Source organism: the organism of the source record quoted next, unplaced genomic scaffold (assembly GCF_019419815.1).
Source record: "Pyrus x bretschneideri cultivar Hongxiangsu unplaced genomic scaffold, Pyrus_bretschneideri_v1 Contig6, whole genome shotgun sequence".
NCBI lineage: Eukaryota > Viridiplantae > Streptophyta > Magnoliopsida > Rosales > Rosaceae > Pyrus > Pyrus x bretschneideri.
In genome coordinates, this window is record NW_025999798.1 from 3,720,312 (window position 1) to 3,787,027 (window position 66,716).

The 66,716-nt window shown below is 38.1% G+C and overlaps 10 protein-coding genes across 19 annotated transcripts; 5 read left to right on the forward strand and 5 right to left on the reverse strand.

The window, feature by feature from the left end:
* The first annotated feature begins 4,587 nt into the window (after positions 1-4,587).
* LOC125471467 (copper methylamine oxidase-like) lies at positions 4,588-10,042 on the forward strand. The gene is made up of 12 exons (XM_048571868.1): positions 4,588-5,054; positions 5,506-5,615; positions 5,749-6,054; positions 6,154-6,266; positions 6,373-6,703; positions 6,795-7,010; positions 7,100-7,336; positions 7,622-7,807; positions 8,537-8,677; positions 8,780-9,048; positions 9,291-9,372; positions 9,641-10,042. Exons 1-12 carry the CDS (start codon positions 4,841-4,843, stop codon positions 9,761-9,763), a joined length of 2,328 nt encoding a protein of 775 aa, XP_048427825.1. The 5' UTR covers positions 4,588-4,840; the 3' UTR covers positions 9,764-10,042.
* A 4,493-nt stretch (positions 10,043-14,535) lies between these two features.
* LOC125471447 lies at positions 14,536-17,227 on the forward strand. The gene has a single exon (XM_048571816.1). The coding sequence runs from the start codon at positions 14,924-14,926 to the stop codon at positions 16,832-16,834; it is 1,911 nt and encodes a 636-aa protein (XP_048427773.1). The 5' UTR covers positions 14,536-14,923; the 3' UTR covers positions 16,835-17,227.
* A 308-nt stretch (positions 17,228-17,535) lies between these two features.
* LOC125471448 (F-box protein At1g70590) lies at positions 17,536-19,488 on the reverse strand. The gene is made up of 4 exons (XM_048571817.1): positions 18,904-19,488; positions 18,607-18,740; positions 18,251-18,433; positions 17,536-17,974 (listed from the first exon to the last, which is right to left on the reverse strand). The coding sequence occupies exons 1-4, from the start codon at positions 19,424-19,426 to the stop codon at positions 17,807-17,809; spliced, it is 1,008 nt and encodes a 335-aa protein (XP_048427774.1). The 5' UTR covers positions 19,427-19,488; the 3' UTR covers positions 17,536-17,806.
* A 6,984-nt stretch (positions 19,489-26,472) lies between these two features.
* On the reverse strand, positions 26,473-27,488 carry LOC103949828 (cyclin-dependent protein kinase inhibitor SMR6-like). Its single transcript, XM_009360950.3, has one exon. The coding sequence runs from the start codon at positions 26,983-26,985 to the stop codon at positions 26,656-26,658; it is 330 nt and encodes a 109-aa protein (XP_009359225.2). The 5' UTR covers positions 26,986-27,488; the 3' UTR covers positions 26,473-26,655.
* A 3,083-nt stretch (positions 27,489-30,571) lies between these two features.
* Positions 30,572-36,683, reverse strand: LOC103949832 (glutamate--glyoxylate aminotransferase 2). The gene is made up of 14 exons (XM_048571888.1): positions 36,362-36,683; positions 34,766-34,964; positions 34,489-34,554; positions 34,246-34,363; positions 33,585-33,666; positions 33,387-33,474; positions 33,119-33,277; positions 32,589-32,762; positions 32,359-32,490; positions 31,992-32,057; positions 31,825-31,889; positions 31,416-31,507; positions 31,153-31,309; positions 30,572-30,974 (listed from the first exon to the last, which is right to left on the reverse strand). The coding sequence occupies exons 2-14, from the start codon at positions 34,880-34,882 to the stop codon at positions 30,845-30,847; spliced, it is 1,446 nt and encodes a 481-aa protein (XP_048427845.1). The 5' UTR covers positions 34,883-34,964; positions 36,362-36,683; the 3' UTR covers positions 30,572-30,844.
* An 877-nt stretch (positions 36,684-37,560) lies between these two features.
* LOC125471276 (coilin-like) lies at positions 37,561-41,963 on the forward strand. 2 transcript variants are annotated; one of them, XM_048571528.1, is made up of 13 exons: positions 37,561-37,821; positions 37,900-37,964; positions 38,042-38,323; positions 38,671-38,907; positions 39,106-39,175; positions 39,267-39,344; positions 39,532-39,796; positions 39,928-39,968; positions 40,155-40,349; positions 40,659-40,730; positions 40,812-40,958; positions 41,198-41,339; positions 41,460-41,963. In XM_048571528.1, the coding sequence occupies exons 1-13, from the start codon at positions 37,621-37,623 to the stop codon at positions 41,645-41,647; spliced, it is 1,983 nt and encodes a 660-aa protein (XP_048427485.1). In that variant the 5' UTR covers positions 37,561-37,620; the 3' UTR covers positions 41,648-41,963. The 2 variants fall into 2 exon arrangements, with proteins under 2 accessions (XP_048427485.1, XP_048427486.1); XM_048571529.1 differs by having other exon boundaries at positions 37,562-37,821; positions 39,547-39,796.
* LOC125471275 (protein-tyrosine-phosphatase MKP1-like) lies at positions 41,923-45,545 on the reverse strand. The gene is made up of 2 exons (XM_048571527.1): positions 42,465-45,545; positions 41,923-42,339 (listed from the first exon to the last, which is right to left on the reverse strand). Exons 1-2 carry the CDS (start codon positions 44,943-44,945, stop codon positions 42,268-42,270), a joined length of 2,553 nt encoding a protein of 850 aa, XP_048427484.1. The 5' UTR covers positions 44,946-45,545; the 3' UTR covers positions 41,923-42,267.
* Positions 45,546-49,314: 3,769 nt separating this feature from the next.
* Positions 49,315-53,135, forward strand: LOC125471320 (pentatricopeptide repeat-containing protein At1g13040, mitochondrial-like). 6 transcript variants are annotated; one of them, XM_048571616.1, is made up of 6 exons: positions 49,315-51,290; positions 51,508-51,606; positions 51,926-51,980; positions 52,080-52,119; positions 52,445-52,546; positions 52,660-53,135. In XM_048571616.1, the coding sequence occupies exon 1, from the start codon at positions 49,731-49,733 to the stop codon at positions 51,276-51,278; it is 1,548 nt and encodes a 515-aa protein (XP_048427573.1). In that variant the 5' UTR covers positions 49,315-49,730; the 3' UTR covers positions 51,279-51,290; positions 51,508-51,606; positions 51,926-51,980; positions 52,080-52,119; positions 52,445-52,546; positions 52,660-53,135. The 6 variants fall into 6 exon arrangements, with proteins under 6 accessions (XP_048427573.1, XP_048427574.1, XP_048427570.1 ...); XM_048571617.1 differs by having other exon boundaries at positions 52,456-52,546; XM_048571613.1 differs by having other exon boundaries at positions 51,926-52,119.
* An 82-nt stretch (positions 53,136-53,217) lies between these two features.
* Positions 53,218-54,282, forward strand: LOC125471387 (NDR1/HIN1-like protein 13). The gene has a single exon (XM_048571712.1). It carries the CDS (start codon positions 53,218-53,220, stop codon positions 54,280-54,282), a length of 1,065 nt encoding a protein of 354 aa, XP_048427669.1.
* A 134-nt stretch (positions 54,283-54,416) lies between these two features.
* LOC103949838 (serine/threonine-protein kinase AFC1) lies at positions 54,417-58,394 on the reverse strand. Of its 4 annotated transcripts, none has more exons than XM_048571618.1 (12): positions 58,096-58,391; positions 57,356-57,542; positions 56,891-56,917; positions 56,646-56,799; positions 56,501-56,549; positions 56,293-56,407; positions 55,963-56,054; positions 55,643-55,799; positions 55,475-55,539; positions 55,275-55,372; positions 55,059-55,161; positions 54,417-54,955 (listed from the first exon to the last, which is right to left on the reverse strand). In XM_048571618.1, the coding sequence occupies exons 1-12, from the start codon at positions 58,195-58,197 to the stop codon at positions 54,806-54,808; spliced, it is 1,299 nt and encodes a 432-aa protein (XP_048427575.1). In that variant the 5' UTR covers positions 58,198-58,391; the 3' UTR covers positions 54,417-54,805. The 4 variants fall into 4 exon arrangements, with proteins under 4 accessions (XP_048427575.1, XP_048427577.1, XP_048427578.1 ...); XM_048571619.1 differs by having other exon boundaries at positions 54,729-54,948; positions 58,096-58,394; XM_048571620.1 differs by lacking the exon at positions 57,356-57,542 and having other exon boundaries at positions 58,096-58,232.
* Between the last annotated feature and the right edge of the window lie 8,322 nt (positions 58,395-66,716).

Genomic DNA, 66,716 nt, shown 5'->3' on the forward strand with positions numbered 1-66,716 from the left:
CATGGTTTGGTCGAAAAATGGCTCGAAAGTGACAAACCATTTTCAAGTTAGCCACTTTTGAGCCCAAATGATTAACCAATTAAAATTCAGAATAATAAAATGTGATCATGATAGATTTATACATATTGCAAAGGGCGCGGTAATCCAGTGGTTAAGAGAGCAGTCATCCCTTCATGAGTGCACTATCCAGCTCGACAGGTATATAGACAAACACAAATGTATTGCTTCAATAACCTTCGTGGAATGTTGAATAAAATGGATGTCTTCGAGTTTAGGATATTAGGCCAGTTTGAGATTTTATTTTTTTTTCAATAAAAAAAAAACTACTTATACAATGTTTTAAGAATAATCACTTGCAAAATAAAACGGTTGACCGCTTGATAAACTGTTTTTTAAAAAAGGAAAACGAATGAAAATAACTTGAAAACTTTGAGTTTTAACGAATAGTATCAGGAGCTTTTCGTTAAAGTTCCCTTTTTAAAAGTGTTGTGAGTATGAAAAGTAGTGTAAAAGCGTTTTGTAAATGTTAATGCAAAAGTGATACAATAATAGATAATGACAAAATTGGATGGGCTAGCTGAAATTAGTACCACAAAATTATATGTTCATTTTTTTAGCCTATATAAAATCATATAATAATCGACATGAAACAACAAAGATAAAATGTAAATTTTTCTCAAAATCATCATCTAAACGACAAATCCAAGGACAATATAAATAATTAACCTACTAATTAAAGCAAGAATAGTAAATAAAGAGATTAAGAACGTATCAAGTGTGACTTTCATAGGAAAGTCTCAACGGAAAGTAAGGAAATTGCGGATCGCGGGGTTTAATAGTTGAATAATTTTTTTTTGTTTCTTGAGCAAAAAGCACAATGGCAAGATTGCATAGAGTAAAAAGCCTTTTTTTTCTTTTTTTTTCTTTTTTTTTTGTCACATGATTTGTTAAATTAGGGAGCTGACGGGTTTCGAACTCACGTCGTGGTATAAGGACAACTCTCCTCTCCACCATTGTAAAAGGAGGGGATATAGAGAGAGAGAACTTATTTTATTTTTAGCATATAGAGTATTATTTGTTACCTATCATGCACTAAGTATACATTAAATATTAATTTGTATTAAAATTGAGTGGGCTATATAGATTACATGCATTAACATAAGTAATTAAAGCATGAATTTACAAAAAACCTCACTAGGCTACATCCCACCTAAGCCTTGTGGGTGGCTCTGCCGACAACAATAGTGACGAGGGCAATGGTTGTGATAGTGTTGGTGCTGGTGCCAGTAAAGAAGTGTGGTGGTTAGGCTGAAGAGGTTACAATGGTGGTAAGGGCATCGATAGTGGTGGTAGTGGAGGTGGTTGTGTTTATGGTAGTGGTGGTGGCGGCAATGATGGTAGTGGTAGTGGTAGTTGTCGTTGTGGTGGTAGTGGTGGCGAGTATGGTTATGGTGGTGGCGGCACGATTGTGGTATGGTGTTGGTAATGACAATGGTGGTATAAGAGGTTAAGGTCTATATTGGTGGATTTTGGTGATCACTTTGTTCTCCAATGATAAAAAATTGTCTAAAATGATAAAGACTGTCATTTTTAAAAAAATTAATAAGTGTATTTCGCTTCCCTAACTAGATAGAAAGGGGAGGGAGAAACAAACTCTAACTAGAGATTCCTTGGGAATGAATCATTCAACTACAAATATAGGTCAAGAACCTTAAAGAGAGGATCCACGGTCCCCCAGGTAACACATAGAGCCAAAGAAACCCATAAAGCATCACTATGCAACCTTAGTATTTTCCATGACCTCACTTTGAGTATACCAATCATCGTAAGCATTGTTGCCACCCTGGGAAACCCAAATTATCCAATAGAAAACACCATACAATCACCCAAGCTCTCTCTCTTTCTCAACATACTAAACTGATGAACTTCTAGCTTCCGCACCATGTCTCACTTAAGCAAGTCATTATTTGTTTAATCATGCTATCTTCGAGTCATTGATCCAACCGGAATATTTTCTAAAACATGCTAATTCTTTCGAGATATTTCGGAACTTGGCATATAACCAAACCAAAAGAGACAAGAGGACGTTCTCAAAGCCCAAATCTACCTTGACCTAAAAGTCCCCAACACCTATCACAACCAAATCTTTAAAAATTGCAAAGTTGCAGCCCAAACCCAGTGAGGAGCAAAGCTTGGACCTCGTCTTTAACTAACATGTGCTCACGGGCCCGATCCGTTTAGTTCATGTCTTAAGAGGGCATTAGTAGGCTTGGCCTACAACTGTAACGAACTGACCTGCTAAAAGTTTGTTGGGCCTAACCGATTCCATTTAGAAGACCGCTTGGCATTTGGACGCATAATATCTTTCCAACTTCCCAAATGGGGCAAACAAGCGTAAAAAATTGGTTAAAAATGGAGTAAGATTATATCCTCTTCTATTCTCTTTACTTTCCCTCCTCTTCTCTTATGTCTTCTATTTTATCTTTCTCTTTATAAAAAATTAATATTAAATGTTGACGTGATTTAATTGTTACTGTTCAAATAGGTGAGGAGGAAAAGAGAGAAAAAAATGAGAGAAAATCCTATTCCGTTGAAATGATTCATTCTCAATTGGTCAAGTCATAAATTAACGATATATTAATTAAATACCAAAATTATCAGTAGCAATTTAGATTTGAAATTCAATTTTTGGAAAAATTATGTATGCAAAAATTGAAATTGTACCCCCAGCTTTCTTATTAATGGTTTAGACTTTGAAGTAAGTTGAGATTCCACCATAAAATTAATTGATTGTGGGAGGTGTAGCTCAACACCTTTTAAGACATACAAAATTTCTAAACTTTCCTATGTGGGATTCACACTCGTAACACACCCCATTATGTATGGGACCGTTTAAGTTTAATACGTGGGCAACCCATTTTGCATGATGTGGGAACAAGCTTGTTGTTGGCTCCCCGTTAATTCATGAAAAAAATGTTGAAATTCATCTACAAAACCAATGAAATGTATAAAAAATAACTAAACTTTTTATAAACACATGCAAATGCTCGCTATTTCTTTATGTGTGATTTATATTCTGAACACGCTGTTAATTTTTCCGAAAAGAAAAATACGGTAGTTATGGACACTAGGTATATTACATACCATTTAGGATGAATACCAACCCACTTGGATTTTAAAACCTATCAACCTAATAATACCAAATAATGCAACCCTAACTACCTAATACTTAATCTCAAGTAGTCACCTGTACAATTGACCTAATAACGTGTGGGTGTGCCTATAAAGAAATGCTTGGATCTGAACGTTCATATGCGTGCACTAGGCACAAAGAGGTGGTGGGATCAAAGTACAAGAAGTCTAGTGTTTTTGAACACATCCACTAGGCCATGTCGTCCATTTCACCATTCAGCTCAATCAAATCAAAATAACATAAAATAATGGCATCTAACCTTCGTACCTATAATTTAATTTTTGCCATTTTTATGTGTCAGAAGAGAAGAAGGATATGTATATTGATTTGGTATACTCTAAAGACATAATTATTGAAGTTTCCACTTAAATTCAATCTCAGTGAATTTTTTACATTAAGTTATTTTATTAAGTGATTCGTTAGCTGATGACAAGAATGAGTTTTGCCTTACTCAAACACGTCATCAATTAATAGGAAAATTAACGAGCAAGCTAATGGAAGTATGAAAATGGTAGAAAAAACTAATGTACGAAAATGGTAGAAAAAACCAATGTTTGAGGCACTATGATACAAAAAGTTGAAAACTAAAAAACTTGAAGATAATAATATGAAAATTGCCTTTTTATTTGTTTTTATATACATACTTCCATTGCTTTATTCAAGGGAAATTTTTATCTTCTGTTTCTATTGATGTTATGGACGAAAAATAAAAGTTATGTAAAAGAATATGAAAGTCACTAACCACGCATTTAAATCTTTCCTTGACAACAATTTAATCTTATGAATGATAAGTTGATAACAAAAACTTGTGCAGAAAATAAAGCTAAAATTACAATAAGTCTTGTTAAAAAAAAAATTACAATGTCATTTCTCATTAATCACAAATCATCTTAAAAATTAGAATATATGATAATTATTCACGTCATCAATATATTTATTGAATACGTGATAACTATCTAACAAACAAATGATATATTATTTAATACATAACAATCATTCATGTCATCAGTAATGTCACCAAAAACAGTATGCTAATTGCCAACTTGCAACTTGCAGAACTTCTCTATCATGATGTTCTTGTTGATAAGAGGGTCCAAATCAATCCTCCTCTTTGATTAATTAAGGGAGAGAGAAAATGAAAATGATCACATAAAAGGGTATGTAATATTTAATTTCGGTAGATTTTTCGGCGAGATAAGAATACAATTCGATATATTAAATGCTATAAAATAAATGGTATAAGAGGTCGGATACCGAACTATGTCGGTCGCACTGAAAAAGTTTCTTATTTAATTTTGAGCGTTACGGAGTTGGATTGGAGGAGGAGTGACGTGGCAGTAAAGGACCCCACCCCAGCCCACAGTTTTGAGATATCAGCAGAACGACGTTTCTTACAAGTGCAAGCTCCTATCGCTCCACTCCATACCTCCTTTGTCCTTATTCTAACCTCTGTTCCCTTCGCCCACCGGCTTTTTATTTTCCCGGAAAAATCAACTGGCCGAGGAAGTGCGAGAAAGTTTCGTTTCGTTTCAATCTCTGTGCCTGTGGGGTTGCTGAGAGTGAGACGACGCAGTGCTGTATGTCAGTGGAATACTACTCCAGTGACTGTTACTACGGCGGATTCGGCGAGCTCGATAACCCTTCCCAATGGCCACAACTCAGGAAAAAGCGACGCCTCGTGACGCTGCATCCGCCGAATCCTCGGCTCTGCTCCGCAAGGCCGGCAAGCCGGTTCGCGATTGGACCGGTTCGGCCACCGATCTGGACTCGGATCCGATCCGCACCAGACCGTCCGTGCCGACCTTGATCCGACCCATGGAGTCCCTTCCTGCTCCTTCTACTAACACAGCTGCCACCAAAGGTACTCAGAAATTTACCGTCCTATTTATATTTTACAGCTTATATTTGCTGATCGTGATTTTGACTTTATAAGACAAGGAAGTGATTATTTTTTGGTGTTTGGTTGCTGAGAATATGAAGGAAAATAAAAGAAAATGTTGAGCTGCTTTTGAGTTTCTACGTGTACTGGTTAGTTGGTCTATTGAATTCCGCCTTTCCAGTCTTCTGGGGTCCAAAATCTTACACGCAGGAAAATTTTGTTTCCTCTTTTATTTTTTTTAAATGTTTCCTTTTCTTTTCCCCTTTAAAAAAAAGTTACCTTTAGATTTAACTGCTCTTTGCTTCCTCCAATTGCTGAAGAGGAAAAGGAAAAGCAAGAAATTTTCTTTCAGATTTTGAAAACTGAATGCTACCCATTTGGGCCGGAATAGGATCGGAGATAAGTTTCTTATGATTCTTGTTTATTTGAATAGGCATTCCAGTAATGTTGAGGGCTCAGAGCAGCCACCCTTTGGAGCCTTTATCTGCTGCTGAAATCTCAGTGGCAGTGGCCACTGTCAGGGCAGCTGGAGCAACTCCTGAGGTTAGTTACAATTCGATTATCGGTTATGTTTTAGCCGAAAATATGGGTTGGATTCTGTTTACCCAGAATTCAGTTTGGATGATTGATTTGATCATTTAAGGATCATAGGAATTGATTTTATTGTTTTCTGCAGGTGAGAGATAGCATGCGCTTTGTTGAAGTGGCTTTGGTAGAACCAGATAAACGTGTCGTAGCACTGGCAGATGCGTATTTCTTCCCACCCTTCCAGCCGTCATTGCTTCCCAGAACCAAGGGTGGACCTATGATTCCTAGTAAACTTCCTCCGAGGCAAGCGAGACTTGTGGTTTATAATAAAAAGTCAAATGAGACGAGCATCTGGATTGTTGAACTATCGGAGGTGCATGCGGCAACTCGAGGTGGTCACCATAGGGGTAAAGTCATTTCATCCGAAGTTGTTCCAGATGTTCAGCCCCCCATGGTATATAAACCCAGCTACCAGTTGTAGTTTCTAAATTGTTATTTATGTGTTTTCTATTAAATAAAAAAGAGAATTTCATCATTGGTACTGAAAATACAGGATGCTGTTGAATATGCTGAATGTGAAGCTGTTGTGAAGGACTTTCCTCCATTTAGGGAAGCAATGAAGAAGCGGGGTATTGAGGATATGGACCTCGTGATGGTGGATCCCTGGTAAGTTTCTAAATTTAGATTCTCTCAAATAAATACACTGGGAGAAATGATTTCACTCTATGTTATTTCTCTGTATAATGTTGCGGAGTGTGTCTCTTCTTATCAGGTGTACTGGATATCACAGTGGTGCTGATGCTCCTAGCCGCAGGCTTGCTAAACCCCTTATCTTCTGTCGAACTGAGAGTGACTGCCCTCTGGAAAATGGTTATGCTCGTCCAGTTGAAGGAATCCATGTGCTTGTGGATATGCAAAATATGGTGGTTCTTGAGTTTGAAGACCGTAAACTTGTTCCCCTACCTCCTGCTGATCCACTGAGAAATTATACTCCAGGTGAAACACGAGGAGGTGTTGATCGAAGTGATGTGAAACCCCTACAGATAATTCAGCCTGAAGGACCCAGTTTTCGTGTTAATGGGCACTTTGTTGAATGGCAGAAGGTTCTTGATTATTTTATGGAACTGTACCATTGGATTGTCTCACATCAGCATGTATTGATTCTTATTCTCTTTTTATTTTTCTGGTTGGCAGTGGAATTTCCGTGTTGGTTTTACCTCCAAGGAAGGCTTGGTTATCTATTCTGTAGCATATATTGATGGTAGTCGAGGCCGGAGGCCTGTGGCTCATAGGTTAAGTTTTGTTGAGATGGTTGTTCCTTACGGAGATCCAAATGATCCACACTACAGGAAGAATGCATTTGATGCAGGGGAAGATGGGCTGGGTAAAAATGCACATTCTCTTAAAAAGGTCGGGATACTTTCTTGTACCCTTTTCCACTTCATATCTCTTTGTTTTTTGTATTAAGGACACTTTGTGATGTGGTTTTGTTGTTGCAGGGTTGTGATTGTTTAGGCTATATCAAGTACTTTGATGCGAACTTTACAAATTTCACCGGGGGTGTTGAAACAATTGAAAATTGTGTTTGCTTGCATGAGGAGGATCATGGAATCTTATGGAAGCATCAGGATTGGAGGACAGGTTTAGCAGAAGTTAGACGATCTAGAAGGTTGACAGTGTCTTTTATTTGCACCGTCGCCAACTATGAGTACGGATTTTACTGGCATTTTTATCAGGCAAGCTGTCATCAGCCTTAATTTCACTGGGGGTTTAATTTTCTTGTGTTTCCTTGATAACAATCAGCTGCTCCATCATGTTACTTATAAGTTACAAATGGCCAGTACTGTAATGGGGCTGGGCTACCATCTTGTTGGCATCATTTGAATTCACTTACCATAATTAATATCTGTGTGCTTCTTATCCATTTGACCTACCTGCTCCCTTTCTTTTGGGTATGATTTTGTTGTTTGAGGTGAGCAATTAAAGTGACGGTGACACTTATCAACCTTCGCTTTTTGTAGGATGGGCATATTGAAGCTGAGGTGAAACTTACAGGAATACTAAGCTTAGGTGCACTGCAACCAGGAGAAACCCGAAAGTATGGTACAACTATTGCACCTGGACTATATGCACCTGTGCATCAGCACTTCTTTGTAGCTCGTATGGACATGGCAGTTGATAGTAAGCCTGGTGAAACCTTCAATCAGGTCATACCAGTGTTCTTGGGATCCTTTCTTTGATATACTACAGTAGTTCGTTATATAGGTTTTAAAAACAAAAGTGACATCCAAGTTCATTTTCACAAGTCAAGTCTTTATATCGATAACCATTTCAAGTCATTTGAAGAACCAAGTAGCCTTGTCTTGCTGTGATTCGATGTCCAGTGTTTGTTCTCTTAAGACTTCTACGATTATGATTCATTATTCATGTCCTGTATTGGTTTGTTGTTCAAGTGTTTCATGGGTCAATTGATTTATTGACTCAATAAAGCTGAGCTTCCGTTGGGTATTGATGTTGCCTTATCTAAGAAAATGTTAGCTTTGCCCTCTCCACAAATGAATTGTGGGAAAAATCTACTCATGCATATGAAATCTGAAAGTTAGCCCAAACCCCAGTAATTAGGAGCCAGTATGAACCCATATGAAGTTCTTGGGATAAACTTTTATGATGTTGGTGCTATATGTGAGATTCTGAAGCTTGGTTTTCTGTTATCCCGTGGTTATTAGGTTCCTAGATTTTCTGAAATTGATGCCAATGCTTTATGAAATGATGGGAAAATTAGTTTCGTATCATTCATAATTTAAAATTTCAAGACTAGAATTCTAATTCACATTGCTTACGTTATTATTGCCTCTGGGTCAACTTTTTCCTCTCTCTCTTTGAATATATTGATAACCAGCCCTATTTATTTCACTTTGTTTGCTGTTTTCCCTCAGGTGGTTGAAGTAAATGTCAAAGTTGAAGAGCCAGGAAAGAATAATGTTCATAACAATGCATTTTATGCCGAGGAGAAATTGCTGAAATCAGAACTGCAAGCAATGCGCGATTGTAATCCTCTATCTGCTCGCCATTGGATTGTAAGACAACATTCCTTGATTGCTTCAGAAATGAGTCAATTATTTTCTTTACAACTGAAGTATGTTATTGCTTAAATGCCACATGCTATTTTGTTATTTTAGGTCAGAAACACCAGAAACGTCAACCGCACTGGGCAGCTGACAGGTTACAAGCTAGTACCTGGCTCAAATTGTTTACCATTAGCTGGTTCTGAGGCAAAATTTCTGAGAAGAGCTGCATTTTTAAAGCATAATCTTTGGGTCACATCTCATGCACGTGATGAAATGTATCCTGGAGGAGAATTTCCTAATCAAAACCCACGTATTGGGGAGGGATTGGCCACTTGGGTTCAGAAAAATCGGTCGCTGGAAGAAGCTGACATTGTCCTTTGGTGAGTGGGCTTGCATTATCTAATACACTAAGTTGTTACTGTGCGTGTGTGCAGTTGTGCACGTAGTCACATTAAAAATTAGACGTATCCTAAACTCTGACCATTACTAGGCTGGGAACAGTAATCGTAATTTTTAGGGTACGATGTTAGAACTAGGAGGGTATAAATGGTCTCCGAAAACTAACTGTAAGTGAATACCGAATAAAGAGGTTCACGATCTGATCAATGTCCGATTGTTACAGGTATGTATTTGGAGTGACACACATTCCTCGACTGGAAGACTGGCCGGTTATGCCTGTGGAACGTATTGGTTTTACGCTCATGGTACGCAACATATTGTTCAACTTCTTCGTAACTGTTCACTTGTCCATAAAATTAGTTGCATTATACCTCTTTCCTAGGACAGTTATATTCAACGTGTGATGCTTTCGACACATGTAAAATTTGAAATCAGTACTTCATGGGATCAAATGTATATAGATTTAACACGAATTTGCACCTCTGATACTTGTGGGCTGCTAGCTCCCAAGTGCACACATAGATTTGATAAAAAGATTCATGATTCTGGTTCACCTTATTATTTGTAACGCAGCCGCACGGGTTCTTTAATTGCTCACCGGCGGTGGACGTCCCTCCGAGCACGTGCGAGTTGGACCTCAAGGACAACGGGATGGCTGCAAAACCTATTCAGAACGGGTTACTCGCCAAGCTCTGAAAGGATGACGTACCTACCTACGAATCACAGGGAGAGATTGTACGTATCCATCTCCATATACCAATTGAAAATAACGCGGCGTGCTTCTGAGAACCTAATTATTTTTAAGGTAGACGATGAACTGCTAATCATGTTATAATAAAAACATCTGGTGCTCAAACGTCAGCCCTTTGAATACATAGTGACAATGTGGTGCTCCGAATGGGGCTGACTATTTTTTTTTTTTTTTTTTAATTTATATACTATAATATCTGAAATAAATGGATATCATTTTAAACATGTTTTTAATATTTGTTATCATATAATTCTTCCGCCCACAGGCTCTCTCAATCCTGGGTTCATTTGTTAATTAATATTATATATTTTATTAGGTTAAATTATAGGAATTGGATCTTCTCCTGAGCAGGAGATCAAGATCCTCCTGACCGACTAACACAGGCCGTTAGATTTTGTTCTAACGGCTACAAGCTGGGGGTCCCTCTAAAAGTTATAATAATTGTAGCCGTTGGATCAAAATTTAACGGTTCATGTTAGTATGTTAGTGGGTCAGGAGGATCCTGATTTCTTGCTTAGGAGAGGATCCAATTCCTAAATTATAAACGTCAACTTTTGAAAACAAAGACAGTAATCACAGTAAGTAAACTCAGTTTTGTTCACAGAAGCTGATGGTGTTGTGCATGGGAATATGATAGGCTTTGCTCACTTTGCCTTTCTTGTGTTTTGCTAGGGGTTTAATTAATAGAAAACTAGATTTTAATTCTTAAATAAGATCAATTTTAGATTAATGTATGTACAAGATTTTTTTTTTTTTAAACATTATTATTTACACTAACGGGGAGGGAGATGAGCTTAGCCTCACAATGGTTTAGCAATAATGTGATTCAAATTCTCCTTTGGTGAGAATTAAATTTAAGATTTCTTACTTATAAGTGAAAAGTAATACCACTAAACTGTAATATTAAATGATAATGTACGTACAAGATTTAAAATTGAATTTAGTCTCTTGGTTCTATTTAAATGTGAGCATTTATATTTCATGACATTTTATTTCTTCTTTATTTTTGGTAATTTCATGATTTTTCTTTTAATTTTTATTTTTTTTCAAATTTACACTAATTCATTATAATATTTTTTGGTACATTAATATAGTTCGTTATAGATCAAAGTTTTTAATAAAAAACAATTGTATTCTGAAAATTGTGGTTTTAAAGGAGGTGGATTGTTTGGCCTTCCATTTACATACCCTCCTGTGATGTGTGATCACGGTTAAGTCACATCAACATTTTATATTAATTTTTTATATACATAATAAAACAAAATGTAATAGGAATATAAAATGTTGACGTAACTTAACCGTGACCATACAAATAGGAGGGTATGAGGAGAGTATGAAAATGGAAGGGCAGACAATCCACCTCTGATTTGAATGGGGGGAGAAAATTGAGAAATGGAAAATTCCAATCAAAACAGTTGGTCCTTTTGGCAACGACCATATTTTCCTTGTGCACCAAGGCACAGAGTATTTCTTTTTTTCGGAAATATCCCCTCATCCACGCTCCAATTCCGCGTTTACTAAAAACTCCCACTCCAACTGGACCCCACGCCCTTCCTTAAAAACGTCGAAACTAAAAAAAATACAGGGAGGTTAGAAAGTCAGTCTGAACACGAAGTACCTTAAAAACGGTTACAGAGAAGACTAATTGGCTCGTCTCCCCACTAATTTCTGAGAAATTATAGTAAAGTAATGTAGTACCACGTCAGCCGTCGTACTTCCATTCAAATTTATTCATGTGTCATTATTTATAGGAAATTTTAACGAAAAACTCACGACACTGTTCATTCAGGACACGAATCCGTCTGTTCCCTTAACATTAAATTTATTCATGTGTCATTAAATGAGATTAGATTCATCCCTGTCATTCAATCTCTCCCTCCTCAATTTCTCACGACAAGCTTTTGCCCTTGATCCTCCAGAGCACGAATATGTCCGTCCCCTTAACACCACCAATCAAACAGTCAATTTCGTGACAAAAAGTTTGGAGCTTTCGTGACTTAGAAAGCATTACATTTCTCTATATTTCAGATTTCATCTAAAATGGAATAGGAGGAAATAACTCTTGTTGGGGCACTCTTTTTCCTGTGACTGTGAGGCTGAGGAAGCGGCGGCAGCCGGAACATCAACGGCGGAGAATTCGAAATCACCGAAAGGAGTGTCGTTGGGCCGAAGGAAATCGGTGGGTTGGGTTTCGTTGATGTAGTCAAGACACTCTATCCATTCCCCCATTAGAGATTACAAGAGAGACTTGAGTCCTCTGCTATTAATATGATTCTCTGGACTTTTGATGTAAATTTAAATTTGGTTATTTTTGAAAAAAATTAAAGCAATCATACAAAAAAAAAAAAAACAACAACAATTTAAATTTTGTTTATGATATCGAAAGTTGTTTATTTTGTTTTATGAATAACTAGCCTCTTATCACATCGATACGCTTCTGACAATAGATTTTTTTTTTATTGTTTTACTTCTTTTTTTTTTAATTTTGCTTATGTTAGATATATTGTTTTTTTATGGAAATACATTTTGAAAAACAATGAACGTAATCACTCACATTTTCACTACATGCGTATTATGAAAACAAAGGTGGTTTCTGGTGGGTTTATCCTAATTAAATTTCATTTCATTTGGGATAGGTGGTTTCTGGAATTGAAAAAGGTTTTCTTCGGTTTCACAATTTTTAAATTTTAATTATTTAAATTAAAAAAGTAAAACCAGTTCATTTCCAACCGTACATAATGGGAGCACATGTCAGATTTTAAGTGGGAGTACCATAAGTGACGTGGAATTACTGTACCACACTATAATTTGTCCTTATTTCCAATCCACGTGCCCTTTCCGGGAGTGACTTAATTTCTAAAGCAATCATACAAAAAAAAAAAAAAAAAAAGTTAATCTCAATTTACTACTCTTAAGTTTCATGATTTTCAACATTTAGTACGTGAAATTTTTTTTGGTCCCAGTGTCATACTTAAAGTGTTAATTTTGGAACAATCTCATACGTCCGTTAGTTTGGCTGTTCTGTTAACTGATGACGTGACGTCTACATGAACAATGATTGGGCGCTACGTGTCAATAAGGTCCTACGTGGATATTAAAAATTAAACATTAAAAAATTGGAAAAAAAAAAATTTGGGCATCCTTTTTTTTTGGTTATGGAGGGTCGGGGGTTTGAGGAAGAAGGCACCTATTTTTTTGTTGTAATTTTGTAATGTTTAATTTTTAATATTCATGTGGAACTCTTATTGACGAAAAAATCTTGTGTGGAGTTTGGCTTGTCACTATACTTCGCTGAGTGGCACTACAATCCACTCAAAACTCGCCACATGATAAGTCTTAAATATAATCTTTTATCATTCTTTTATATTTAGAATTTTCATAATTATTTTTTCTACTAAATAATATATATTAACCTAATGTTTCCTTCTTTTTTTTCTTTTCTTCTTCTTCTTTCCCCCTTTTTTTTTCTTTCCAAATTCCCCTCCACTTTGTTTTGCCGTAGGTCTTCAATACTCTCTCCCAGTTTTGTTTCTTACTTTCCTTAAAATAAAAATTCAACACCCACTCCAATTTTATCATGAAAAGCAACCAATAATCTGTAAGTTTCTTTTCGTTTTTTATAAATAGTTGCTTTGATCATGTGAACTTGACATGAATAACCCACATATATATGCGTATTAGGATTATTTTTTCTTAATTATATTTGGTAGAGATGTACTTTCTTGAAAATAGAAAACTACTACAATCAAAACAAAGTGAAAGATAACAAATAGGTTGTGAAAAAAATTAACTTAATAATCTGGAGTGTGCACTTTTGTATTTATAGAGAGGAGAGAAACAGTGGGGGGGAAGAAAGGTTTGTATTTGGAGAGAGGAGAGAAACAGTGGGAGGGAAAGCAAGCAAAGAAATCTTATGAAGAAAAAAAGTGTAGAATTTCATAAAAAGCAAGAACCACACCTGGGAGAGACAGAGAGAGAAAGAAGTGGGAAGAGAACGACAAAAAAGGGAGAAAGAAGGGCAAAAAAAGAAAAAGGAAACATTAATTTTGTACAAAAATAATGATGAGAATTTTAAATATAAAAGAATGATAGAAAATTATATTTAAGATTTGCCATATGACGAGTTTTGAGTGGATTGCAGTGCCACTTAGCGAAGTCCAGTGGCAAGCCAAGCTCCACATAAGTTTTTCTCCCCATTGACACGTGATGCCCAGTCATTGTCTGCGTGGGCGTCATGTTATCAGTTAACGGAAGACTTAACAACCAGACTAACTGATGTATGAGACTGTCCCAAAATTAATACTTTAGATATGACCTTGGGACGAAAATTTATGTACTAAATGTTGAAAACCATGAAACTTGAAGGTAGTAAACTGAGATTAACACCCCCCCCCCAAAAAAAAACAACAATTTAAATTTTGTTATGATATAGAAAGTTGTTTATTTTTGTTTTATAACTAACTAACTTCTTATCACACCGTTACGCTTCTGACAATTTATTATTTTTTATTGTTTTACTTTTTTAAAATGTTTGCTTATGTTAGATATTGTTTTTTTATGGAAATACATTTTGAAAAACAATGAACGTAGTCACTCACACTTCCACTACATGCGTATTATGAAAACAAAGGTGGTTTCTGGTGGATTTATGTTATTTAATTTAATTTCATTTGGGATAGGTGGTTTCTGGAGTTGAGAAAGGTTTTCATCAGTTTTCACAATTTCTAATTATTTAAATTAAAAAGGTAAAGCCAGTTTATTTCCAACCGTACAAAATAGGAACACATGTCAGATTTGAAGTGGGACTACCATAAGTGACGTGGTATTACTGTACCACACTATAATTTCTCTTAATTTTCAATCCACGCGCCCTTCCTGGGAGTGAATTTAATTTTTAGATTCCCCACCAGCAAGAACAAAAGCGGAATTTCAACAGTACACAGCAGTCACCTGACACCCACGCAAACATATCGACGAGTATTAAACTGACAAAATACCCTTCCCTTGTTCTTCCCCCGCATTTTTAACTCGGCCGCTGACTCGCCATCGACTCCATTGACTCGCCCTCTGCAAAACAAAACACACAGTAGAAATTCCTGTGGGCGATGGCTTCGGAGGAGAGGCGAATAGAGGACGAACTGTCGTACCCGATTCTGCTGGCGGAGCGGGTCCGGACCGCCGTCAACGAGGCGGAGTCGTTCAAGCTGGAGTGCTCCGAGGTGGGGAAGCAGGTGGATCGTCTGTCGCAGAAGCTCCGAACCGTGGTCCGGTTGGCCACGGCAGCCTCGGTTCTGTACGAGCGCCCGATTCGGCGCATCGTCGCCGAGGTGTCGAAGAATCTGGAGCGGGCCCTGACCCTGGTCCGTAAGTGCAAGCGCCAGAGCTTCCTACGACGTGTCGTAACCATCACGAGCGCCACGGACTTCCGGAAGCTCTTCAACTTCCTCGAGTCCTCCGTCGGCGACATGAAGTGGCTGCTCAGCTTATTCGACCCGGACACCACTGGCAATAACGGAATTGAACTCTCCCTCGCCCCGATTGCCAGCAACGACCCGATTCTCTCGTGGGTCTGGTCATTCATCGCCACCGTCCAAATGGGTCAGCTGCCGTATCGTATCGAGGCCGCCAATGAGCTCGCCTCGCTGGCGCAGGACAACGACCGGAACAAGAAGATTATTGTGGACGAAGGCGGAGTCTCGCCGCTACTGAAATTGTTGAAAGAGGGCTCGTCGCCGGATGCCCAAATTGCGGCGGCGACGGCGCTCTATAATCTGGCGGGCGATCAGGAGAAGGTGAGGACTATTGTGAATGAGGTTGGGGTGCCGATTATTGTGCAGGTTCTGGGCGACTCGCCGATGAGGGTTCAGAGCCGTGTGGCGACCCTGGTGGCGCGGATGGCGGAGCATGACAGCATTGCCCAGGAGGATTTCGCCAGGGAGAATGTGATCAGGCCGCTGGTGACGCTACTGTCGTTCGAGACGTTTGGGGAGGATCATAATAATGATCAACTGGGTAAGCAAAGCATTCATTCTCTGATTCAGATTAATAAGGAAATGGAGAAGAGCACATCAGCAAAACCGCAATCGAGAGGCAGTAGCAGTAGCAGTAGCAGTGACAGTATTCATAGACCTTATTCGAATACGTATTCAAGTTCTTCGTATTCTTATTATTCGGAGGGTAGTAGCCGAGGCGGGCATTACAGGAAGGAGAGGGAGAATGAGAAACCTCATGTAAAGCTTCAGCTGAAAATTAGTTGCGGCGCGGCGTTGTGGATGCTTGCCAGGGGCAGTGTTTTGAATAGTAGGAGGATAACGGAGACCAAAGGTTTGCTTTGTTTGGCTAAGTTGGTGGAGAAGGAACAGGGTGAGTTGCAATTCAACTGTTTGATGACTATAATGGAGATTACGGCTGCGGCTGAATCCAATGCTGACCTCAGACGAGCCGCGTTTAAGACCAATTCTCCGGCTGCCAAGGCGGTTGTGGATCAGCTCTTGAGACTGATCAAAGAGGTGGACAGCCCGATACTGCAAATTCCTGCTGTAAAATCGATTGGCTCGCTTGCCAGGGCGTTCCCTGCTAGAGAGACGCGGGTCATTGATCCGCTAGTGACTCAACTTGGCCACAAAGATCTTGAAATGGGAACTGAAGCAGCAATTGCACTGGGGAAGTTTGCTTGTCCGGATAATTTTCTCTGTATGGAGCATTCGAAGAAGATAATCGAGTCCAACGCTATCCCGCCTCTGATGAAACTGCTAAGAGGAAACGAACACTCGCAGTGCCACGGATTGATTCTTCTTTGCTACCTTGCATTGCACTCTGGGAATACCTACTCTTTGGAACCGACTAGGGTATTGACAGTCCTTGAAGGGGCTGATCGCAGTGCACTCCCCCATCATCCCGAGTTGAGAGAGTTGGTGTCCAAGGCGATATATCACCTCAATCTGTACCACACCGGAGTTCATTCGCAAAGGATGACATTTGACATCTGTGCCATGAATACAAATTCTCCAAGGTAGAAGATCGAAACGTTTTTTAATGGAAGGAAACAGGGATCGTCGAAAGATAGTTGATTAATAAGATAAAAGTGCAGACAGTTACATTTCGTTTTAATCTTTTGAGTTTCGACCTGCACGGGCGATTTGGTCGCGCCCGACTCCATGTTGACCACGGTAGGGGTAGGCATGAGAGTGGCCCTGAGCATGAGTTGTCCGAGCCAAATAATCATGCCAAAGTCTCTCGTGAACAGTTAAATTGTTTGGTGAGTAGGATTCCAAAATTAGTGAATCAGCAGAGGTCGGACCAACTCCAGCTGTAGAGGCTCTCTTGTGCACTCATTATCGGCCTCATGGCCTGTCGTCCCTGTAACAAACTAGCATCATAATCAAAGAACAACTATACATTGTTTACAATTTGTTCATGGAAACTAAAATAAACTTGCACGGGAAAGTTCGAAACTGAGAACACTAACACCTGGATGCTATCCGCCCACCATGGCAAGCAATTATACAAGTTTTCTCATACAAACAAAAATCTCAACTAGCTGAGTTTCCAAAACATGCCTTGGTCACAGTAAAGACATCAAATAATGGTTTACTTGTTTGATACGGGTTAGCAGTGGACTAAATATACCTGAGGGCCAATTCACCTGTCGCTTGCTCCCCCGCTCCTTCTGCAAGGCGAATCCTGATCAACCTCAACATGTCCTGGAACCGTGAGATTGATATTGTAAATTCACTTCATACAACATGGTTGGCCATCAACAATCCCTTTACAGATACAAGCAAATGCTAAAGTAGAACTGGTATTTCAGCTACAGTATTACTTGTACATCAATCAGGCCACACTTATAGAAGAGTGCATGCACGAACCATTGTTGATAACAAAACTGTCCATATCCAATACAAGAAAGAAACTACCATCACTCATCAGAAGAGGATGACTACGCAACCTCGAATGGTCGCAGGAACCAAAGGGGTATTTACAAACCGTCAAGAAGTTGAGGACGAAGCACGCCAATTGTCGACAATACACATTACATGATCACGCGAAGTTGCTGAAAGCTGTTGAAGAATTACATTCTTGACATGAGCCGCGGCACTTTCCCCAGCTCGGGTAGCAAGTTCCAAGTACACTACAGCCTTCATCTTTTCTTGTTTCTGCAGATATTAGCATCAAAGCTTCAATCAGTCAGACTCCCACATACCATAACAAATTAAATAGTTACACATAATACTTGGAGCTAATGGAAGACTTTGGAGCAAAACTGAACGCAATAGCGTTCTATGATTCATACAGCCGACCCCACTTAGTGGGATAAGGCTTTGTTGTTGTATGACGAAAAAGATGAAAGCTGCTAGGGTGTTTGGCCATACAATCAAATCAATGGATCCAGCTAAAACAATAATTTTATGAATGCAACACATGAAACTTACAGAAAAAAGAGCGACCCCATACTCATATTGAGCTTTACTGTGACCGCAATCAGCTGCCTGCTTCATCCACTTTCTCGCTTGGCTATAACTGCGAACCAATCCTTCCCCAAATTTGTAACACAGAGATACATTATACATGGCACGCAAATAACCACCTTCTGCAGCTTTCAAATACCATCTAGCCTGTACGAACAAAAGAAAGCTTATCAAATGACAGTTCTGATTCTGAATAAGGAAGTACATCGGGCAGAAAGCGAAGCACACAGTGCCTAATGCTATCATCATACACAAATGGCTGCAACTTAATAGCTAGAAATTAAATTGGAACTGCATTTGGTTAGGATATGATGGCATACCGCCTCTTGTATGTTACGATTCACCCCGCGGCCTTGATGCAGACAAAGTGCCAGTTGGTACTGAGCTCGGGTATGGCCGTCGTAAGACGCACAATATAACCATTTTACAGCTTCCTTTGGATTTGGAGGTTCAGCTGCATTTTTCATAAGCACAATTAATGCAGCACTGATTGAAAGCAGTACAATTGCACCCAGATAGACCGTACGAGTAAATTCCAATCCCACAAAAAATTAAATTCTATCACAAATTTTCATAATTTCAATACTAAAAAAGTAGATAATTAGTAAAATTAATACCTTGCAAATACGAAATCCCCAAATTGCACTGCCCAGCAGGGTCGCCCAATTCCGCAGCTTTCTGATACAAAGCGACGGCCTTCTCCTTGAGGCCCCTCTCCCAGTATATGAGCCCGGCGTCCACCATAGCCATGGGGGAACCACAAGCCGCACCCATCAGAAACGCGTCGAGCGCCTTGTCCGTATTCCGGCTGACTCCTCCGCGGCCGTGCTTGAACCGCTTCCCCCACCGCATGTACATCATCGCCTGCCTCAGCTGCTGCAGCGCCTCGCACCACGCCTTGCACGCTAACGACGCCGCGCTCAGGCTCGGGTGGCTGAGCGTCAGCCCGATTTTCGTCACCAGTTCTACCGGCAGCGTCGAGTAATCCCGACGGTCCGTTGATGATGATCTACTAGCGGCGGTTCGATTGCCGTGCTTTGTCCGGTGAAGATCGCTGTGATTTCCACCCTTGGCGCTCCATAGCGGGAGCGCCTTGAAGCGGGAGCCGTCCGATCGACCAGGCCACGTCGTCTGCTTCATCTCCGTTTACCAGAAGATTTGCAGACTCACAGTCACACTCTCGCGGACCGACCGACAGTTCTGTTCATATGATTAAATATGGGGCCAATCCGCAGTGCACCCTGATGATTGTTGATGACTATTTGGGTTTGGGCTTTTGCTCATACAGGCCCGTTGGCCCACTTAGTCCCCAGCCCAATCCTTATTTTTTCAATTAGGGTTTTTTTTTTTGGGTATCATTGGAGCCTTTGGAGGAAGGGAAACTGAACTTGGAAATTCTTCTATAATTGTGAACATCATTGGCCCAAAATTTTCTTTGATTGAACAAGTTTAAAAGAAGAATAACAATTTGGGTTTTTTTCCCCTTCCCATTGTGGTTCTCTCCACTAATTCGACAGTTTAACGACACGATTAATGTATTCGTTCGAAATGAGAATTACCAATGCACAATCTTCCCGTTTGAATAAGCTTTAAACTTCTCGCTAACACCATTCACTTTTTTTAGACAAAGTTTGTTAGATCTCACATCGATCAGGGGAGAGGATCCTCTATGCCTTATATGTATATGCCCACCTCTATATAGCACGAGGCCTTTTGGAAGCTCACTGGTTTCGGAGTTCATCGGAACTCTAAAGTTAAGCGAGTTCGCGCGAAAGCAATCCCATAATGGATGACCCCCTTGGAAGTTATCGTGTGAGTTCCCAAAAACAAAACCGTGAGGGTGTGGCCAAGGCCCAAAGCGGAAAACATCATGCTATGGTGGAGTCGAGCCCGGAATGTGGTGGAGCCTAAGTCGGGATGTGACAAAGTTACTAAGAAAAATTTAAGTTATAAATTACAAAATAGATCAACCATAATTAAGTATTGAACTTCTTATTCATAAAAACAAATTTGTATTCAATTAGTTACAAGAAAGAAAAAAAGTATTACTAAATCCTAATATTGGTGCTAAAACCTACAATCAGCCGCTTTAATTTCCTTTAGACCATCTCCAATCCTTGGGCTAAAATCTAAAATTTTTAGCCCAGAAACAATTTTTCTCCTCCAATCATTCTGGCCTAAATTTTTTAGCCTGACATTATTAAAGAATAAATTTAGGCTTATTTTTTCTTTTAAAGTAATTTAAAAAAAAATATGTACACTATCATAATTTAATTTTATGAACATTTTAACCTAAAATTATTTAAATTCCGATAAATATTAAAAAATCATTAAATTTAGATGAATTTTGAGTTAAATAATATTTTTAATTATTTTAGCCGTTGGATTCAATAAATCCTGGGAAACATGCCCATGTGGATGGAGTCCTGCTGGTGGTGCCCGTACCATTTTCTAGGCTAAATCCTGAGGGGAATTCGGCTTTTATTTAACTTTTAGCTTTTAGCCCACACATTTAGCATGGGTTGAGTTGTGTATAAACGAGGAATAAAACCTAAAAAATAGCATTTAACCCAATGTTGAATTTGACCTTAAGAACATGGTTAAAATATTTGTCTCAAACATTACACGTGAGCTCCAACATAATAACATTTATTGACTCATAATATTCAAACTAGGATCAAAGACTACATGGGGGAGTAGAGTCAAACTTGGCGGTGGAGGAACTGTCACGACCATTGCTTGTTTTGTACGGTGGTGGCTCCCAAAAAACCCCACTACCAAGTCGTTGCTAACTTTTTGAAGCATGAAATTTCAACCTGTAAAATCCACACCCCACCCCCAAAACCGTCAGCAAAATGGAGCCCCACATCCACATGCCGCCCAATGACTGATAAGTTCTCTTTCTATACGTAAAAGATTGATAATGTTACGGAGACTATAATTAAATCCTATATTGTAGACTACATAAAGAAATGATAAGAATATTTCTTCAAAAGTGAGATCCTTTATAAATTTTCTGACATTTTATGTTTTTGGCACAATGTATCATAATGTTAGCACGAGAATTGATATTAAACTATGAGATGACTGAAAGTTCATGTAGAGTCCCACTTTAACAGAATTTCTTTAGCATTTCTCAACTATATAACATGGTTATTAATGATTTAATTATTATTTAAATATTAATTAACGTGCTTATTTTTTATTACAATATGATTTGAAATTTTAATTTATATAGCTTTACTCTTTATGTAAATGTTAAAACGTCGCATGTTAATCGGACTTCACTCGTCACAAAACTAGTTGTAAATTTCGAGGAAAAAGATTGCTTGCACTATACACATGTTGCCCCCACAAGAAAATAAAACAAGATTTCGATCTTTCCAGTTCATTGTTTATGGAGTGAAGGCCACAAGGACATAACAGCTGTATATATAGAGAAGAATTTACAAGAAACTATGGAATTGTTAAAACGTTAATGCAGTGGTACTTTAATTACGAGATATTTTTTTTTCCTGTTCTTATTTCATCACGTGTCAATTGTTATTAGGTGTACAATGCACTTTTTGAAGTGCCAACATTTGTTGAATAGTAATGTCATTAAGAGTCTAAGATTGAATCTTGATTAAGTATATGAAAGAATTTCTCTTTAGTTATAGTATTCAATTGTCATTACGTAAGTAAATTAAAACACATGACAGATGGCTTGATATAAATTTAAGATAGCGTCGCCTTCGTATTCGGATTGCATGTTAGTTTCACCGCTTGTCTACGAAACTTTTAATTGTTAAATAATTTGTCTATAAGTCAAAACTTGGTGAGGACGACGGGTAAAACTTTGATATGCAACTGGAGTGGTTAGTTGACTGGGATTTTGTATTCTTTGAAATCGTGATTAGTTGAGTGTATTAACAATTCTTAATCACTTTGTGGTTTAAGTAGTGGTACAAAGACTACATCCAAATCCGTATTTGGTGGTGATATGACATATTCTAGCATAATCACGGTTTAAAAGTTCTTTCTTCCCTTGTCGTTTTCTAATGTGGTTTAGCAAAATAATATGCAATGTAATCCAATATGAAATATGAACCTTAGCAAATATCCAATATCCTAGTTGATATGTTGTTGAGTTTTTACACATGTTTTTCGGCTTCGAAACTCCCTCCTTTCATAAACTATTGTAATAGTTTCGAACTCTCTTTACCTTTCTAATAATAATAAAATTTACAAATAAAAATAGCCATAGCATGCCAAAAATCCTTGCTAAATACAAGAGATTTTGCAATGTGCTTAGAACATAGGTGGTACACCTAAGTGCAAATGGAAGTAAGGACCAAGGTTGTCCTAGGACCATCTGAGTCTGAAAAATACACATGTGAAGGTCTTCTGAGGACCCTCCGAATGTTTGGTACAGTCCCTTTTGTACTTACTAAATATTTGATGTAATGTATATCTCGACATGTTGCGTTGATAGCATTCGACAAGTTCTCTATATATCACTCATTAGATTGCTTCAGCGTATGTCGACATGTGCATAACAAGCCCACCAAGTAAATAAACTGAATTTTTTTTTTTTTTGCATGCTTCGCGTTTTGTTTCTATCTAAAGAAACTTATATTTAACACTGGGACCCCCAAGGTTCAAATTCTGGATCCGCTACTAGATACATCACATGGTATTATACAAGTGATGAAAAATCTTATTTTTCAAGTGTCCCACCACTTATATAACGACATGTGGTGTAACAATTGGTATTCTGAGCACACTAAAAATTTCTCGCAAAAAACCATTTGCTTTCTCTACCAAACGTTGTACGATAGCTGCTCTGAAATCTTGCATTATTAGGTCGACTAACAGAACCATAAAAGCTCCCCTTCACTTATTGTTTTAGCATACATTTATAGATTCTCTATGCAAGACTTATGAAGACGAGAACAAGTTATATTAAATGAGTTTATTATTATTGTGGTTTCTTGATTGGATAAAGTAACATTCTGAGAAGAAAAAGTTATATGTTACATTGTATTATTGAACAAAAAAGTTATGTTGACGATGAATTCATATTATGTAAATCTTCTTTTGAAGACAAGATGTTTAAAGAAAAACTTATTGCTACTTAGTTTTTGTAAACGTTGATAGAGTTTACTTTTGTTTATCGATAGGTTGAGTATTTAAAGTATCGAATGGTCCTTTAGAGCTTTCGGTACTTGAAACCTAAAATTAAAGTGAGTAACAAGTAAGAACTAGAAACTTAGGATTCTCTCATTTCCTATTCTCCTCTTATCCTCTCACGCTTTCATTTTTGTCTTTCTCTCTCTATCAAAAAATCAATACAAGATGTAGATGTGTCTTAATCGTAACTGCTTAAATATGAGGGGAGAGAATGGGAGGGAGATTAAGATGAGAGAGAATCATTCTCCTTAAACTCCAAGCTTTAAATGATTATACACCTGGCAACAATTTACATATTAATAAACCATTTCAAAGATAAAGAAAAGGTAGTGCTAACCACACATTTTTTTACCTTTCATACACCTCTGTTAATTTTTTGTCTATTGATCTTCTTCAATTTATTAGATCCAACAACCATAAATTGAGAGGGGTGTGAGAGGTCAAAAATGGGTATGTGGATAGCACCACAAAGAAAAATTGAACAAAAGTAAATTTTCTCAACACACCGTGCCTTTAAAAATGTAGGGTAATGCTATTCACACATCTCTTTTTACCTCTCATAAACTCTTGTTAATTTTTGTTCATTGATCTTCTTCAATTCATTCGATTTAACGGTCATAAATTACAGAGATGTGCGAGAGGTAAATATGGGTGTGTAGATAGCACCACCCAAAAACAATTGAACAAAAGTAAATTTTCTCAACACATCATGACTGTAAGAATTATTGTTCAGAGTCATATGGCTTATAGGGTAGCACTATTCACGCATCCTTATTAATTTATGTCCGTTGATTTTCTCTAATTTATCCGATTCGACGATCAAAAAATGAAAAAAGCATGTGAGAAATAAAATAAGTGTGGTAATAACACCACCTTTATAAATAATATACAAACCCTGCCATCAGCATAAAACCAATTGGGTTTCAAGCCCCTTCCATGAGCATTCCATATTCTATTGCAAAATGGAAACTTTAATCAAATTAAACTACAATTTTCAGAGATAAGTGGGATCCTCAATTATTGGTGTGCAAAAACTTAAAAGCTTGGAAGTGCAAAATAAGGGCCATTCAAACTCACATAGGATTCTAATCCTTCCCTCCCACCCCACTTGTGATCTGTCCTTTTCAATTAGGGCATGACGTGAGCTATGACTCTATGACCATGTATCAATCTATCACAATTCACAACAGCTGAATATTAGTCCAAGGTGGGTGAGTGGGAGGTCGTCGCTCATGGCGTATGGGACTCTATCACCAGACTCTTTAAGTCTTAACAGGATGATGATGGCAGAACTGCACAGCTTTCTCAGCCACCTGGGTCCATGGCTCAAGGGTTCTGTGGCCTGTGGGGCTTCCTCGGCCGGTCAGGACACTAAGATAACGATGTTACATACCAATTATATAAAGGAGGTTTAACAAAACACTTCTGGTACTGTTCATTTTTAACGAAAAACCACATTTATACATTTCCCTGATACTATTTACTATACCTTTAAAAATGACTTTTCATTAAAAGGGAAGTTTTTTTGGACTTTTTGTTAGTTTTCCTATTATATAATGCTATGTAACAAAGTTAAAACAATATGGAAATGCATGATAATTTTAGAACACTAGTATGTCAACATGAGATAAATACGTTAAGATGATGGCTAGTTTGTGAGTAAAAACACATAATAACTCGTGATAAGTTTAAGACGCTATCATCTCATCTTTGTGTCGCATCTACTAAGTCTCAATCAGGCCCGCCTTGAAGGTAGCCCAAGTAGGCGCCCGCCTAGGGCCCCCACTTCGGAAGGGCCCTCAAAAAAATTTTATATCCTGTAATTAACATATAAATACAAAAAAAAAAAAAAGTAAGAAATATCATAATTCATTTGTTAGTGCAGTGGAAATGTTAGCTTCATTTTTCTTTGGGGTGTTGAGTTTGAAACACGAAGCTGTTTTTTAGTCACTAGATTTTTCTTGTTTTTCAAATTTACTCTCAATCCATCTGTCCAAATGCATATAAAGTTATAAAACTCAAGTCTCTGCAATTTTTTTTCTTTCAACTTCTCATTCTCTCTATTTCTATCGAATGTTTAAACTAACTTCTCATTCTCTCCATTTCTAATGAACGTTTAAACCAACTATCATATGGCCTTAAAGATTGTACTTTAAGGTAATCAAAACTTTGAATTTTATATTTTTCTTTTCAATAACTTTTTATTCAATAGATTATTTTAATATTTAATTCATTAGTGTGATGTTGATTTTAGAAGGAAAAAAAAAACACAAGATAAACAATTTGCGTTGAATTTATTATACTCGTCAATCAAGTTTTATTGTTATTTACTCTCTTGACTATTGTTCTTCACTCTCAACCTTAAACTCTTGACTGCAAATATTTAATACATTTGTGTCTAAAAACGTGAATCGTGTAATGTTTAAATAATGTTTGTATATTTATTTTCTTTTAATTTTTAATGATATTTGATATGAAAAAATTTTTACGTAATTGGCGATTTTTTTTTTATACAAATCAATATACAAAAAACCGAAGATGACTGAATTTTAAGACCCCACTTCAAAGGCTCTCCTATGTCTCTAAATTCTCAAGATCGGTCCTAGTCTGAATGCTATGGTCCTACTGAGGAACAGTCTCACCTTATCTTGTAACCCATTGAAGGGGACTTCTTACCCTATAGACTCACAGTTTGACAACTTTTTTGGATGCTTACCAAGATTTGACTTGGAGTTTGTTAGTCTCCATGCCTAAGCATGATCATGAACAAGAACTCTTGAAGAAAAGCGATCGCATTTGGACTAGGAACCAGAAAAAACCATTTCCACGTGAGTTAGGTCGGTTGATAAGCACTGTGTCCTTCCTTTTGAACCGAGTTTGATTCGAACAGATTAGAGTAATTTAAAACCTCGCCGTGTTCAAAAAACCAAAAACCAGAAAAGGAGCAAGAGGCAAGAAATGTCAGCAATCTCACTGAGCAGTGAGCAGAAACAGAGCAAAAATTCATGAAGCAATTAAGCTAAGATCTGGAATTTTATTTATTTATAGTAATTACCCTTTACATAATCATCTCCTAGCTACCTTCCCAATACGAAGATCCTAAAGATTATCAATTCAGACTAAAAAAGCAACAAAAACTAAAAAAAAGCAAAGAAATTGGAGCCAAAAGTGCATCTAAAAACCGAAACTTTCAAAAGTCAATTGGCCCTCTCAACATGGCGTCGTATAAACACGGTTTCTAAATCTGGAGGAGTGAAGAACTCCCTAACACCATTAAATTTGCACTTTGAAGCAGCCGCCTCTTTTCGTTTTCTGGGAGCCGGCGGACACGTCAGACTCGCCGGAATCCTGGACTCTTCCGCCGTGGGAGTCGTCGAGCACTCTTCCCCGTCATCTTGCTCTACCGGGTTTGTATACAACGGCTTTAACGGCGCACGTAGTGGGATTCCGGCGACGACCCATGTTTTTTTAGGGTCGGAATCGAAACCCATGTGATCCAGCGGCTGAGATTTCCCGGAAAATCCCATTTCTCTCTGGGAAGTTGTAGCGGAATCGGTGAGATATATATAGCAGGGAATAAAGGGTGGAATAAAAAAAAGATGGGTTCTTTTTTTGAAAAACGAAAGATGGGTTCTTTTTCCTTCCCTTTTTGCGATGAAAACAGAGGAGGCAGGGAATAAATGGAAACCAGTGGGAAAGTGAGAGGGAAAAGATGAAAGGGACGAGAGGGAGAGAGATGGAAAGGTCGTTTGGATTTGGGTGGTCTGATATCAGTGACAGGGAAAAGGGGGGAGGGAAGAGGGAGAGGGAAAGATTGCGCTTTAAATGTGGGAAGAGTTTTCAGAGTTAATGTTCCGTTTATACCAATCAGTCAGAGAGACTTCAGCGATGGGAGTCACAGAAACAGGGGGAGAGAGAGAGAGAAAGAGAACCCGAGGAAACTCTCGTGACATAAGCAAAGTAAGAGATAAAATAAAGAGAGAGAAATAAATAATAGCATAGGGTTGGGAGGGGTGCCCGGGGAAATAGCTGAACCGGTCCGCGGACGGACAAATGTTTCGAGGATGGTGTCATATTGCTGAGATTAATGTATATAAAAGTTTATACATAAGATGATATTATTGGATTGAGATGTCGTAATAACAGTGAATTTGATTCATATAAATTGTTTTTGATATCGTCACGCAATGTAACTTAAAAAGTTGATGTTATACACAAAATTAGTTGGTGTAATAGGAAAGGTAACTCAATTCTTTTTAAGTTTTTACGAAGTTTGTTTACAATTGACTTTTAGAATTGCTACATTTGTCTTCTAGAAACTCAAAGTTAGTCGACAAATACAAAAAATTCAAAAGTACTATTGGTTTATTGAAACACTCTTTCAAGTGTTTAGATTCAATTACTTATAGCAAAAACGTTTATGAATCTAGATAAACAATCTCAAATCGTCTCTTAATTTTTCAATTTGAGACATTCTTTAAGGGAAGTGTTATTGGTACTCCAAAAATCTTATTCTACACTCATCACAAGTGTATTTTTCTTTCCTACTATAGAAAGTTTGGAATGTAGAATGAGATTTTTGAAGTGCTAATAACAATTCCCTTCTTTAATTCCTTGCAATTACTAATTTACATATTATCACTATAGTGGGATTGATACATCATGGACATATGATAATTTTCATAAATAAACCCACATTCTATGACATGGGGGAATCAAGAATATTACGTAGCTGCATAACAATTATACTAAAAAAATGTTGGGAAATGAACACAAATTCTTTTAGCCTCTTGCACACCCTTGTTTAATACTGGTCGTTAATTTTGCTTGACTTATTAAATATAATGGTTAGAAATCAAGATGAATGTGTGTGAAACTAAAAAGAGTGAAAATTACCCTCCAAAAAAGTTTTTTAGCGTGGTAAACCGCAACTCACATGTAGCTTGGCAAACCAATCATTTGTCGTTTTCGCATCATACCCGTTATCTTAACGAGTCGTGTCGTGTTAATCCCGTTATCTTAACGGGTGACCCAATAACGAACCGATTCATTAACGGGGTCAAGTTGTTTGGTGTCGGATTATCATGTCATGCAAGAAATTGTCATTCTAATATCTAGATCTGGCAAACGATATCTTATCGGTTATTAACAAGTGACTCGATAATGTCCCAACACATTAACGAGTTACCCAATAACGTCTCGACTCGTTCACAGGTTGATCCGAAACCCATTATTTTTGTATCAAGTTTAACGGTCATGTAAAAAATTGTCAAGCCTGCTTACATGGGTGGGGGGGTCCACGGCAGGATTGCAGCCGAGAGCGGCGTAGAACGGGGCCAGGGGAGGGAGGAGGGAGATTGACTTGGATTTTGGCGCCAAGATTTGGGGCCTAGGGATCGGCAACAGTACTCAAATATTCCCTTCTCTTTACGGATGCCCGCTCTTTTTCCCATTTATATTTTGATCTTTCGTTGCGTCACTCTGCGTGCCCTTTTCCCCTTCCTTTTTTCTTCTTTAATTCCTGTGCCTTTATTATATATCTTTTATTTTCTCATATTTCTTTGATTGGGATCAAAGCAATACTATTATCAAATCAAATTAAGCATCATATAAAGAAAAACAAACAAATTAAACAATAATCGTCGTGGTGTACTCGTAAATAGAATGAAATGTCAAAGCGATATTGATTTTCAAATTTAGTGTCTGAAGTAAAAAATCGTGTTTTTTTCTCTTGTTTGATAAAGTGCAAGATCGAACTATAATGTGGAGTTACACGAGGTATTTATATAATATTAAAGGGTAAACACATTGCACTTTTGATCTATGATTCGATTCCCATCCATTCTACTTACCCATGCAGAGCATTTTTTTTTGTTAGAGCTAGGCACCAAATCGATCAAACCGACCGATCCAAACTATATTAGTTGGCTTGGTTTGGTTTTGACTAAGGAAAAAGGTCAAACAATTTAAAAAATTTTACCAAACTGATCTACTTTTGGTTTGGTTCGGTTTTGATACTTTTGAAACCAAACTGAATCAAACCGATTATTAATACTTTGGTTTGGTTCAGTTTCAATGGTTGTATTAGTCAAAATCTAACCAAACTAAACCTTTGAATACTGGTTAATTCAGTTATATTTTTTAATGTCAAACCAAATTAACCGATCCGCACTCACACTAGATTTTTATGATAATGAAAAGAAGTTTGAGCATCTAAATGATTGTTTATAGGAAAAAGAAGAAAAGCAAAAAGAGGAGAAGAAACAAGTACTTTGACATCCAAAATCAACCTTTTCCATGTTCCAAATTCGATGCTCATTAGACTTGTTCATTAGGGTTGTAGGGACAGATCAAGTTCTGCGTAACCAGATCATGCAGATGTCAGAACCTTCCCATTCCTCCATGCTTTTAACAGTCTGGCCACATTGCCCATTGATTTCTTCACACAAACACAAAACACCACTCACTCCCACGCAAGAAAAGTATAAAAGCCATGTTTCTCAAAGTGGTATTACAACTTGGCAAGACTTTCCCTCAAAATAGTGAGTCTTATGTTATCGAAGATGTATCTCATCTAGCGATAAAATAATGTTTTGTTACGTGATAAATAAGATACAATTATGCTAATGAGTGAAATAAGGTAATTCGCTGACTAAACCTAAAAACAACATGCATTGTGCCAAATTCCTATTAAGTATGAAGAGAAAACATACGAAGACTCATTTGGATTACCTATGACGATAACTTATCTAATCCAATCCTCATAAATTGTCGGATATCATCACCTTATAACTTGTCCATTCTACTTCCCCACAAAGTGAAAAACCCTTCACCTTTGCTCTCATTTCTTACTTCAATATTTCTAGAATCCTTTGATTCAATCCAGTTCTATCAATCCAATCTCAAGCACCAAACAAGTCATTCCTAAAAGAGCAATTTGTATGAAACGAGTTCATCCGACGTGACATCCCGTGCAATAATCAAATATCATGTGAATAAAAACTTACACATAACATAATGTTATTGAATTGAGACGTCATCGTCGTGGCAAACCATGTAAGTTCTCTTTCCAAAGCTAAAAGAAAAGGGTAGGACAAAGTTAATGGACCAGAATGAGCAGTATAGTAAGGCTTTAATGAAGTCTCCCATCACTATTGGTCCCCATATAGCTTAAAGTTGGAATTTAGTGCTCTGCAATTTTACATCAGAAGCTGGAAAGCAGAATTATAAATACATACAATATTTAATATGTAAGAGGTGAAAGTAATTTTGGACAGAAGGAGGAAGTTTACAATTTATGCAGCGTAATGTGAAAAGTAGACAGGTTTGCAATACTAGCTTTGCATAAGCTGGAGGTTATAAGAAACCTTTTGATTTTCCGGATCTTTACATCCTCGAATAGCCTCTCTGACCTTCGTATTGATCCATGAACTCGTCGTTGAACTTCTTGAAGCTATCCATGATGGCCGGCATGTCTTCCTCAGCTGGTAAGATGGTTGTCCTCAAGTGGAAAACCCTACATGGAGAAGTAAAAATGAAACAATCAGAAACTGTTGTTTGATAGTGCAGCTAGTGTAAACAGAATTTACGGTGTCCCTCTAATACTTCTGTGCAACTTATTACACTAGGCTCAGTAATGCGCATCCTAAGATTTGTGTCGCACGCTAAAACTGAAGATTGCTAAAAGTTATTACCCTTCTTTCTGTCCGAACCCTGATCCAGGGACGGTGGAAATGCCAGTGGCTTCCAAAAGCTTGAGACAGTAGAAAACGTCGGGAACTTTTCCAGCCCGTTTAGCAGCCTCTATCGCTCTTGGTGGCAAGCGTATTTGTGGGAATGAATACATTGCACCTAAAACCAATTTTCTTAACCGTTAACATAAACTGCCATTATTTCTATGAGGCAAACTTGAACGAGTTGTAAGGACCTGTAATACTTATTTAAAGCAACTTTTTACCTTCTGTGAAATTGCAAACGACATTTCTGCAGCTGTTAAATCCATCGGTCATAATATGTGCTCTTCTCCTCAAAGATTCAAGGACCCCCTTGCTGCAAATCAATAATTCAAATCCATCATTATTTGTCGCTTCAGGAAGGCATCTCTTGATACCACTCATCACCAACGTTCCAAATCTCATATCATATTGTGAATTTCAGATAAACAAGAAATACCTATGGTTACCATTTTTGAAGGTTTTCATGTACATCAAATCGTTTACATGAAAAGATGGTAAAAGCGGAGTCAAAGTTAGACCTATCTAAGCAGCGACTTTGATGAACCATGGAAAAGCAGAACGGCTTTTGCCATTTAGTTTCCATTTAATAATAGGAGCAGAAACATTCACGTATACTTTTATAGGGCATACCTTTCCCTAATAAACTGCTCATATGAAATGTCTCCAGGTTTCGGAGGGTTGACCATCATCCCCATCTGCAAATAGACCAAGTAATTTCCTAATTTAGATAAACAGTTTCGGACAGAAAGATGAGTTCTATAAAGAATAGCACATCGACATATTTAGTTTTCACTCACAAATATTTGTGCAGGAACATTTGGACTGAGTGCTATTGATACCACCTTATATATCTCATCAACTGTCTGCAACATGATATCATGAAAACAAACACATCAATGAGCGTCGGAGCTTATATACTGAATTTAAGAATGCTTGAATTTATTCCATTCTACGAGAAGATGGCCTGATTGATTCAACATGCAAGCATCAAACACTAATTTATCAAGGTATGAAATAAAAGCTTAACTTGTTCCAGTATTAACTGACATGTAACATGAAAGTTAGGAGGCTTCTAGTTGATCAAATCTTAAACTTGTTTATAATCCCCTTCGTTTAAAACTCGAGTTATGCGATGCCAAAAGACAAAATAATGGAGGCACAAACCTTTGGAGGGATGTTTGTCATCTCAAAGTATCCACCCCGCTGTCCACATTCACCCCAATATCCTTTGGAGACGGTGTGGAAAGAGACAAGCTGGACTTCCTTGCTTACAGGTAGCCCCATACCCATCAACACCTACAAGTATTATCAGAATTAAAGAATTACTTACCGATTGGAGCTGAAACTACAAGGAAAGGCACATGCAGTTAACTCTGATGGCTAAAAGTATTTACCTTTCTAGCACTAATAAAGGGGCGCTCGTCCTGGTATACATTCTGCTGATAAACTTCATCCCCAAGCAAGACTAGGCTTTCATGGTAACAGAAGTTCAATATTTCTCTTAAATTAGCTTCACTAAGACACTGACCAGTGGGGTTTCCAGGGTTTATAATCACCATCGCTCTTACCTGATTGTATTGCACTAAATATTTAGTTGGTAATAAAAAGCATGACAGAAAGCCAACATTGATTGCAACCATAAGAAGAAATTGACATTTAACCCTATATTCAAAAGGGCTTAGATATTAATCCAGGAGGCAAAAGGAGAACATTGGAAAGGAAATTTCTCCAAAAGCATGCGGAAACAACTCTATACTTTGGGAAATCCTTATTGAAAATCAATCAGCCAACGTATTAAAGTGCCTGCTAAATGTCAAATCAGATTGCAGGTTGCTCCTATTCATCCATTCATCTAGTTTACTCTGAGTTTGAAAACACATATCCTGCAATCTTCCATAAACGAGCCAAAGAAAAAGATACTAACAGTGATTCCATTCGCGCGAGCCTGTGCAACTGACTGGCGAAGATTATTAACATCAAGACCCCAATTTGCTGTTTCCTCTAGGTAATACGGAACAAGAGAACCGCCAAACAGAGATATTGTAGCCGAATAGAGTGGGTATTGTGGGACTGGAACCAGAATCTACCAGCATTCAAAATAAGATTATGTTTGGAGAGTATTGAGGTGAAAGCCCGAAAAAGGAGAACATTTATATAATCTGTTATCTATTGTCATTTAGGATGATAATTACCCCATCCCCTTCACCACGGATAATAGCATTCAAGATCTGCATCACACCTTTGCTGGCACCATCGGTGAGATATATGAGCTCTGGGTCACTGTCATTGGGGCACACCAAAAAATTAACAACTTCAGAACCAAATTAACAACTTTATCGCCTCTGGGAAGAAAAAGTAGAGTAAAAGGATTGATATCTAGCAATCATCACCTAGGATACCCATCACGTTTCTCAATGAACTCTGCCACTTCCTTCCTAACTCCTGGAATACCTCGGGAATCACTATAAGCACCTACATATACAACGTGAAGGGAAATATTCGTTTCAAGTTAATAAAAGGCGCTCTTAAACTTTGGCGGCCCCAGAAACAACTTCTCAGCTATGTTTATTGCAGATAATGGGGATGAAGCAATTTCATGTTTATAATAACCGGCAATAGCAAGTTAGAAGGTAGGAAGAAATTATTGGAGATATAACATAATAATTACACCAACTATTGACAAGATAAGATGTTTCTCTAGCTTTCAAAATACAAGAGAAAAGTTCCAATTAACATGATTCAGTCAGATACTGAGAAAATTTGATCATCACAACATGAACATGACATCGACTGGTTATCACTAGGGCAGATCATTGAGGAGAAAGGAAAGGAAGATCTTATAAAATATGCTAAATTTTGAAATAAAAGAACATGTCTTTCAAAAAGTTAAGATTGGCAGCACCAGTTAAACTATTTACCAGTTGTGCGAGTGTGTGTAATAAGGTTTTGGGAGTTTAATACACGAAAAATCATTCTTCAGTGAATTGGATATAGTCAAGTTCTTTCATCATGATAACATCACATGAAAGGCAGGTAGGGGAAAACTGATACCTAGACCACCCGAAGTAATTGAAAGATAGTGTTTAGCTCTTGAAATTGCATCAGCAGGAAAGAGCAGCCCTACATTAGGGTCATCTAACAGAAATGGAGCTTGGCATAGAGCAACCACCTGCAACAAAAGATTACTTGATCAGAACAAGTTTTACAGACAATTCAAGTTAGCAACTCAAACAATTCAAACTAAAAAAAGTAATAGCTTAGCAACGAAAAAAACTATATGAGAATATGAAGGACCTGGCGAGGGAAAGTCAGTGGCTTCTGTCCTAGAGCGTGAGGATTCCCAACATTTGTGAAAATAATCTGCAGACAAGAAACTGAAATAATGAGACAGCGCGAAAATTTGATATAATTGTCATTGGGACAATTAATCCACTTAAACTCTGTTCTGTTGCCATATATATGTTAAGTTGATTGCAGTTAACAAGACACGCATGCCAATTTTACAAGAGTGAAAGCCAAGAAAAACCGCATTGCCGAAAAACAAAAAAAGAAAAAAAAGTGGCATCTGTACCTTCTTTCCTTCCTTCTGAAGCTCAGAAGCTCGAAGATACAGCTCACCTCTAACAGCATACTGAGCCTTTTTCACGTTCTCATTCAGTGACTCATAGTCCAATGCCTTAAGGGGCATGATGATAGTTTTACGTTCTTAAAAGTTTTACTCCAAAGCAATGAGAAGGCAAAGCAGCCAATTTATGCACTCACTCCCTAACCTGCAGATTTTCGGAGTAAGTTATTATAGTAACAAGAACAAAAACAAAAACGATCATATGGAAAAATAAAAGGGTTCTTCACAAATAATTCCTTGAAAAGTCAAAACTCCATTCCATAGTTAAGAACACTATTTTAAAGAAGAACGAACCCTGGACCGCGCCGTTATTGCACCAGATTGTTATTACACAACAGGTGAGGGTTTTTTTTCCTATCAGTTATCAGGAAGACTACACTCATTGAGTGAAACATAGCACGAAAGGCGAAAACAAACATATATGTTGTGAAGATGGCAGCTTGAATACCTACCCAGTCACCAGCTAACTTAAATCGCAGAACTCATTATTTATTCACCTAAATTCTGTATGGCCTGCAGTTTTTTCAGTGTCACCATGTAAGGTGACTATGACTGGGGCAACTAAACCAAAAATTAAAATTTCACATTTGTTGATGCACAAAATCGGCGAGGACTTTGGTACAACAAAAAGTGTCAAGTTTGTAACCTTCGCTAGGTTGTTCTGGTTATTAGTGTGGATAAGTATGTAAATGAATATAGACAGGGAAGTAAATAACACAAGATGTACGTGGTTCACTCAGATTGGCTACGTCCACAGAGTAGAGGAGTTCTCATTAGTTGTGAAGGGTTTACACAAATACATAGATTCAAGCTCTTTTTTTGTGAGTTTTAGTGAATAGTTTAGTACAAATGACATTAGGGATTATTGTGGGAGAATGATCCCCTTTTATAGAAGAAAGTTTCTAGTTTTGTTGTGACATTGACACGTGTCATGTTGTGATTGGTCTCTGATATCGACACGTGTTGCGCTGTGATTGGCCTCTGATACCGACATGTGTCGCGTTGTGATTGGCCTCCTAGTTGGAGGAAAAGTCTTGTGGGTCCTTGACGGTATGCTGTTGACCGGTGCTTAGTAGTTTCGGGATTGATCAAGTATGGTACAAACAACATTAATAATAAACTAATTCACTGAATGGACTAATCATCCTGATTAACAAACTAAAATTAAGAGAAAGCAAAACCACACCAGCATTAATAAGAGCAACCGCAACCACAACTATCGAACCCAAAGCCTAAACAATTATATCACAAATCATGAATCCTATAAAACTTGGAAAAGATGTAATATTGTGTTCAGAATCACCAGAAACAGGACACCCCAAACGCGGAAAACCAAAAAAGAAACGACTGGAGTTGGCAAATGGTAAAACTACAGATGAACCAATGAGGCACCGATCACATATCTTGACCAAAAACCAAAACTTTAAGTTAAACACCAACCAAAAAGTAAACCCCTTCGGCAGATTGACACAGAGATAATAACCGAATTCACCAAAAAGCTCGAGGAAAAAAAAATAGAGAGAGAGAAACTCAGAAAGGTACCTGCGAACTTCTGGGTTGGCGGCGAAGTCTGCGGAAGTTGCAGGGAAAACCCAGGTGGGTAGTGTTCTTCTGGCAGGGGAGATGGGTGCACAAGTTCACTAGTGTGCTCTGACGTATAAAAAATGAAGGGTTTATTATTATTGTATGGGGGAAAGGATCAGAGAGAGAAAGGTACGAACATTAGTGTGTGGTAAATGACGTGAAGCAGCAGAGCCACTGAAAATATTTAAACGGATTATTGGTATAATTCTGCCGAGGGAGAGGATAAATCTCTTGCGATAAATGTGGTGCAGCTTTAACACTCTCTCGGTCCTTCTTTGCCAGATAACGAGAGCGTTTTGGCCTTCTTCTTCCTTTTTCACACAATGTGATTGAGATGCCATTGTCGCTCTCACCATCAGACTTATTCACCCAGAATAATTTAGTGGTTGATATTTTCCATCTCTGTCTGTATAGCTGCAGTCAACACCACTTGAAGTGTTTGAGTTGATTTGTAACTCCATTTTTTTTATCCAATATTTGTAACTTATCTTTACAGAAGTTGGCTAAGTGGGAATTGGATCCTCTCCGAGGCAATGCCTTCGGATCCTGTTGTTCGGACAATATAGACCGTTAGATTTTGATCCAACGGTTACAAAAAGAGAGTTCCTCTAAAAGTTTGTTAAAAAAAAATCTAAAATTTGAATCATATTATTGCTAGACAATTGTGAGGCTTAACGCACTCCTCCAGTCCCTTAATGTATATAGTATGTTAAAAAAATAGGAATTAACTTGGTTTCTTAATGGATAAATAGGAGTTCCTCCTTAATTCACTACGTAGCTAATTTACAGATTATACTTATGATTAGAATAATTCATATTATAACACACTTCGTAAAGATCATCCTTACAAAAAATTCAATAAAATATGAGATTGTTTAGTCATTGAATTGTATAAAAACAAATGGACGGATTCGGTGAAAGCATTAAGAATTGCCTATCTATTTACCATAATTGATTGAATAAACAACCTTATTTGTAATTGTATTATAACCCGATCATGCCACATCAGTCAACTTAACATATGACAGTCCTTTCGAAGCCCAAAAGGCCCATAAACTATAGCTTTTGATGGTCCAGCTGCCTAAGCCCAGGCCCATACTCAGTTAACACTTGCAGAACAACTGTCGCTATCAGCTCACAACATAGAGCTCTGAAAACCCCAGCGAGGGTTTAAGAAGTTCGAGTGGTTCCTTCCGCTCTCTTCCTCTCATCTTCCGATGACGACGACGACGGAGACCGTGAGGCTTCGGGTGGCATTCAAGGAGCGCCACATTCTGAGCAAGTCGCAGAGGACACAAGGACTCCGGCGGAGCTGGATTCTACTCAAACCTCACCTCCGCATCATCTCCGACCTTGCCGCCCATCTCCTCCACGCTTTCGACCTCCACCGTTCTTGCCCCGATGGCCTCCTCATCTCCGTAAGAATCCCCTCCCCATAACCTAATTCCCCAAAAAAATTTGAAATTTTAACACGCAATTTTGATTTTTTTTCGCAGATGGATGGGTTTGTGCTTCCGCCTTTTGAGTCGACCTCCATTTTCAAGGATAAAGATATTATCAGGTCAGTTTATGCTTGTGTTATCGGAAAATGTGGGGTTTTTTTTATTGGGTTTGTATTTTGATTTGTGATTTGAACAGTGTGAAAAGGAAAGAGGGCGCATTGTCTGAAATTGCATTGATTGATGATGGAATAAACGCTATTGGGGTGGAGGAAATTGTGGAGAGGCAACCAATTAATGGAGGCATGAAGCTTCTGGCTAATGAGGAATTCGAAAAGGAGACCGGAGGATATGATAGTGATTCGGAAGAGGATGAACCTGACCAATTGGAGGATATACTTCCTGTTGAAAATTCACCCTACACCGGGTCAAACAGACGGTCCAAGAAAAGGAAGCTTTCAGACAAACCTCAGAGCTCTAAGTATGTAGTTTACTCGATTTTCTGGTTATTTGCGACGGCATGCAACAAATGTATCATTTGTATGGTTGGTATACACGTTTATTCCGGGCAAAGGATATCATCACAAGAAATTTGTTTTAATTGTTGACTTGTGTTTTAATTGGAACTAAAATGAAATAGTTATTTCTTCCTCATCCAGTCGAGGTTTCTTAAAATAAAGAAGTAGTTATATATATTTCCTTACCACATCTGTCAGCGATACTTTGGCGTTCTAACTGCATTCCTGTATATTATTATGTAAGTGTTTAAGGTGTTTATGATATGATGCACGTTTGATGAGGCACCTGACTTGCATTTATATATTTCAGGAGGAAGAGAATTAAATCTGCTGCTACCGCAGAATGTTCAGGTTTACCTGAAGACCTTCAGAATGATGTCCGTGCGGAGAAGAAAGAAAGTTCTCCTCAGTCTCGTGTTCTTACCAAAAAGAGTCGTTCCAAGAAGGAAAAGTCGTTTAGTGTAGAGGATGGACCGGATAATTCAAGAACTCCTAAAACTGACAAAAGAACCAATGGAATAAGTCAATCACTGCTCAATGGAAAGAGGTAGCTTTCTGGCCTTTTTATATATGATGATGATGATGAAATGCAAAAAGTATTGTTCCCATAGTCACCATTTTTGCTAGCTAAACCCTATAGAGCTAGGTTTTTAGAATTTTATGTTACCAAATTTCTGTAAGACTGTAAACATCTCGTACTCACCATTTTTGCTCGTTTTTTCATTTCCCCAATTTTGTTTGATAGGTCCTGTCAGCTTCAAGAGAATGAAAAAAAGGGTGTGGTTTCATCTGATATGCCTAATGAAATTAAAAAGGTAGTAGTTATCACTATAATCTGAGATGTACGTGCTGTATATCTGCTATAAGTTTAAATTTGTCAACTCTTTTTATCTTTTTTTGTCCTAGATTCCTAGTAGAAGTGCTCGACGTAAAAAGGCCAAAAGGCAATGGTTGAGGGAAAAAATGAAAGCTGAGAAGGAAGAGGTAATGCGGTGTTTAAGATGATAAATAGATAAAGATTCCTCTTTCACACACTTACACCCACAAGTGCACATGTCTGCACACATGTGGGAGTATTTCGTCCTTCAGCTTAAGTTGATTTTCTGAAGTAAATATATCTACTTTTTACAAGAGGGACTACTTTTTTCTCCCGAAATAAAATTATCTATAGTGTTCCAATTTGCAGTTACATCAGACGCAATTGCTCAAAACAAATAATCAGCAATCAACTGGTAAAGATAGACGTCAACAACCAAACACAAACAATGAAGGAGAGGATGAACAATCAGACACAGATAGTGACGGAAAGGATGAGCAAATGAAAACAGATAACAATGAAGTGGATGAGCAACAAAACACGGATAAGGATAAGGAGGAGGATATTGTTCCTGTAGTAATTAGGCCAGGACATATTCGCTTTGAACCCCTCGGAAAAGGTATGTATGGGTCATATCTTTGGATAGACAATTACTTATGGCATTTGAGTTCAGCAATATTTTTTATGATTTCATACTTGAATTATGGATAATTTGTTACTCCAATTATCTGATGTGTATACTTGTTCCAGTGGACGGAGATCAGCCTATTCAGCAGAATAGAAATCCAGTGGTATGTTTCTCTTCTTTAGATCATTATAGACTTTTCTTCTTCTGTAGGGGCTACTGAAACTACTCAAAAAAATTTCTTTCTTGAAAAGTAAGTTATAGGGTCTTGGAGGCTTGAAAAGAGTTCTTGATTGGCTTAATCTATTGAGATATGTGATTTCTTCATAATTGTATGTCCTGCCTGCTTCAGGAAAATTTTCAGTGGAATGGAATAACCAGCAAGAAGAGGGGTCAAAAATGGGGTATGGAGAACACCCCACATTCAAGAAGTGACCATGAAGACCTGAATCAAGAGTCGCCTGAAATACCGGGTAACGAAAAAGATCTTCCCGTAAATGACCACATGGACTTTGATAAGCTTGAGCTCTGTACCTCTTTACCTAAGGTTGGTAGCTTTCCTGCTTTCCGTTTTGTTTGCATGGATATTTGTTTCCCTCATCTAAGAAAAGATGTTAGAAAAATAAGAGTTATTGGCAGTTGGCTTTGTACAATCGCACCTTTTAGCTGCTTGAAACTTTCTTATGTCTTTTGCACATTTAGCTAATGCTCTGGACCACTTTTGAGTGAATAAATTGATATAAAGCCAGATGATACTGTAAATTGTTTTCCATATCAAAGTCACTCTTGTCCTTTATATTCCATTTGTTTTAGTATTAAGGAAATAAGTATTAATTTGCATTTTATTGTGTTGCAGGAAGGTGATCAAATTGCATATCGCTTGATTGAATTAACATCATGCTGGACTCCTGAAGTTTCCTCATACCGAGTATGACTCTTTCTTCTCTTAAATATCTATTGACTGTTATGAACATAAATCTTTACCATCAAAGATTTACTTGTCCTGTAGGTTGGAGAAGTGTCACGGTATGACCTTCAATCAAATAAGATTATGCTAGTACAGGTTCCAGAATATCCCATTGTTTTTGCGGAGACAGATGAGGCATCTGATGTGGTACCAGATACATCCCTTTACAGGGAAGATCGCTCTCTAGAGGTATTTGAACTACCGCCTTTCGTAGTGTTGCGAAGTGTGATACATTCATTTACTGTTGTACTACCCTTTTTTGATGATCAATATTTGTGTGATCAAGTTATAGTGATGACTAGTACCGTCATCCTACGACCCTTTTTGTAGTTATATGCACTCATCTTTTATTTGCCTATCAGTGGCTGTGATTTACTGCTTCATAGTCTTTGATTGCTAGCATCTGACAAGTATTGATCCTTTTGCAGGTGGATTATTCTTCCCTTATTGATGTCCGCATTGTTAAGCATGGCAACCTCAACACAGCCAAAGCAGTCCATGGAGATAAAAATGCGGCATCAGGTTCCAGGCAGCTCGACAAAGACAAGGAAACTCGTGCTGCTGCAAAAGGTACTAATTGGATTTCCACATTTCGTATCTGTTTCTGCGTACCGGATGTGAAGGCTCAGTTGAAGCGTTAGACATATGAAGAATCTGAATATGATTGGTTGTTGTTGTTTACATATGTAGAAAATGGAAAAGCAAGTGCATGGGATGAAATCAGCAAGGCATTGAACGCAAAGAAGGCAGAACTGTCGCAGGAGGAGAATGGTTGGAGTAAAAACGATGGTTCAGTTAGGAGCTCGTGGTCATATAGGGGCTTGAGAGGTAGCGCATTAGGTCCAACAGTGGCTCGTTTGAGAGCTCAAGGGCTATGAAGACCTAATAGTGGTACGTTGCCTCCGAGGTAACTGCAGTCCTTCGTTTTGTGAACTTTCACAGAAGAAATAGAATACGACTTTCGCCTAAAAAATGGTACTTCCGGGGTTTGTAATGTGCAGTCGTTGGTGCAATTCAAGGCCATTTTGTTGTATATTGTGTTGTCTACTTACATTGGAATGTTTTGAATGGTCCAACGCTGCAAGAACAGAAACAATTACCTTATCAAGCCTGTTCTCTCGATCTTGCCGGAACTGAAGGTTGCGAGCAGAACTTGAGGAGCAATTCGAAATATGAGTTTGATTATCATTTCAACTTAAATGGCAACACCTTCGGTGCTTTACAGGGGAAAAATATATTCTTGATTCACTTATTTCAATCGATACTATTTTATCTGCCGTAAAAACAAAACTTATAATTTCTATCAGCCTAACGCCGACTTGTTCTCTGTACATGTTTCTGTACCACTCCAGACATCACTCAAGCCGGTAAGAGGCCCGGGATGCCAACTCCCCTCTCATGACCTGCAACTGTTCTGTCCCGACATCCCCTTAGCTTGGAAGACCACGAATCCACAACCTTCATAAAACCTGATTCTTCCAATTCTTCCGAGTCGCGATTATGTTTTCTGTATTGATATACGGCTGAGATGGATCAGGAACTGTTCTGGCTCCTCACCTTCTCTTATTATCTGCATAAATAGGCATTCCGAGGCAAAGATTAGATATGCTAATGTGCATTAATCAGATATTGATTAGAAATTACAGAAGCAATTAAGCAATAATTAAAAACAGAGAAACAATGTATGGTAATTACCTGTACAGGGGAATTCATAGGCAAACCCACGCGATCGAGGAAGTTGTGTCCTATGGCCTCCCAGTGAAGATGTCTATCCTCACATGTCGGACCTTGCCCTTCCTCGTGCAATACTTCGAGTCCCAACCAGACAAATAAGATACCAGGATTACTTGTGCCTGCACTCGTATCTGGAGCTAGCAAAAGATAAGCTGATCCAGTATGAAGTTTGTGAGATTGGTGTGCCTCCACTTTATTCAAAGAAGGCCACTGGTACAAAACAGGGTTGATCACTTCCGCTGCTTGCGTGATCCTTTCAGATTTCAATTCGTTTCCATGGTGACTAACGTTCACATCTAACATTAGGTCTTCTCTGTTGCTCACAGTTTCAGATTGGTTGCAAACAGTGTCCATTGCATCATCAGCCATGTCGGGTAAGGAGAAGGACCATGACCGTACCAGATTCCTCGGAACTTTTGGTGTTTCATCAACCAAAGGCACCAACATTCGAGGTGGAGGATTACTCCCTCTACGCTCCGCAATAGAGGGGGAAATCCCCTTACATGGCAAACCTGTATTTGCCATTTCCAAAGTACAGTCAGGAGAAAATGCTTCTGTAGGCGACGAGGGAGATTTTTTGAAAAGCAAGCTTGAGTTATCTGCCAAAGAGATATTCTTAACATTAAATGGATCTGTGGAATCCAAGCCAGAAGGTGAAGGCAGTCGAGAAGACAAATACGACAAGTCCGACCAATTGGAAGATGAGGGTGAAAAGGTAAATGAACTGGAGTTTTCAGAGGTTGAAGGGGAGAGTGTTGGGGATTTGGAGCTGAACTTAGGACTTCTGTCAGGAAAACAAGAAAATGAGTCTGGTGAACCACAAAGACTTGTAGGTAACAGTAACTTATCGGTCAGAGGAACAAAGCGTTCTACCTCACTAAGAGTATCCGTTACCCTACGTGGGCTTTTATTTGGATAGCATTCAAAGGAATCTGGTGAACCACAAAAGTGACGTGATGCTGATAATGGCGATGAAGGCTCAATTGGGGAGACAGAGTCTTCTGCTTCTTTATGAGTTTCCACAACCATATCCGATTCATCAGTGGATGCGGTAGGGCTTCGGTTCACCTCAGAAGATGTGACCAATTCTCTCATAATTCCGCTAGCAAACTTTTGCCGCAATCTACCCCATCCATTTTCTCTGGCTGGAAGGCAAGTTTCTGATTCGGTATTTGACACTGAAAATGGTGGAACAACCCCACCTGCAAGTACCTTATGAAAAATTTCGAAATCCAAATCATATTCAGCAACCTTCCTTCCACCAACCTGACCCCACATCCCTGCAGAAACCTTGTCACATGCGGAAGAAAAAGTTTCTACCTTTTTGGCATCTGCCTTGCTGGAATCTTCTGCTAAGAGTCCGTTGGAAAGAGCATCCCAGAACTCCAACGGTTCTTCACCTTCATTGATGTCCACAATCGGGCCCTTTGCCCTCTCATACTGGATGACCTGAAAGGCAGCTGCCTTGGCATTATCTGACATCATTGTGTTGCAATCCTTTCCAATCCAGACGTAAATAGCAGATGGAACATGCACAATGAAGGCCCCACGAGAGTCGAGTCCTTGTGCACCTGGATGTCCTAACGTCTTTGGCACCAGATGAAGAGGATCATATGATGAATGCGGGGCCATCCGATACATCCTTAACATGGAATTTGGGCTTGCAGGCACAGCATGTACCCTCTTCTGGCACTGAAGGAGTTGACAAGCAAAACCCATATTCGGGTTGGTCACCCCTCTCGCTGCCTTCACATACTGGAACGCATCTTCGAAGCTGTGGCCCTCCCTCCACATTAGGTATGCAATGACCAGAGAGGTGGACCGAGACACTCCCTGACAACAATGCACGAAAACTCGCCCGCCTTGCTTTCGAACATCTTCAAAATAATCAAACACATCATACAGTATACTCGTAATGTCCTCCGATGGGCTATCTCGCAACCAAAGCGTCTTGTACACAAGATCATTTCTGAAATACTCGGGAGAAACAAACCCAACACAGTTCAGCACATGAGTGATCCCATTCTGCCTCAAAACCTCGCGGTTCTTAGCCACGGCATCACTTCCTAAGAATATATGATCAGCAATTCTCGAGCATTCTTTGTCGAAAAACGCAAGCATATCCTTCTTAAACTCAAACTCTCTCCCAGGTTCTTCTGGGTTCGAATTCGGAAGCGGTTTAGCCGAACCTCTCGGGGTCTGCGGTTGAGGCCAGACCCCGAGATCATCAGACCCCGCCCGCGGCCACTCCTTAACGGTATTTCTGGCTATTGAAAGGGGCTGAAGAGGAGGAAGGCAAGACCTCGCTTTACTAACCAGCTGTGGCCTCGGATATGGAATGTTAGGCTTATAGGGTGACCGGTCAGACCACGAAACCGACCGCAAGTAGGTTTTCCGGGAAGTACTTCCGGCGAGCCGGTTTTTCTCTTCTTCCCCTAACATCTCAAAGTTTTTGACAAAAATTCTAAAAACTAATCGATACCCATTGAAGGATACTTCCAGGAAATAACATAGAACCCATCAAGTTGAAAATTTTGGCATAAATAGTTGGTATTGAAATTTCAAACCCTCTCTCTCTCTCTCCTCCTTTTCTCACCTAAAACCCTTGACCCTCTCTCTCTCCTCACTTTCTCTCTCTAAAGATTAGAGCTTTTCAATCTAGGCAGTTGATTAAGAAGCAAAATTCAAACACGAAAACGACTGAGTAAAACCCTAAACCAATAGAGACGAGCAGAAAGTTGGAACGAAGGAAAAAGTTAATTGGGATTTTTATTTAATTAACTAAATTACTTGGAAAGAAGGAAAAAGTCAGGTATTTTTTAAGAGAGACTCACTTGGAAATTGGAAAAATGGGCAACAATCTTTCCAGCTGAAGAATCGCTTGGTATGTGTGACAGACTTTGAAATCCGGGGGAGAAGAAGGGAGAAGAAGGGGAGGAGGCTGAGTTTTGGGACAACGAGTTGGACTGAGTCACTTGGGGTTTGGAACTTTGGAGTGTTGTTAATGGTGGGGTGGTTTTAGACAGGAGGGGGAATGGGTCAAACTGCCACGTCGTACATGATCTAACATGCAAAGCATGTCGAGTCTTGTGATGTCATTTACGCATATATGTCGAGTCTTGCGGAGGAATAGCACTCAAATTACGTGATTCGTAAGACAGTTTTCATCATTTAAAAAAAAAAAAAAAAAAAACTAGAGGTTTTGTCATGAAAGTTTATTTTTTCGGCGATTGAGAAGACTTACAGAAGAATTTTAATATTCTTCTAGCCATCATCGTGTGATTCATCAACAATAAAAACCGAATTCATGACTTGCCGTGTGAAATAAAACCTAAAATTCGTCTTCAACCATTGAATCACCATGTTGTAGTTTTGTACAATTTTATAAAGGTACGAGATTTTATGTGTTTGATAATTTAATGTGGATTTCATTTTTGAGATTTGAGAGATATCAGTTAGACAACTTGTTGAAGTTTTTTTTTTTACTTAATCGAGATTTTTGGATACATAAATTAACTTGCACATTGAGGAGGAGAGTATCTCCTCATGATAAATTATATCATGTTATATTTATGTCTCTTATTACGTGACTTGAGCTAAAATTGTTTCGAGAAGGGCATGGAAATGGGTAACATGTGTTCTCAATTTCAAAGCAAGTAAAAGATCAAATGTTGAACTATAGTGAGGGTCAAGTTCTACACACTACCATCGTGATATAAAATTCAATTTTCTTTAACTATGAGTACACCCCTTAGAATTCAATTTTCTTTAACTAAAACCCATCATGGTAAGTTTCTCTAACAAAAACCCAATGACTAGGCTCCAACTAAGCAATATCCATAATTAAGTTTGACTTGGCAAAATTTGTATTTGTTGATGTCTAAATTACCCTTAATAACACTTACTTTGGGTCTCTCACTTATTATCTAAATTTTATTTTACATTATTTCATTCAATTAAATGTCTTCAAATACCTTATGGAGATTTGGAAAAAAATTTAAATGTCATGATTCATATGCATTTAATAACAAAAATTTACATGATACCAATGTTCCTTATATATTTGTTTTCACATGATGCTAACAAGTAAATTAGTATATCCTACAACTATCAAAAAGTTTTTTTATTCAAAATTATCAATATTTTAAATATAAAATAGGTAAATTATTTTGCACAACATATATATAATAACAATATAAGTTCCTAGTAAATTATGTAATGATACATGCAAAATAATTTACCTACAAAATAAATAAATATTTTTTATTCAAAATTAATTAAATACCAATATTTTGCATATATATATATATATACACACACACACACACACACACAACAATTTGCCTACATGCAAAATAATTTACCTACAAAATAAAAGAATGTAGATTGATTGCACACTCTATATAATAATAACAAAATGTGGCTAGTATATATGTATTATCACATGAAAAATAAGTTACCTACAAAATAAATAAATGTTTTTAGCCAATTGATTCAAAATTAATTAATTACATATTATTAAAAATATAGATAAATTATTTGCACGCATATATATAATTTTAACAAAGTACCTAATACATACATGCAAAATAATTTACCTACAATGATTGTCAAACAAATAAACGAAATGAAACATATGATGGTAAGAGAAGTATAAAGTAGATAATTTTATAATAATAAGGCACTTAATTCCCACAACTATGGTGGATAATTAAATTCATTAACATAATTAGAGTGTTGTGGCACAATTGTAAATAGTTTGAAAATAATAGGTATTTAATTGTTTACATGGCAGTCTACTTCAAATTTGGGTTTTATTTGGATGTTTAAAATGAGATGGGTTTTTGTCGAGGAAATAAGTGTTGCATGGACTTATATCTGAGGGACCCTAAAATAAATAATGTATTTGACTAGTTTTGGGAATGAGGGACACCAGAATGTAAGTACCAAACCAATATTATATTATATAAAACCCTAATTCATGGTCATGCGTTCTGGTAGTTTTGATCAGTGTTTGAACCTCCTAGTAAAGAATGTCAGAAACTAAACATGGTTCGTCGATCTTTGAGGAAGTGTTTTCTTGGTCCTGCCATTTCTGGAAGGCCTCTCCTCAGACTGTTCAAAGTTCTGAAACCCTAATACTTAACGAGGAAGACAAACTGTCAACCGATCAGAGCGGCAGTGACGATTGAGTCCAACATTCTATTTCCCGGTTTTTTTTTATTTTTTATTTTTTCCAATCAGAATCGAGCAGCCAACAAGCATAACACCCCAAAACTCCATTAATAGAAGTTGAATGGAGGTGCCAAAGTGGTAATTATTAATGTTTTAAAAGACGATAGACGCTAGTTGGGCGGCTGATTGGCGCCTAAGCAAACTAGACGAATTTAAGTAAATTAATTATATATTGTATAGATAAGTGACTATTTATACTTAAAAAAACGTATAATTGTATTGGCATACATAAATTGCAAAATAAAATGTTATATAGATTATAAAGTATTAGAACATATTGAAAACACTAGAAACAAACATTTAATAAGTGTTCATCTAAGTATTTAGCAAGTCTCTTACATTTTATTGGTAAAATAAAATGCAAAAAGAAAGTTTTTGATTTTCTGTCTAAGTGAGAGTCGCGACCTAAGCGGATGCTAATGCGGTTTTAGACGGGCTATACGGACGTCTAAGCAAGTCTACACACATTTTCTTAATTTTCAAACGCCTAGGAACTAATCGGAGCAATGACCAACAACTTAGCACCTAGGCGACGGTAAACGGGACTTAGACGGCGTTAAGCAAGAATTTTTATAACCATGGTAATCATCATGACAATTCGTATTGCAAATCATAGCTCCAATTAAACAAGTGACAAGAACAAAAACAAAAATATGTGACCAGGAATTGACAAAATTGCCTTCTTGTTAAAGGACGATTGTTCAAACTTCCAAACTGATGGGATGGACAAGCGGTTGAAATTTGACCAACAAATATAGAATAACTTGCATGCATAATCCATGCTTAGATTTTAGGTAACTTTAACGAAAAATTTCTGGTACTGTTCACTTTAACGAAAAATCATATTTTTACATTAAAAAGTCAATTCTGGTACTATTCACTTTACCCTTTATTTTGTCATTTTCGTTAAAATTCAAAGTTTTCAAGCCATTTTCATTAATTTTCCTTAAGATTTTATGCACTAATAAGTTAAGGCAAAATTACATTTTAAATTTACAAATTTCGCCTACATAGAATAAGTCCCTTGACTATAACATGAAGTTATATTATATGTTTGTTTATTTAATTTAAAATGGTATAAATGGTCGATTTTTTATTTTTATTTTTGGAATTAAATTGATAAATTATATAATATTGTTAATAAAAAAATAAGAACATTAATCTACACATAATTAATAATTTAATCATCAACTTTCAGTCATTATTATTACACTAAACCTTTTCAGTGTAGTCCACATGAGTTGCACCAAAAGAAAAGAAGAAAATAAATTATCATAGCAGAAATAGAAAGGATTGGTCAAGAAAGGTGGCCAAGAAAGAAAGAATCAAATTGCTATTTTTATCCGGTCACCTACCCAACACAGACTTGTCTTATATTGCATGTCATGCTTTTATATTTTTATTTTTATTATTTTTTAACAGAGTGATAGTATTAGTAAATTAGAAGTTAATTGTTCATGAGGATCAAACCTTCACCAAAATACGTAGGCTTAATGTTTTCCACCACGGTGGTAAGACGTCATCTGCATGTCATACTAGTTTATTATTAACAAGTTCGGATGCAAATAAGATTGGGCCAACACAACCTGTCTTCAAAACTCAAAGCCCAACTCAAACCCAAAAGAAACATACTTAACTTCCAATTCAGGCCAGCCCAAATACACAGCCCAACAGAAAATCTTTAAACCCAACAAACCCAAACCCAAATCCAAATCCCAATCCAAATCCACCCACCCTCCCCTGGCCCGCGCCGCATTGAGTCCATCACCACCATTGTTGAAACCAGGTAGCCTTGGCAGCTGCTGCAGCTATACCTCCTATCGAATGGCTTCGGGAACCGACGTCGTTTCACCTGCAGCTACACCTAAACCCGCTCTTCCCTCCGCCGTCTCCATTTCCGGGGCTGTAGTCCCCCGTTTTCCTCTCCGCCGGATGCCATACATTCCGACGCATTAAGCTCCTTGACTGTCTCTGCTATGCATTCACTCTGATATGTATCGTAGTCTTGGCGTTCACCGCCTCATATACCGGAGCCGCATAGTGTACTACGTAAAGACTGGCCTCATCGATCAAGCACTACAGGTGTTCGACGAAATGACCCACTCGGACTGCCGGGTCTTCAGCGTCGACTACAACCGCTTCATCGGCGTACTCGTCAAGCACTCGCGGTACGATCTCGCCGAGCACTACTACTACGAAATGGTGCCGAAGGGGTTCTCATTGGACCCCTTTACTTACTCAAGGTTCATTTCTGGCTTGTGCAAGATTAGAAATTTCACCCTCATTGAGAAGCTGCTTCGGGACATGGATAGGATTGGGGCATTGCCTGACATCTGGGCTTTCAATATATATTTGAATCTTCTGTGCCAAGAAGACAGGATGGATTTCGCTTTGGAATTGCTTCAAAGGATGGTTGACAAAGGAAGAGAGCCGGATGTTGTATCGTATACTATAATTATTGGTGGGTTGTGTAAAGCTGGACAATTTGATATGGCAGTTGATATTTGGAATGGTATGATTAAGAAAGGGCTCAGGCCCGATAACATTGCGTGCACGGCGCTGGTTGTTGGGTTGTGCAAGGGTGGGAAGGTTGATTTGGCTTATGACCTTGTCATTGATGAAATGAAGGGTAGTGTTAATTTTAGTAGTTTGATTTATAATGCGTTGATTAGTGGGTTTTGTCGTGCCAGTAGGATTGATAAGGCACAAGCAATCAAGTCATTTATGAAGAGAAATGGTTGCGAGCCGGATTTGGTTACTCACAATGTGTTGTTGAATTATTCTTGTAATCAGTTCATGTTGGAGGGGGTTGAGAAGTTGATGAAGAAAATGGAGAGGGGTGGGATGGAACCGGATGTGTATAGTTATAATCAGCTTCTCATGGGCCTTTGTAAAGCTAATAGACCGGATAAGGCGTATTTGTTGATGAGAACTAGGATGGAGCCAAAAGGGTTGTGTAATGTTGTGTCGTACAATACCATCATTACAGCATTTTGCAAGGCAAGCCGTACCCGAAGTGCATACAAACTGTTTGAGGAAATGCGTCACAAGGGCACTGTGCCAGATTTGGTTACATTCACTATTCTTATAAATGCCTTTTTAAGAGAAGGTAGTTCAGAGATAGCCAAGAAGCTTCTTGATCAGACAACAGCGATGGGTCTGTTGCTTGACCGTATATTTTACACTACAATAGTTGATCACCTATGCAAGAATGGGAAGATTGAAATGGCTTATAGTGTTTTCAGTGAATTGTTTGAGAAGGGAATCACCCCTGATGTGATTTCGTATAATGCTCTCATTAACGGGCTGCTCAAGGCTTCTAAAGTGAGCGACGCTATGCATCTCTATGAGGAAATGCAGACTAGAGGGTGTAGTGCCGACGGGGTAACTTTTAAATTGATAATTGGAGGTCTCATAAGGGAGAATAAGCTTTCAGTCGCTTGTAGGGTATGGGATCAGATGATGGAAGAGGGCTTTACTCTTGATGGAGCTTTCTCCGAGACTCTGGTTAATGCCATCAATTCAAAAGATGGTGCATGAAAATGCTAAACGGTTAGTATAGTATAAAAACCCTTGTAGTTTTTATGTTCATGTACCAATATATGTCACTGCGGTTATACTGATTTTTGTCGTTCATGTTCAGTTGTATAAATTTTTTCGGTAAGAAGTGGTGTAAGTTTTGGTGCTTATCATGGAACCTGTGATGCTATGTTATATATGGTTTAGTGGTTCTAATGATTATGCTATCGTACTGTCTGGTCTATCACAGAGTCAATAGTAAGAGGCACTTGTTAGAGAGAATTTCACCTCATCAAGCCTGGTCTTGTTACCACCTTGTGCTCTTTCTGGCAAGCTACAAACAACTCAGGTACGAGCTTGTAGGATTGATTTATGTACATAAATTGCCTTTTGATATGAAGATAAGTACAGGTATTCTGCTGTTTGTAAGTGTCGTCAAACAATATGCATGGGTGTGGATGAGGACGTGGGGGGAAGATGGACAATGGAGCCATGGATGTTTAGCCTTTACATTGTGTGCTGAATAAGTATAAAGATATCCTGGATATATTCCAGTGTTTATGACAGTATATTTTACTGTCATTAAAAATTGACAGTGGCACTATCATAGTAGAAGGATGTGAGTAATATGCTTACTGAGTTATTAAAATCTTTGGTTCATAATGCAGAATTGGGACCTTGGATTTGTTCAGCCTGAGATTCAAGAGCATGATGCTTATCCATGTATGATTTGCCTCCCTGACTTGACACATGCATTCCGCTAAAAATGCCAAAAGGTACTTTAACCTACTTTGTTCATTTCTTTGTCCTGAGGGACAATAGATAATGCAAGCGGGCTTTGCAAGAACCAGACTACTTCAAGGTAATTGCTAACCTTTCCTCTCGTTCTAGTTTTATCACCCCCAATTTGTCTAAGGAAGGTCAACTAAATGGATGCCTAATGAAGATTTCAGAACTACATATTGATTTGGTATCCCTATTAATTTCTGGACTGATGAAGTCAACCTTTATTTATGGCTGAGTTCTTGGACTTGATTATATAGTTCTGAAGCAATCTAGAGTTTTGATTCTCGGCTTTTTTTTTTTTTGAAGTAAGATGAGATGATGTAAGCAATCTAGAGTTTAGATTCTCGTTCTGTTTGTTCTTTATTTTCTTAGGGTGCACCGTGACCTTCTTGTGCTTATAGATGACATGCAGAGGCTGCAGATCATTTTTAGGAATGTTAATGTGAGAGCACTATTAGTTTGGGCATGAAAATGCTGAAGTACGGCTTCTTATTCAAAATGCAGTGAGTGTCGGACCTTCTGCCACTTATCTTTCCCTCTTTTTCTTACTTGGGTTGGATGTTATTCTAGAAGAATTAAGAATGATGCCATTTGTACTTTTCCTTCGCATGTACAGAGAGAACAACCAAAAATTTCGGCCGTGTCCTCATGAAGAAAAGCGGATTAAAGAAGCTCGGGCATCCTTGCCTTGCTGGAGTCTTGAGGATGGAAGAAAGCGACGAGAACTTCCAAGGAATCACTACACAATTACAACACACCTGCTGACCGGGACTCCGAGTCACATCACAACATCATCCGGTAACGATTAAAGATGGTCTCTGGTCATGAACAAGTTAGTGTTGAGTGGTATATTTGGCAGAGAGTGTTTATATCCAGTTGAAATTTGTATCTTCAGTAGCATTTAGCTTTAGGCAAGCTGGGTATGAGGGGGTAAATATGTAAATTGGATGCCACTAAAATACTCAGAACTCGGAAGCACATACAGAAAAAGTTGTCACGGAAGATGACTTGCCTCCCACGCTTAGCTACATTTTGATTCTTTGCCTTTTCGAAAAAAATCATCCTTGAAGTTTTCTTCAAGTCATTCTCTAACACCAGTTCCTTCCTTAACTATTTTATTCTGCATCCACTCCAACCTTCACTTGTTCATTTCTCAGTACTACTCTGTGCCGCCATGTCTCGCCGTGGTGACACCAACCCCCATTTTGTCCGGCCATATCCGTCACAATATCCAGAACAACTTCCCCAAACATCCCCACACAGTTCATCGGTGCCGCTCCCAGAGCACCACGGGCAGCACCATGAGCCGCCCAACCTCAGACCACAATGGCCTGGACCGCATCCCCCCGAACAAGAAGTTGAGCCAGGAACAAGACAATTGCAGCCAGGCCGCCGGCCCCGGTCTAAGCATCCGGCGGGTCATTTGGTGTCATTTCATCCAGTCCCTGAAGAACATCCTCCTCGGACAGACCAGCAAACCCCCCACCCTGATCATGAAGACCAACAGCCTCGGATAAAACATCCAGGCCAGAAAACCCCCCTTGGAGTTCCAATGGTGCCAGCCTCACATCATGGTCGCGAAGACGAGCAACATCGTTGGCCATACCCACAAGGGCGGCCGCATAGCCAGCATACTCGCCCACACGGCTTGCACATACCACGGCCTCAAAAAACCAATTTCTTCGCATGGTCAGGAGCCATTTGCTGTGCAATTTTTTGGGTTCTCATTATCTTAACCGGCCTAGTGGTTCTCATAGTCTATCTTGTTTTTCGTCCCCGGACTCCGAAATTCGACGTCTCTTCCGCCACACTCAACGCAGCGTATCTTGACATGGGATATCTTCTCAATGCCGACGTTACAGTGCTGGCAAACTTCACCAACCCAAACAAGAAGGTCAGCGTTGACTTTAGCAACCTGATCATTGATCTTTATTATGGAAATACCCGCGTTGCTACCCAGTACATAGAACCCTTCTCTGCATCGAGGCGTCAGTCCATGTTCGCAAATGTTCATATGGTGGCTAGCCAGGTTCGTCTCGGAGTGCTGGAAAGCATAAGGCTCAAGAAGGAGATGGAGATCGATCGGGCCAGATTTGAGGTCAAGGGGTATTTCCGAGCACGAGCTAACTTCGGAAAGATCCTCCGGTACTCGTACTGGTTGCACGGCGACTGCCAAGTCGTGCTCACTAGACCTCCTGATGGAGTTCTGGTGACCAGAAAATGCAAGACAAAACACTAAGTCATTGTTTGCTCCTTTTTTTTATTGGATTGTGTTTCAAGCATCGAATTTTCGTAAATTACTTCCCAATTACTGCACTGTAATTTCTCAAGCAGCAGAAAATAAAAGTAGACCAACTTTTTGACAATGTTCGAGACAAGAAGAATGATATTTATTGCAATACGTGAAACATGTTACAGAGTGATAGTATACTGAGAAAACATGAACAAACAAATACACAGGGCGACTGCCAAACTCGTTCAGAAAGCGCATCACACCTTATTGTATCGAAAACTTGTTACATTTCATCTTCATGGTACAAAATCGAACAAGGAGAAACTGATGAGAACAGGATATTTCCATTAGCTTTCGCGTAAATGTCAGAGTACAGAAATCCAGGGCTCCCGGCGAGCCCCTTCATGTTTGTGTATGCCAAGAAATGACAATCCGGAAAGCAAGAAAACCCCGCTCTTCAATAAGCCACTACTCCGTAATGCACTCCAAGCAAACCTACTAACAATGCAAGAATGAATTTTCCAACTGGCTAAAACCTCCGGTAATGATCCCTGGTAAAAAAGGGATGTCTAAGGGCTTCGGGAGCTGTTAGCCTGCTGGAAGGGTCAAATCTAAGGAGACCTTGCAGGAGGTCGATGAGATCACCAGCTGAATGATCGACATGCTGCATCACTATATTCTGCCAAAAATTATATAAATTGATTAACCTTAAAGGTTTTATTTGAATAAGGTGTCTGGACGTGTTCCAAAACAAGTGTGTAAAAGTGCAAGATTCTATATACCTGGAGGCGATGTAGCTTTAAAACAGCTTTAATACTTTCTCGAGAAGTTGCACCTTCTGGCCAGTCCAATCTACCCCGTCTGACATACTTCTCAGCATGACGGCTGAACCAAGAATACAGAAGTAGCAAAGGAGACAGTGGTGAATATAGGCTAACTGATGTGATCTGAACCTAAGATATGAAAATTAAGATGAAATTCCTCAAGAAACCACATACTCCACTCTTTTCAACATGTGATGTGGCATTGGACCTAAAACCCTCTCCATCATAGCTAGGTGTTCCAAGTTCTCGTGTGTCTGAAACAAAGCTTCTCCCTGTAAAGAAATTCATTCTTTTTTTCTCAGAAGTTCTATACATTTTTTTCTAATCCAGAAATCTGGCAGAGACTGATGGACCAATATAATTCAGAGACATACCGAACACAACTCTACCAAGATACAACCAACACTCCATATGTCACATGGATAACTCCATCCAAGTCCTGTAAATATTAACAATCTTATGAATGTTAAGATATAAATTGATAGAAAATATTCAAAATGCAAATGATTCGCAAGATAACAGAAAGCATAGTAATAGCATACCCAGAATAACCTCAGGTGCCCGGTAGTGCCTTGTCGACACAATGTAATTGTGCTCTTGATGCTCATAGGCTGTGCTGCCAAAATCAATAACTTTGATAGCACTAGACTTTGGCAACCTTTTATAACTGGTTCCATCTTTTGGTGGCCTGGATGTAAACTGTGACAGCAAAGCAATAAAAGCAAACGACAATTTTCATTAAGTGAACGGGATTCAGATAAGAGGTACAAACAATAAGTGAACCGTGTCATCTGAAGGGGCAAAAAGGAATAAGAAAACACTAACTGCAGAACAATATAATTATGATCACAAGAAGAAATACCTTATTGTCGGGTACTTTAATGTATTCTGAGGAAACAAATAGTATGTTCTCAGGCTTCAGGTCGGTATGGATGAGACGCATATCATGCATGACTGCAAAAGTTACACACCGCAGAAAGCATAAAAACTAGTATTGTAAATTCATTGTCCAGTCCAATAAAAGATGCTCAGAAGGTATTCACACATGTCATGGAAGTAAGCTTTACTGAAAAGAAAAAAGCAGAAACTACTGGTAAATATTAAAGAAAGAAAGGTAAAAACTTATGGAATACTACAACTGCTGCTATAAACTTCGAGAGATAAGAGAAACAACAGAGGTCCAACTACACACATGCTACACATTCCAACAGTTGCCTGCCAAGTTCGCGGACAAGATCAACCGGAAATGCGTGATAATTATTTTTCCGGAGGAAATCGTATAAGCTTGGCCCAAGCATCTCAAATACCTGTTAAGACCATTTAAATTCAAAAATGTCTTAACCCCCAAAATATTGGTGAAGTTGGGGAATCATTTTATAAAAAATCAAGCATATACTTACGATACATATATGGTTACGATAGTCAAACCAGTTCCGTATTTGAACACAACTGCAAGGAATAAAGCCACTTAACAATTGACCCAAATTTCATTTTACAACTGCTAAGAAGCAAAAGAAATAACCATGACAGGAAAAGTATACTCACCGACTTCCATTTCTGTCATACTTCCCAAGCAACTGTAGCACATCAACTTCAATCATTGCCGCTTCACGGTATTTCTTGATACTCCTGACAACTTTTATAGCTACCATTTCTTTTGTTTCCCTATCCCAGCATTCCAAAACCTGACCAAAAGTTCCTACACGATACAAAGAGCAGAAATATGAGAAGACAGATCAAAGGTACAGGAACCCATCCAGATATAGGTCTAAATCCAGTTAAAACCTAACCTTCACCAATTTTTCGGTGGATCTTATCTGCAAGTACAGAAACAATAGTTTAACCAGAGAACTACAAATATTTTACAAACCAAAAATATTGACAAAAAACTATGTGTGTGTGTGTGTTAAATGAAACAAATATTCTATACTACTCGGGCTAAATTATTTTGGCACGCACACTGTAAGAAAAAGAATAAACTAAAAGGAAAAGTTCAACACTTTAGATATATACATATATTTTCAAATTCTAGAGCAACCCTAAAGTCCAAAGTAAAGGTCCTAGAACTTTTTACTTGTAAGTAGATTTTCTATGTGAATAATTTTATTGGAAATACACCATTGAGTAAAAAAATGAAAAAGTCGGAAGTACATCAGTGTGATTTATTGAGTTGTGATTGTTTAAAATACAGCATAAAAAAGACACATGAAGAATGTAAAAGAAAAAACTCTTCAATGGTGATTGAACGTAATTACAGCGAGATGTTAAATTTTCTCCGAGCGCAAACATGTAATGTCCATCTTTGTCATCATCTCGCCGCGGGGGAGAGCCTTTTTGAGTCAACCCCTTTACAAAAACACTAGGATGGTCTGGAAGTACTCTCGTATGTCCAATGCTTGTCCCATTTCCAACATCTTGCTCATAATATATTCCTGACTGAGCCTACACACAGCCATTTATTCATACTCCACTATACAAACATTAATACAAAAACTTCACCCCTTACCCATCTATCATTCATTTCTTACATTTTCCCTTATCTTTTCTAATCAACCAAACAGAAAATCAATGTATGCAAATTATAACACCCGAATAACAAACATTTCGAGCTTCGTCATGCCTCGTACACGATATATCTACCGGGTCATCAAAATACTAACAATTCAGTTATTCAATTCCAAATTATTTATCTATAAAGTTGAATTTCCTCAAAAAATATTAATTCATATCCGAGGCAATATTTTAGACAAGATCAAAATTATCTAAGAAAAGAGAACTAAGAGATCATGAAATTTGGAAAATGGAATCACTTTTATTTTCTACCCTCAAGTTATTTCCTGCCCAGTCGAATTTACCACACAAAAGAAGAAAAGTTGGGATGAATTCAAAATTGAAAAGCTAATTTAATGAAAAAATAAACAAATTAAAGCCTAAATAAAGGAAAAAAAAACCACAATTTTGAGAAATTTGATGAAATAAAGGGTGAAAATTGTACCTTTGGGTGAGGCTGAGGGGGGTCCCAAGCAAACCTGGGGCGTTTTCTTGGACGCCGATCAATGTGTGAAAGAGGGAACTCCGACACGTAATCCATCTCCATACAATTCAAAACCCTAACCCTAAATTCACCTATCCGATTAAACGAAGAGATCACGATTCACGAGAGACGGAGAAAACGCCCTAACCCCTGTTCTTCGTGAGCTACCGCAAGCCGTCGGATGTGATTGGGAGGAATAATCTGGACTGTTGGTTGGTAAGTGGAGCTGTTGTGTGGCTGGATTTGAACCCTGGTTGAGTTTGGTGTTTGGAGCATTCTCAAGAGGCTTGAGCTTTTTATGTTGGGTTATGGGCCGGAATTATACTTGGATTTTTGCTCATCAGTCCAACTAAAAGCAAAAGTGGGCCGTAGTTGGACTTGGGCCGGTTTGGAATTTATGCAAATTTGAAAGGATGCGCAAGTAGGATAATGTCGCGTTAACAATTCACAGGTTGCGGTTGTAATGCTCATAATTTATTTATCATTGGCAAAAAAGTAAACATAAAATTTTTTTAACCTCTCTTATTTAATTTAGGACTCATTTGGGAAGTATATTAAATGATTGAAATTGCTTTTAATGAAAATGTTTTCTGAAATCAATCCTTGGTAAAAATGCAAGTTAACCCTGAAAAGCTACTTAAACGGTTTCTTGCAAGAAGTACCAGCTATATGTTTCTTGTATGAAACACTTCAAGTAATTTTGAAACTCAAAAACAATTTTTTCTCAAATTACCTTCCTCATCCCAAAAAGACCATTTTCACATACTCATCCAATCCCCAATTTCCCAATTTCCAAAACCCTAAAATTCTAAAAATCCACCCAATCTCATATTTTGATTTTACTCCAATATCATAACTTAATTTGTTTCAAATTTCCCACACCACCATCATTTGGTTCAAAATTTGAATGAAGGACTATCTTCCTAATATTCAAGATGAGTTCCGAATAGCATATTTGCAAATGGGACCTTGTAGGCCTACAAAGGATTGTTGAGCGACACTTAGTTGTTTACATTGAGAGATATGTTTTTCATGTATTGGTAGTGAAACTATCATGGAACATTTCAGACTATAAAACCTTGTCATGGAAGCAAATTAGGATTTATAGCTTGTAATGCTGTTATGCTTATGATTTATGAATGAAATGTATTATAATTTAACTTTTAAATTTATTTTTATCTATAAATTTTTTGACCTTTATTATTGGGACCTCTCGAGTTTAAAATCCTAAATCCGTCGTTGCTTGCACTAGCACTTACGATAGCTAGACCCACCGGGAACACATTTATTATTGGACATGGCATCTTAATGCGTTGCAATCTAGACATTTTTTACAAAGAACATTTGATTAATAGATAATATAGATACATAACAACTAATAATCATGCACGCCCCATTTTATGTTTGTTTAGATAAGAAAAGGCTATAAAATGTCACTTAGTACGATTTAGTGATATTTATCTTCACTTGTAAGTGATTGGTTTTATGTTCGATTTTCGCCAAAGGCGAATTTAAACCACATTATTACTAGCCCATTGTGAGGCTAAGATCACCCCTCTTCTCCTTAGTTGAGATAATATCGGTTGTTAAAAATAAAATAAAAAAATAATATAAAATGTAAGAAGAAAAGCGGTAAAGTGACTTTGTTTTGAATAAAAATTAGACTTGATGACTTTTGGTCTAGCTTAATTAGCACGAAAAGGTTAAAAAGTCTCTGGAATTTTCTGTGATATGCATTTTTATTTAGCCTGTTTACGAATTCGACGACACCATATTGACTTGAGAACTTACGTGCATAATCTTCCAAGAATTTTTCTACTCCGCCAACTGACGTGCATAATCTTCCTAGAATTTTTCTACTCCACCAATGTCGGAGTCTATCGCTTCAAGTTTCATCACTGGAATTTTTCTTCTCCGACTCCACCAATGTCGGAGTCTATGGCTTCAAGTGAATTTTTCTGCTCCACCAGTGTCGGAGTCTATGGCTTCAATTGAATTTTTCTACTCCACCAATGTCGGAGTCTATGGCTTCAAGTGAATTTTTCTACCCCACCAATGTCGGAGTCTATGGCTTCAAGTTTCATCACTGGAATTGATATCTTTGACTACCTTAGCGTGATCTAGAAAACAGTTAAAGAAAAAGATAAGCAAGGCCGGATCATGATCGTTGATCATGTTCTTGGCAGGAACGTTTCGTTTAAAAAATACCAAGTATTATCCTATCAAATATAAGCAAACACCCTAATTACAGTACCATGTCGCCACCTCCAAATAAGAGCAAGTCTATCCATTTTAAAAAGGCAAGGAAAAATCAAGGGTACGTAGTGAATTGTCCTTACTATTTACTCTACATAGTAATTGTCTTTGTCAAAATTCATCTATTTGAGAAGTGGAAGGACAAGGGCAATGACGATTACTATTCATAAATATATATTTTTTATTTTTTATGCCTATAAGTGTATACTAGTAATGTCACATCCCCGCCCGGGACGGATCACTTCCCGGGCCCACTCCACCACCGTAGCACGATATTGTCCGCTTTGGGCTTACCATTCCCTCACGGTTTTGTTTTTGGGAACTCACGAGCAACTTCCCAGTGGGTCACCCATCATGGGATTGCTTTAGCCCCCTACTCGCTTAACTTCGGAGTTCCTACGGAACCCGAAGCCAGTGAGCTCCCAAAAGGCCTCGTGCTAGGTAGGATGGGAATATACATTTAAGGATCAGTCCCCTGGGCGATGTGGGATGTTACAATCCACCCCCCTTAGGGTCCCGACGTCCTCGTCGGCACATTTCCGGCCAGGGATAGGCTCTGATACCAATGTCACATCCCGACCCGGGGCGGATCACTTCCCGGGCCCGCTTCCACTACCGTAGCACGATATTGTCCGCTTTGGGCTTACCATTCCCTCACGGTTTTGTTTTTGGGAACTCACGAGCAACTTCCCAGTGGGTCACCCATCCTGGGAGTGCTCTAGCCCTCTTCTCGCTTAACTTCGGAGTTCCCATAGACAAAACCGTGAGGGAATGGTAAGCCCAAAGCAGACAATATCGTGCTACGGTAGTGGAAGCGGGCCCGGGAAGTGATCCGTCCCGGGTCGGGATGTGACATTGGTATCAGAGCCTATCCCTGGCCGGAAATGTGCCGACGATGACGTCAGGCCCATAAGGGGGGTGGATTATGACATCCCACATCGCCTAGGGAAGTGATCCTTAAATGTATATTACCATCCCTACCTAGCACGAGGCTTTTTGGGAGCTCACTGGCTTCGGGTTCCGTAGGAACTCCGAAGTTAAGCGAGAAGGGGGCTAGAGCAATCCCAGGATGGGTGACCCACTGGGAAGTTACTCGTGAGTTCCCAAAAACAAAACCGTGAGGGAATGGTAAGCCCAAAGCGGACAATATCGTGCTACGGTGGTGGAGCGGGCCAGGGGCGGATCACTTCCCGAATGTCACATTCCGGCCCGGGGCGGATCACTTCCCGGGCTCGCTCCACCACTGTAGCACGATATTGTCCGCTTTGGGCTTACCATTCCCTCACGGTTTTGTTTTTGGGAACTCACGAGCAACTTCCCAGTGGGTCACCCATCCTGGGATTGCTCTAGCCCTCTTCTCGCTTAACTTCGGAGTTCCTACGGAACCCGAAGCCAGTGAGCTCCCAAAAGGCCTCGTGCTAGGTAGGATGGGAATATACATTTAAGGATCAGTCCCCTGGGCGATGTGGGATGTTACAAGTAAGTTTGTTCTTTGAAAACAAAACTCTCTATCTAACTCCGATAATTTAATTTTAAGTATAAAGCAAAGCATAGCATTACAAACAAGTATAATTTAAAATAATAATAATAATAATTTTTTGTCAATTTTTTTACCTTTGGATTAACCCTAACTATTGATTTTGAAAAGAAAAAAAAACTAAATCATGTGCACCAGATTGTGTGATTTAGTGGACTGGAAACATAAATAGAAAGTTGTTTGCGTCTAGCAACGTGTGTGATGCTTATCCGTCAACCTATTAATATGAGTATTATCATGAATTTGTCAAAATAAGATTCATTGGAATGAAGATATAAATAGAAAATTATTTGCATCCATCCGTGGCAATATAAACAAGAGAGAGACATGATGACAATATGGATGCGATTAATTAATTAATTTGTTCTTTATTTGAGAGTTATGGCATATAAGGCAATATCTCAGTTGATTGAAGCAATTGCCTATGGCATATTAAACATATGCGTATTTTTATTTCTCATATATTTCACAAGAACAACTGTGTGGTTAATGCTTTAGTTAACATCAGTACAAATCATGCTGCATATTATTTGTGGTCAGACGATCTTTTAGGTGCAGCTTTTACTTATATTCATGATTTTTCTGTTTCTATCAACTATCTTTTAAGATGATTTTTTACAATATGTTTCTTTGTACATGGGGTTGATTTTTTGTTCCCCTACCGTATTACTTGCTCTATTTTTTTCTCAACAAGGTCTGACTTTAGGTCCCCACGTTTGCATTTCTCTTTTATTCTAATAATATCTAGGGAGCTGAACGGTGAACACTATCATCCCATTTTTTTAATTACTAAAAAAGAGGTTTCTTTTATGCAGAACCAAGTTTAAATATACTTTTTTGTAGTGCTTATTTAGAAAAGTTCTTTTATAACTGCAAAATAAAATTTGTGTAGTTTTGCGAAAAAACGGAAAAAAGAAATTTGTCGTGTGTGTGATTTTCACAACTTTTATTTTCTAGACTCACCTTTTTTTTTATGTCTTTAAGTTAGATTTAAATCGAAGGATAATAAAAAGACAAAGTAAATTACATGAGTATGCTGTGTTCACAAAGATAAAAATGGTTTGCGAAATTTATTAATTATTTTTTCATGCATCAATTTTCTATTTTGTTTTCAATTCAGTTTTCTTATTATGATGTTACAATTGTGAATCAGAATTTATTTTTAAGTGGAACAGATACGGGCGCAATTACAACGGTGTGGGCGCTGGCAGGATTAGCTAAGAACCCTAGACTGATGAAGAAAGCACAAGCAGAAGTTAAAAAATGCATCGGAAACAAAGAAAAGTCACAGAAACTGATACAAATCAGCTCCAATACCTCAAGATGGTATTAAAAGAAACCCTAAGACTGCATCCTCGAGCTCCATTGGTCTTCCGAAGGAAACCATGTCCCATTGCAAAATCCAGGGTTATGACATTGACCTCAAAACCATAGTTCTTGTTATGAGTGGGCAATCTCACGGACCCTGAGTTTTGGAAGGAGTTAGGGCTGGTTTGGTATTGTTGTGCTTTGAAAAAAAGTTGATTCTGTTGTGTTGTGAGAATAAGCAGCTGTAAAATAAAGCAACAGAGTGTTTGGTAAACTTTTTTGTAAAAGTGCTTTTGAAAAAAAAAAAAAAAACAGTATTATAGTATTTGGTAAACTTTTATGTAAAACAGATGTGAAAAAAAGCTGGTTTTTCAAAGCTGGGTTTTGCAGCTTCTTGTTTTTGGCTTTTTTCATCCAAAACTGTGAAAAAAAGCTGAAGCTGAATGTTTACCAAACACAAAAACAGCTCCTAGCTTTTTTTATACCGGCTTTTTTCAGAATCACCACAGTACCAAACCAATCCTTAGAAGAGTTCATCCCATAAAGGTTTGATAGAAGCTCTATTGATTACAAAGGACAGTGGCGGAGCCAGGATTTTGGGTTAGAAGGGACCTCTCACAAATATTTTAAAAAATTAAATCGATAGTAGTTACAAAACTGTTAACCAAAACATCATAGTATATATATGAAAAGTAACCAAAATTCAAAATAACATAGCATTGATAATATTACATATTCCCAATAATTAAAATAATTGTCCTCGATGAGTTTCATATTTTGAAACCGTTGCATGATAGCCTTGTCTGCTATACTATTAAAAATATCTTTTTCAATATAAGCAACCAAACAATCGTTCATACTCAAATCACTCATTCGATTGCATAAGGTGTTCTTAACAATGTTCATAGTAGAAAAGACTTGCTCTATACTTGCGGTTGCAACCGGTATGATGAGTAAAAAACACAGATTGACTAACTTTAAATTAAAAGAAATATGAACATATATGCTAATTTTACAAACTAAAACAAATTAGGCAATAGTTAAGCGAAATTGTAAGACATCAATTTAATCATAATTTATAAACAAAAAATTGTAAGAGGAATTGAGAGTAAAATACATACTTTGGGTTGTTGACCAATTAACTAAACCTCAATGGCTTTTCTTTTATGGAATGATGGAATAATAGAATTCTTTAATTTGCAAAAAAAAAAAATATTATTTGTTAAATTAATTTACAATTGTAGATGACAACATATATGAATTAGCAAATTGCAAAAAAAAAAAAAAAAATGACAACTTTGGAGATTTGAAGTTCATACCTTTGAGGATTATGGAAATAGAAGACTGATGGGAAAGCAATACACAGATATCAACCCTAACTCAGACCGACAGACTGCAGTCAGCTAGAAACATGGAGAATAATAAAATACTAATTTTTAGTATTAGGAAAAGGATTAGAAGTGTTAGAAGTTGGAATAGGTAGGTTTTAGGGTTAGACTACATTACATAAATATCCTTAAAATATTTAAAAATGACCGGATCTTTTGTCTAGAAAATTGGATTCGTTTGCGTGAACAAGTCATGGAAACGTGATAAAAATAATAAAAAAAGAAGTAGTACTAATTTTTTTTAATAAACAAAAGCAGGATGGACCTAGGACTACAGTGATCCTATGGTCCCTCCGCCCCTGACAAAGGACAACATGTTTAGTTCCTGCAATTTGGAGGTGGTCGAAAAGTTAGTCCTCCTGAAATATACATGGGAACAACAACGGTAGACGTTGGACTTGCAAAATCTTCTCTACTAGTTGGATTGGATATTTCATGATGGAATGAAGGACAGAGATATCGACATGGAAGAAACAAGTGAACCCCTTCTCCTCACCGTCTCTAAGAGAACCCCTCTCAACCTTGTCCCCGTGAATTTTCTCAAAATTAAGCTAATAAGGAAGACCTGTTTTCTTGTTACGGTTACGATTGAATACAACTGATTGTCCCCGTGAACTAATAGCGTTGCAATTTAATTTCATTGTCCAGTCTAATAAAAGATGCTCAGAGTCTCTAGCCTTTGTACCCCTCATCGCTGCTCTGTGTTTGCTTTCCTTGGTTCTTTGCCTCCTTGTAGGTCTCCATGTCTTTTTGGCTTCGGTTCTGGTTATACATATTTCCAGTTCTCCTAAAATAAAATAAAAAGCAGAAACTACCGGTAAATTTTTAATAAAGAAAGGTAAAAACCTAAATAATACTACAACTGCTGCTATAAACCTTGAATGAAATAAAAGAAACAACAGAAGTCCAACCACACACATGCTACACATTCCAACAGTTGCCTGCCAAGTTCGCGGACAAGGTCAACTGGAAATGCGCAATAATTAGTTTTCTGAAGAATTTAACCATGATTGTTCAAATAAAAGAAAACGAAAAAAGAGAGAAAAAAAAGATGGGAAATAATTAGGGATGGTTCGGTATGGGATACCGAACCGAAAGTAGTATCCCGAATCCCAAATCGAAATTTTTTGGGATGAGAATTTGAAGACCAATCCCAAACCAAAATTTCGGGAATCCCGAAATATTTTCGGGATTTCGGGACAAATCGGGAATCCCAAATTAAAATATGAAATTATGAATTATTCTTCAAATATATAATTTAAGAACACATTCATGAACTAGGAATGTCATTTCATTCACACTACCATTTAATCAATATTGGCATGCTTGATTATTTTTATCAAAGTCAAAATTCAAATTAATTAAACCCTTTTGACAATCTGTTAAGAGACAAAAGAATCAAACCTTCTGAAATCATTAGCCATGACAGCAACAATAATAAAATCCAAATGAATATCAAACAGAACATGAAAAATATGCAAGGTGTAAGGCATTCCAGGTTGCAGAGCATGAATTAGAAACTACTAGCATCAATTATAAAAGAATAATATATAATATATATATATATATATAAATTAATAATATATAATTTCGGTTTGGTATAGGATTCCCGAAATATTGAGAAGTCAATCCCAAATCCCATACCAAAATTTCGGGAATTTCAGTTTGGAAAATTTTTGGTTTGGAATCGGAATTTTTTCGGTTCGGTTTGGGATTTTCGGGAATTTTTTCCACCCCTAGAAATAATCCTGCTCCCTGACCGTTCAGGCTGCCTATCAAGAAATACCGTACTGAAGTTTATGTGCTACAATTGCTTGGGAAGTGTGACAGAAATGGAAGTCGGTAAGCATGCTTGTCCAGTCATGGTTATTCATTTGAGGGAGGCAGATTGTCCGGCTCCCGTTTGAATAAATAACCATGACAGGACAAGCATACTCACTCATTTCCATTTCTGTCACACTTCCCAAGCAATTGTAGCACATCCACTTCAATACGGTAGTTCTTGATAGTGCTGACAACTTTATAGCTACCATTTCTTTTGCTTCCCTGTCCCAGCATTCCAAAACCTGACCAAAAAGGAGTAGGATTATTTC

Bases quoted from the DNA above. Each gene is read 5' to 3' on its own strand.
- LOC125471275 (XM_048571527.1), bottom strand. From the start codon at position 44,945: ATGTTAGGGGAAGAAGAGAAAAACCGGCTCGCCGGAAGTACTTCCCGG. The intron at 42,340-42,464 runs GTAATTACCATA...CTATTTATGCAG, and splicing joins CTATGAATTCCCCTGTACAG to ATAATAAGAGAAGGTGAGGA.
- LOC125471276 (XM_048571528.1), top strand. From the start codon at position 37,621: ATGACGACGACGACGGAGACCGTGAGGCTTCGGGTGGCATTCAAGGAG. The intron at 39,969-40,154 runs GTATGTTTCTCT...TGCCTGCTTCAG, and splicing joins AGCAGAATAGAAATCCAGTG to GAAAATTTTCAGTGGAATGG. The intron at 40,959-41,197 runs GTATTTGAACTA...ATCCTTTTGCAG, and splicing joins GGGAAGATCGCTCTCTAGAG to GTGGATTATTCTTCCCTTAT.
- LOC103949832 (XM_048571888.1), bottom strand. From the start codon at position 34,882: ATGCCCCTTAAGGCATTGGACTATGAGTCACTGAATGAGAACGTGAAA. The intron at 33,278-33,386 runs GTAATTATCATC...GAATGCTGGTAG, and splicing joins TCCGTGGTGAAGGGGATGGG to ATTCTGGTTCCAGTCCCACA. The intron at 31,310-31,415 runs GTAAAAAGTTGC...AATTGGTTTTAG, and splicing joins CGTTTGCAATTTCACAGAAG to GTGCAATGTATTCATTCCCA.
- LOC125471448 (XM_048571817.1), bottom strand. From the start codon at position 19,426: ATGAAGCAGACGACGTGGCCTGGTCGATCGGACGGCTCCCGCTTCAAG. The intron at 18,434-18,606 runs GTATGCCATCAT...TTGTTCGTACAG, and splicing joins ATCGTAACATACAAGAGGCG to GCTAGATGGTATTTGAAAGC. The intron at 17,975-18,250 runs GTAAGTTTCATG...TAATATCTGCAG, and splicing joins ATGGGGTCGCTCTTTTTTCT to AAACAAGAAAAGATGAAGGC.
- LOC125471387 (XM_048571712.1), top strand. From the start codon at position 53,218: ATGTCTCGCCGTGGTGACACCAACCCCCATTTTGTCCGGCCATATCCG.
- LOC103949838 (XM_048571618.1), bottom strand. From the start codon at position 58,197: ATGGAGATGGATTACGTGTCGGAGTTCCCTCTTTCACACATTGATCGG. The intron at 56,550-56,645 runs GTGAGTATACTT...TATTCCTTGCAG, and splicing joins TATGACAGAAATGGAAGTCG to TTGTGTTCAAATACGGAACT. The intron at 54,956-55,058 runs GTATATAGAATC...AATTTTTGGCAG, and splicing joins TAAAGCTACATCGCCTCCAG to AATATAGTGATGCAGCATGT.
- LOC103949828 (XM_009360950.3), bottom strand. From the start codon at position 26,985: ATGGGATTTTCCGGGAAATCTCAGCCGCTGGATCACATGGGTTTCGAT.
- LOC125471467 (XM_048571868.1), top strand. From the start codon at position 4,841: ATGGCCACAACTCAGGAAAAAGCGACGCCTCGTGACGCTGCATCCGCC. The intron at 6,267-6,372 runs GTAAGTTTCTAA...TCTTCTTATCAG, and splicing joins CTCGTGATGGTGGATCCCTG to GTGTACTGGATATCACAGTG. The intron at 7,337-7,621 runs GCAAGCTGTCAT...CGCTTTTTGTAG, and splicing joins TTTACTGGCATTTTTATCAG to GATGGGCATATTGAAGCTGA.
- LOC125471447 (XM_048571816.1), top strand. From the start codon at position 14,924: ATGGCTTCGGAGGAGAGGCGAATAGAGGACGAACTGTCGTACCCGATT.
- LOC125471320 (XM_048571612.1), top strand. From the start codon at position 49,731: ATGTATCGTAGTCTTGGCGTTCACCGCCTCATATACCGGAGCCGCATA.